The 72089-nt window shown below is 36.3% G+C and overlaps 2 protein-coding genes and 1 pseudogene across 2 annotated transcripts; all 3 read left to right on the top strand.

Moving 5' to 3' along the window:
• Nucleotides 1–6396: 6396 nt before the first annotated feature.
• LOC115718879 (indole-3-acetaldehyde oxidase) lies at nucleotides 6397–15080 on the top strand. The gene is made up of 10 exons (XM_030647685.2): nucleotides 6397–6623; nucleotides 7009–8703; nucleotides 9101–9360; nucleotides 9486–9695; nucleotides 9831–10049; nucleotides 11079–12050; nucleotides 12268–12363; nucleotides 12573–12671; nucleotides 13826–14015; nucleotides 14655–15080. Exons 1-10 carry the CDS (start codon nucleotides 6473–6475, stop codon nucleotides 14870–14872), a joined length of 4110 nt encoding a protein of 1369 aa, XP_030503545.2. The 5' UTR covers nucleotides 6397–6472; the 3' UTR covers nucleotides 14873–15080.
• A 2572-nt stretch (nucleotides 15081–17652) lies between these two features.
• Nucleotides 17653–22402, top strand: LOC133032956 (uncharacterized). Its single transcript, XM_061107442.1, has 4 exons — nucleotides 17653–20037; nucleotides 20283–21197; nucleotides 21525–22042; nucleotides 22134–22402. The coding sequence occupies exons 1-4, from the start codon at nucleotides 19957–19959 to the stop codon at nucleotides 22273–22275; spliced, it is 1656 nt and encodes a 551-aa protein (XP_060963425.1). The 5' UTR covers nucleotides 17653–19956; the 3' UTR covers nucleotides 22276–22402.
• A 38125-nt stretch (nucleotides 22403–60527) lies between these two features.
• On the top strand, nucleotides 60528–70000 carry LOC133032983 (indole-3-acetaldehyde oxidase-like; annotated as a pseudogene).
• Nucleotides 70001–72089: the final 2089 nt, after the last annotated feature.

The raw sequence follows: 72089 nt of genomic DNA on the forward strand, positions 1-72089 counted from the left end.
AAAGAGTGAGGTCGATCCCACAAGGATTGTAGTTAAATACTTTAAAATTAAACCTTTACTTCTATTTAGCTATATCAAATTTAAGAGAAATTTAACATTAGAAAACAATAAAGAAATAGTAAAAACAGGAAGTAAATAAATAATATGTAAATTAACGATGATTAAAAGTTAGGATTTTCGATTTCAATTGTATCTACCGATTATGGTCTAACATGATTCAATTCCTATTACCAAATTCTATGTAATAGCAGGTCTACTCAAGTAATTTATAGTCTTCTCAGATATATAAATTTTAATTACATGCAAATTTTCTACTCTCGTGATAAATTAAACATGTAAAAGACATTAAACATAAAAACCTTATAAGCTATCCAAACCACATAGGTTCGTCTTATATTGAAATTTTTTCCTATTTCACTCTAGCATAATTGACACTAACTTCTCAGATTTCACATCAAAATCATAAACATTTAATTGGTGATCAAGAAATTAAAAGTAATTAAGTACTAATGAAATATAATACATAGAAATTGGGAGAAAATTAAATCACATTAAAACTATAAATCGATGCCAAACAATATCCATCTAAACCTTAATAAATTGTTTAGCTACTCATGTTCATCGTAGCAAATTCACACATATTAATTCAAAATAGAAGAAGAAAATAGAGAAGAAAAGAATGTTGAAAACTCTGTTAAAAAAGCCTTTGCGATAGATTTTGCTCTCTAATTTTTGTACTCCTCAATTTCTTGCTGAAAAATATCGAAGCCCACTCCTTTTATAGTCAAACATTGATACAAATGATAGAAAAAATCTAAAAAATATCGTCTGCTTAAAATTCGAAGGGGCAGTGAGCATTCTATGAATTTATGCTTAGGCATTGGATTTCTATGCCTAGGGACACCCATTCCTTAGTCCAATACGACATTCTCTACTAATTTTTATGCCTTTCATGCCCTGGCATGGGTTTTTAATGTTGAGGCGCTCCTCCAAATTTTATATTTTCTTTTCCTCAAAAGCTCCAATCGTACCATAACTTTTAAATTTTTTTCTCGAATTAACTAGGTGCTCTTGCCCCGAGAATTGATTTATTTGACTATTTTTTTTTTCTTCATATTTCTTCAATATTTTCTATTTTTTTCTATTTTAAACCTGCAAAATAAAAGATACCAAAAAGCATAAAATTGCACCAAACTAGAGTAAAACTTAATTAACAACACACTAAAATTAACCTAAAAATAATGCTAATAAAAACCTAACAACCTATAAAAGGGGTTTTAAGCTTTAGAAGGATTCTTTAGCCATTCATCTTTTAAAAAACCAGAGCAAAGAATTTTTTCTCTTTTCATTGTTAAATTTTTCGAAGGAAACTTGTTGGAATCTCCATCGGTGAAACCCTCCAAGCACATTCAGAAAGCTTCAAACTGTGAGTTAGTTATATTTTCCTCTTCTTTATGCAATTTTTGTTGAATACATGAATTATTTTTTTTTGAATTTTGTGCTGCAAAATTTCTATGGTCTTGTATTGTTCTTGACAGACCTGAGAGGATAAGAAATTATAGCTTTTAATTTCGATTAACATATGCTTAGGTCATTTGATTCTCTAATCCCGTACCATTTTCTTGCTAGAAATTGTCTAAATTCACTCATTCTTGGGTTACCAAAGAATTTCCAGATATTCCTCGTGATTTTGAACCTCTAGATTTGGGAATTCCATTTTGGAATGAAATTCCTTCTTTTTTCCATTTAAATCAGCCTGGTCGGCATATCAAACATGTTTTTCCTTCTTTTCCTTATTCAGCTCTCACCTTTCGTCTCCCTCCTTTTGTAGATGAATCTTGGTGAGTACTAGGCAAGGATTATTATATCGACTAGTATCTCCTTCAACTTCTTCACAAGAATCATCCTCAGTTAGGCGCAAACTCATCTTCGTCTAGTGGCAGTCCTTCAAATTCTAGTTTTGAAGACTCAGAAGTTAGCAGTGATCATACATAGTACCCAGAGCCTGTGGTGCAGCACCATCAATACCTTGACCATATATGTGGAAAATGGTACAGTCTTTTTATTTGGGAGCTGAAGAAAGGGTGTAGACGTTATAGGGTTCGACCTTGTGTTTTCGACACACTTCTAGAGGGTCGACTAGCTCATGTTAGGCGCTCTACCCGTAGGTGACATTGTCGTGACTTTTGTGTGGCATACCTTTGAGACAAAGCTACCGTCCAGACATAGAATGATGGCACAACTTAAGCAAACTATGAGGAAAACCTCAGTATCTTATCCTCATCTTGCCTGGCTGTTTGCAACAATTGGGGTGGAGCAAGTTAGGCCTCTAAGCAAGGATGTTAAGGTTGTCGAGGGGGACATTGAGGTCCAAGAGATTGAGGACAAGGGCGAGAGCTGTCCTACCAGCCCCTCCAAGGTCGAAGGAGAAGAGGAGGAAGAGGAAGAAGAAACTCTAGCACTTCCTTTTGGTGGTTACAATGAGGCCAGAGAACTTGTCTCTGAGGCGGGAGATGTCTTGGTGGCAGGCTGAGATTACGTTGAAGAGAAATACACAGAGGCTCGACCTCTGGAAACTAGAGGTCTGAAGGGTTCTAGGTGGGTCTCACCACCATCCATGCTTACCTTTAAGAGATTAACTAATCTCTTTGAAGAATGCCTTCCTCGAGAAGGTGGAGGCATTCCTGCCTAGCCCTGGGCAACTTGCCACAAATCCCGAAGGTGGATACTGCGCATGTTCAGGACCTCATGCTAAGCAGGATGCAATGCTGCATTTGCATCCATATTTTAAGGAGATGGCCAAGTACTACCATGTATGTCTGACCCAATTCACTCCCAAAGGCATAAAATACCTAGTTGCACTGTTTGTGTTGTATGCTACCCAAGATGGGGTTAGTCCTCCACCCACGATTGGTTGTTCAACTTGAAATCCAACCCCAAGTAGAACAGATTAGGATACTTCTATTTTTCCCAGAATGAATACCAGTGGCTGACTGCCACTACAGACAAGGAGGTGTCAAAGATCGATGGGTTTATAGAAGATTATTACTTTGTTAAGGACATGGGTACAAAGCACGTAACCTTCTAGCACATTCCTTCCTTCTATCATCCTCCTTTTATGTTGGGTCTTAGGTTAAGAGCCCAAAAAAAATTTTCAACTACCGAAGTCAGCTCGAAATATTTCTCTTTTGGCCACTATAGATAATTTTATTTAAAAGGGTACGATTTGATAGTTTCAAAGTTCAGGAGACAAAGTTACTAATTTACAAAATACGTCAGCATTTAAACGACAAGATGGAGCGGAACCTAGCTAATAGAACTATAAAAGGACTAAATTTTTGTAAATAAAAAAATTTGAGAAAAATATTAACAAGCTATAAGAGGCATGATCTAATAGTGTCAAATTTTAAAGGGGCAAAAACACTAATAAAGCTCAAATATAATATTCAATTATACCGATATAATATTTTTCATTGTGGTAAGCTCAAATATAATATTCAATTATACCGATATAATATTTTAGCATTTTCGTATTAGCACATGATTATTTTAATAAGAATATTGCTATTTGGCATAAATGTGCTTAACATTATACCAATATGGTATCTTATATATTTTTTTTTCTTGAAATGTGGCATTTCACAATTAGTTATCGATTTTTAATGTTATTTATCAAATTAAAAAGTATGAAACTCGATATAAAAATTAGGGTTATTTATTGGAATTGGCAAATTGCGGTTTAAATTTGGACAACAATCCAAACCACTGTACATGGTAACCGGTAAGACTGTCTTTGGTGGACTGGTTAATTCGGACCTTTCAATGTTGCATAGTTTGGTTGCGGTTTATAATAAATATGAAATTCAGTATTTTAATATTCCCAGTTTAATTATTTAATTAAGTGATTCATTAAATGCGAAATAATGGCGGTACCGAAAACGGTTTTAAAGTAGTTACAGAATACAACTCTGTAACTCCAGAGAAACCCAGAAAACAAACAGTGCATAAAAGTAAAAACACACAAGATTTTTGTACGTGGTTTCAACGATCCTTTCAGATTGTTACTAGTCCACGGGGCCACACCCAGAGATAAGATTCATTAGATCGGTTTCAAAAATACAAAGTAATTGACTTATGAATAAAAAGACTCCCTCTTATTGTATGCCGCAAGCTTGATGTATTCCACCTACTAACCGAATCTTAATAAAACTCCAAGAGCTCGAACTCCCTTCGATCACCTTGAAGAGTGCTTGAATCCTCCTGATTCAAGGCTTAAAGGCTATCTCCCGAAAGCCTATACAACCATCTCCCGAAGGTTGTGTGCTTGTATCATCCCGATGCAAGACTTCAAAAGAAATCTCCCGAAAGCTTGTAAAAACCCTTCTCCCGAAGGTGTGATTGTATCCTCCTGATGCAAGGCTTCAAAAGCAATCTCCCGAAAGCTTGTAAAAACCCTTCTCCCGAAGGTGCACTGATGTTCTTCTTCGTTGTAGACTTGAATACAGACTCAAGACAATACAAACTACAAATAAACATAGTAAGAGTCGAACAGCTCTTCTCTACATAACAAAGACACTCTTTCCTTAACATATGAATACAATTCTAAGTGTTTGAAAGAGATACATAACCTAGCTGCTATAAGGTGTATTTATAATCAATATACACCTTATTGACAGCTTACACACGGTCTGAACCAGGCCCCAGCCCACTAAAAATTTCCCTAAAATAATTCTTCAATCAGTCCAGGATTTTCCATTTTTGTACCTACAGAATCATGGGCAGTAAGTACAACTTTCCTTTTATAGAAAATGAAAGTTTAGCTCCGGTTTTCTCTTCAAGAAATCTGATCTAAGAAAATGGAAAACTTACATAAGATCAGAATCAACAGCTGGTTAGATAAGAATAAATGTGTAATCAAAACTTACAATTTTTACCTCAATTTTCATAAACAGGAAAGCTAGATAACTTTCCTTCCAAGTTTAGATACACACAAATAGGGAAACCAAATTAAACATACCAGTCGAAATTAATAGGAAATAATAAAATATTTTTGTCAATTAAATATGCCAAAAATAGAATTAACAAGTTAGTAAATGATTAAACTGAATCAGACCGTTTACAATATATAATTTATTTATTTTATATGTATATTATTTTATAAAAGAAATTTAGCATATTAATTACCCAAAATAATTAACTTTGCCACAATGATTGAATTACTTTATAAAATACAGCTATGAACCATAATTATTATTATGTTGTGTTTTTACTTTTGAGAATATTTGTATAGATAAATACTAAAAGATACCACTAGTATTTAATACTCTCCTATGTATTATATAATCGTTGGTACAATTAAGTATTATGTTCCATATAATTTAATATAATAATTTTAGAAAATATTACCAACCAAAAAATATCAAGAACCCAATAGTAATACTTTATTTTTTATATTGTTATTTATTTGTTATAGCCTATTACTTATTAGGTTAAATATATTTTAAAAATAAAATTAAAAACCTCTTAAATATTACAACACTTTAAAATAAAAGAGGTAAATACCATTTTGAATCTTGTGTTTTGCAAAAGTTATCAATTGGACCATCAGTTTTGTTAAATGACAAAATACATCCTGTATTGTTCAAAATGGTACAAATAGGATCCTGAATTTATATTTTGTCCAAATAAAATTTAATAATAATTTAATTTAAATGTGTGATGACAAAAATGATTACATTTTCTGTATTTAAATTTTGTCTTCAAATTAGTTATTTAAAAAGAAAAGTTATAAAAAATCAAACGGGTCTTATTTTTATTATTTTAGAAAATATAAGGTTTATTTTATCATTTAACAACAAAAAGTCTATACAATAACTTTTGCAAAACACAAATTATAAAAGAGCATTGCTACTGGGCACTAGTGGTGCCTAGCACCCTTAAGATGTGTCGCCTTGCGATTGGTTAGTGATACTCTCTAAAAACTATTATATTATATTATATTATATTATATGAGACCCGATACTAAATTAGACATATTAACACGTAAGAGAGTGCTTGACACCACTAGTGCCTTTTAACATTTCTCATTATAAAATGATGTACTACCACCATGGTTTCAAAGTAAACCAAACCTTTAATTATTGTGGTTTGGTTTCCAATTATAGTTAATTGCTTCCCCTTAGGATCTCAATTATCGTGCTGAGCTGTCTATATAGCAGTTCTTATAAGGAAGTGTTTTTGTCTTTCACTAAACTAAACCAAACCAAACTAAACTGAAAAAACCGAAACTAGTGATATACATCATTCTTTCTTTGAATTTCAATACCAACTGTCTCACTCAACTAATCAAATAATTCAATATGCTCCTTTTCTTCTTCTCCTTCCTTTCTATATATTTTGTTGAAAGTGAGAGCCTACTAACATTCATAAGAAGAAGAAGAAGAAGAAGATAAAGCTCTGTCTGAAGCTTGCAATGGCGGTGACACAAACAAGAAATGGAAGTTTCGTTTTCGCCATTAATGGCCAAAGGTTCGAGCTTCCAACGGTTGACCCTTCAACTACTTTGCTTCATTTCTTGCGGACTCAGACTCGTTTCAAGAGTGTTAAGCTCAGTTGTGGCGAAGGTTTTCATTCTTCACTTTCCCTCTAGTTCTCAATAACGTTTGTAAATTTGGAATGTTATTTGAGAGTTTAATTAGACATGAGATATGATGATGGGTTTCTTTTTCCTTTGTTCTCTCTTTGTTTAATGTTGCATTGTTATGGCTATATGTCTTTCTCTTTCTGTAGTACGTAGGCTGTGTTGGATTTGTTGTTTATGAGCTGTTTTAGAAATAGTAGGCAACCAGAGATGGAGTCATTGATTTGTTAAGAGCAATTCCATGTTTTCTCTCAGTCTGAACTCTCGTGTATTTTGTTACACAAGTCTAGATTTAGAACTTGTCAGTATTGGAACCTAAGATAACAAAATTATTGGGAAATCTTGTAAATATGTCTTTTGTTTTTCAGGTGGTTGTGGTGCTTGTACTGTGCTGCTATCCAAGTATGATCCAGTAAATGACAAAGTTGAGGATATGACTGCAAGTTCATGTCTTACTCTCTTGAGCAGTATAGGTGGGTGTTCAATCACAACATCTGAAGGACTTGGAAATAGCAAAGATGGTTTACACTCAATTCACCAGAGAATGAGTGGTTTCCATGCTTCTCAATGTGGCTTTTGTACTCCTGGAATGTGTGTTTCAATCTTTTCAGCTCTTGTCAATGCTGAGAAAACAGATCGAGTGGACCCTCCTCCGGGGTTCTCTAAGATCACTGTTTCTGAAGCTGAAAGGGCTATTGCAGGAAATCTTTGTCGCTGTACCGGATATCGATCCATTGCTGATGTTTGCAAGAGCTTTGCAGCTGATGTGGATATTGAGGATTTGGGGCTCAACTCCTTTTGGAAAAAGGAAGATAGTAAGGAAGTAAAGGCAAGTAGTTTACCTTCTTATGACCGCAACAATGAGATTTGTACATTTCCTGAATTCCTGAAAGAGGAAATCAGGTCTGTCATGTCTTTGGATTCTAAAACAGATAGTTGGCTCCGTCCTTGTAGTCTTCAAGAGCTTCAAAACTTGCTCAGTTGTATTGATGTTGGAGAAGGGACTGAAACAAAATTAGTGATTGGGAACACAGGGTCTGGTTATTACAAGGAATTAGAGCACTATGAACAATACATTGATCTAAAAGGCATACCTAAACTCTCAACAATTCAAATGGATACAGAGGGATTCGAATTTGGAGCTGCTGTAACAATTTCAAAAGTAATTGAAGTTCTAAAGGATTCTAAACAAGCTGGATTTCCCTCAAGAGGTGAGATGGTGTTCAATAAGATTTCCAATCATATGGAGAAAATTGCTAGCAGATTTATTAGAAATACAGCTAGTATAGGGGGAAATTTGGTGATGGCACAAAGGAAGCATTTTCCTTCAGACATTGCAACCATTCTTCTAGCTGTGGATTCCATGGTAGAGGTGATGAGTGGTACCAGATGTGAAACTTTGACATTGGAAGAGTTTCTACAAAGGCCACCTCTAGATTTTAAGAGTATACTTCTAAGCATTAAAATTCCGAACTGGGGATCAACCGGAAAAGTTTCTCAGCAAAAAGATTCTGTCTTACTGTTTGAAACCTATCGAGCCGCACCTAGACCCCTTGGAAATGCATTGCCTTACCTGAATGCTGCCTTCTTGGCTGAAGTTTCTCCTTGTAAAACTTCTGGTGGAGTTTTAGTCAGTCATTGTCAGTTGGCTTATGGTGCTTATGGTACTAAACATGCAATCAGAGCTAGAAAGGCAGAAGAATATTTAGCTGGAAAAGTACTAACCGTTGATGCTTTATATGAAGCTTGTAAATTGGTTAGAGCTACCGTTGTTCCTGAAGATGGCACTTCAAGTCCTGCTTATAGGTCAAGCTTGGCTGTAGGTTTTCTTTTTGAGTTCTTTAGCTCCTTTATTGATACTACAGCTGAAACTACTGATGGGTTGTTGGGGAAATGTAGTGATTCTGTGTTGGCCAAGGATCTGAAGTTGGGAGAGAATGAAAATTCTTTCAAATCTGACGAAACTCTGCTATCATCTGGGAAGCAGTTTATTCAAACAAGTTCAGAATATTACCCTGTTGGCAAGCCAATTTCAAAATCTGGAGCAGCCCTCCAAGCTTCTGGTTTGTATTCTGGGATAAAACATCACTAAATTTTTGCTTAAGACTTGCATAATTGCTTTGAAAGCTTCAAAATAGAAAAGGAATTCAACAATTCATGTTTATCCATCATTCAAGGTCATTCAGTATTAAGTGTTATGCTATTTCTATGTGAATGACAGTCATCTCTTTGTCCGCCTGAGTGTCATTTGTTTTCTTCTATTTAGTGTAAGAAAACTACAGTCCAGTGTCTTTCTTCCTCTAATGTTTCTTGTGATTACTTCTTATTGAAATTCTTGGAGATATTTCTTTTGATTAATTCCTCTTATGTTTCTCAATGATTACTGCTCATTGAATTGCTTCAAGATATTTCTTCCTTTTTCTTAACAGCTAATTCGTATTATGTTGATAATCTGCATAGGCGAGGCTGTATACGTAGATGACATTCCTTCACCACCAAATTGTTTGTATGGGGCATTCATTTATACGACAGAACCTTTTGCACGAGTGAAGAATATAACATTCAAGCCTGATCAACAGCTCAGTAGAGTAGTTGATGTTATATCTGTTAAAGATTTCCCTGAAGGTGGGGAGAACATTGGATCCAAGACCTTGTTTGGTACTGAACCTTTATTTGCTGATGATCTCACTGAGTGTGCTGGTCAACGTCTAGCTTTTGTGGTAACTCCAACTCCCAGTATACATCTCTATGTACAATGGCTGTCTTCAATTAACTGTAATTTTACTCTGTAGATTTGCAAGCATATCAATCCTCTTTGTTTATTGAGATATGTGTTCTTTCTTAGGTTGCAGATACTCAGAAACATGCAGATGTGGTAGCGGAGTTAGCAGTGGTCGACTATGAAGTAGAAGGTCTAGAGCCACCCATTTTATCTGTTGATGAGGCTGTTAGAAGATCTAGTTTTTTTGAAGTGCCTCCTTCCATTTACCCAAAGCAAGTTGGTGATGCATTAGAAGGAATGGCTAAAGCTGATCACAGAATTATGTCTGCTAAGGTATTGTTCATCTAATTAGAAGAAATCCAATGTAATACAGCATTGTGAAAAAAAGAAGGGGAGAGAGAGAAAGTTGCATGAACACTGATTTGGCATATCTGTGCAGTATTTAACTTATAGTTTCATTCTTACCAGATCAAGCTTCCTTCACAGTACCATTTCTACATGGAGACGCAAACTGCCCTTGCTATACCAGATGAAGACAACTGCATGGTTGTTTATAGCTCAATTCAGCATCCTGAATTTGCACACGATGTTATTGCAAAATGTTTAAGTGTACCGGGACATAATGTTCGTGTTATCACAAGAAGGGTTGGAGGTGGCTTTGGTGGAAAGGCCAGTAGAGCAATGGCTGTAAGTATTATAAATCAGTTTCATATCTCTCTTTTCTTCCTAAGATAACATAATATTTAAAGCATGATTGACATTTTCAAGTTTACACTATGATTGACTTAGATTCCCTGTAAAGCTAACTAAAAAAAAATTCTACAGAAAACAAATCGCTAGAAAAGCTGTAATCTTACTTGACATAATATTTTGAGTTGGTTTTAAACAATTTTGTTATTTTTGTCAGTGGAATATAACCCCACATGTTTATTCTTGTCTTGGCTCATATCCTTGCAAAATTTTCTTATTCCATTTCAATCTGTTTGACCATCATACAGCTGTTACCTATCATAAGGTTCAACCCCTCTTACTGAAGAGGGAATCACGACCTGAAATCGGTAATAAAACAAAGAAAGAGAATACTACAGAGGAAAAACAAATGGCCTTCTGCCAAAAGATATCTACCTATTTTTTTAGCTTGCGATTGTTATAGGAAAGGAAAAAACTAAAGTAAATGGAGAGAATCAATCTGTTTTTTCAGCTTGCGATTGTTATTAGTATTATCCAATAATCGGTTTGACCAAGTTATCTGAATAGAAGGATGGACTTTCTGTTTTATACTGCTGGTGATATCCTTCATTTGAAGAAACTAGAAAGTTTACATTTTCCTCATACGCATCAGCTGTTGTTTTTCCTACTTTGTCTTGATTTCAATTTTTGCTATCGTTAATCAAACAAAAGGGAAGGACATAGTACCTTAATTGCAAGACATAGGATGTAAATCTATTCTGTCTCTAGTCTTCTTTTGGACCATTAAAAGCTACATAATCTTCAAGTTCATTTCAGTTATTTTCCCCATCACAAATATGCATTCCGAATAGCTGCTTTAGAATAGTTTGAAGCTGTTAGAATGACAATGTACTGAGACGTATTTCATAATCATGATAATTCTATCCTGTATGGTGTCATGAGCTTGCTTACTCTGCCCTTTTATATCTTTTATTATAAGTTATCGCTAAACTATAAGTTAACATTCCTTACGTTATGATAATTCAGGTTGCAGCAGCATGTGCACTTGCAGCAGAGAAATTACGCCGCCCTGTCAGGATATATATGAATAGGAAAACTGATACAATATTGGCAGGAGGAAGGCATCCCATGAAAATAACGTACAATGTTGGATTTAAGTCAGATGGGAAGATTACGGCTTTGGAACTAGAAATATTAATTGATGCAGGCATGTCTATAGATATGAGCCCTATCATGCCATCAAATTTTATGGGTGCATTTAAGAAGTACGATTGGGGTGCTCTGGCTTTTGACATAAAGTTATGCAAAACAAATCATTCAAGTAAGACGGCAATGCGAGGTCCTGGAGAGGTACAGGGATCATTTGTAGCTGAAGCTATAATTGAGCATGTTGCATCTTTTCTTTCAATGGAAGTTGATTCTGTCAGACAAAAAAATCTTCACACATACAAGAGTCTTCGTTTATTTTATGAAGATAGTGCTGGTGAAGCTCAAGAGTATACTTTACCTTCAATGTGGGATAAGGTAGCTATGTCTTCAAAATTTAGTCAAAGGGCTCAAATGATAGAAGAGTTCAATATGTGTAATAGATGGAAGAAACGAGGAATATCTAGAGTACCAGTTATGGTCGAGATGACGGTCAAGGCAACTCCAGCGAAAGTAAGCATATTATCAGATGGATCTGTTGCTGTTGAAGTAGGGGGAATTGAGCTGGGCCAGGGGCTTTGGACAAAGGTGAAACAGATGGCTGCTTTTGCTCTCGGTTCAATCATTGCTGATGGAACTGAACACTTCTTGGATAATGTGCGAGTCATACAGGCTGATACATTGAGCCTGATTCAAGGGGGATTAACAGCAAAAAGCACTACATCCGAGTCAAGCTGTGCGGCAGTCAGAATGTGCTGTGATGTCTTGATTGACAGATTAACTCCTGTTAAAGAGAAGCTGCAGGAATCGCTTGGCTCTGATTCTATCAAATGGGAGATGCTGATTGCTCAGGTATCTAGTTAGATTTCATTGTTTCTTTCCATATTGATAATTGGAAACACAAGTCTTTTTCTTGACTTGTGAACTTACTAATCATGGTACTACTTTTTTTTTTTTTAAGTGGATTAGGTGTAGCTTTCTAATGGTTCTGCCATTCTATTTAAAGTGTTTGTGTTATTCTCAAATTTAATCATAATAGTTTTATGTCCTTGGTCTTTGAACAATGCAGGGTTACTCAGAATCTATAAACTTATCATCAATTTCCTACTATGTCCCTGATATGTCCTCCTTAAAATACTTGAACTTTGGCACGGCAGTAAGTGAGGTAAGTCTCTTGCAAAAACATTCATATTTCGTTGAAGAATTGCTTACATAAAATAATTTCTCAACTAAACCTATAACTGGTCTGAACTATTAAACATCAAACATTTCATTTATCTTACTAAAAATCTGATTATCAGCATGATAGTTCAGTCTTTAGCTAATGAAAAATATTTAGTCTGTGACTGTTTTACTGAATACATCTCATGACAGGTTGAGATAAATCTTCTGACTGGAGAAACCTCCATTCTGCAATCGGATATTATCTATGATTGTGGACAAAGTCTCAACCCTGCAGTAGATCTTGGACAGGTAACCCTGATTCCATGTGCTATCTTACGAAGTTTCTGATCTATTGTTCATTCCATAGATTTATATTGGTATTTTCAGTATTATAGGCTGAAAAGGTTTCATTTATACTATGAATGAAAGAAGCAAAATAGTTCATTCCAATTGTACGGGGTGAGATAATGTTACACTGGCATTTTTGGCTGTAAATCTGATTATCTATATAATCTTTTGTTTCTTATTAAAAAGAAAAACAAAGAGGGAAAATGTTAATTCTGAAGGGGAAAAAGAAAAAGGTGTTTCTTAAGCCTAAATTGGAACCTAGATTTTTGTAGGGAAAGGAATAGCTAAGGAAAAAGTGAGGAAAGAAAGGGTGTAGAAAAGGATATATGGAGTGGGAAAAAAATGATTTCCATGAAAAAATTCTCATATTTTGGTTCTTTGACAAAAGTAAAGGTGTGGTCTCATGGTGGAAGAGAACTCTATATCTGACCCAAGTTTTTCTCAGTTTACCTCTAAGTTGTACATTTTAAAAGTAATTGGTATTGGTTACCAAATAGTATATCAAGTTGTCTTATTTAGTATTAGATTATTTGCGGCTAAACTAGCCAAACTTTATGTTAATATTTTCATTACAACTACATCCACTAAGAAGAATTATCGAACACTTTCTGTTTAAGCCTATCAATAATGACTTTACAGTCATTTCAATATGTGAGATAGACAAAAGAAAACGCAGAGCTCCACTGAAGTGCAATCTGCAAGGCTTTAGCTTCGAGATTATGGAGTTAAATTTTCCATGTCCAGAATAGCCAAGCCACCTAGCACCACTCCTTAAGAATCTCTCACAACAGAAAACCATGTCTTGCCTTTATCAGCTGAAGTAGCAGCATCAAGATTCATTTTTGAGACAGCCCTAAGGTGGTGTATTCCAAGCAATGCCCAAACGATCAACCTTAATAGCACCCTAAATTATCTAAAATTTCTAAAAAAAAAATGTGTAAGGTCATAACTTGTCTCTGTGTATGAACTAGAGCACCCAGTTTGTACTAATTCAGCACTGTAACCGTTCTCTAAAAAATATGTACTTATTTATTATGGGCCTATATATAACTCCCAAATCTGTGATGACTTTTCAAGAAAAACATTACTTGGCTGTTGACAATATATTTGTGCAGATTGAAGGAGCTTTTGTACAAGGAGTTGGGTTTTTCTTGTACGAAGAATACTTAACAAATTCTGATGGACTAGTCACTGCTAATGGGACATGGACATACAAGATTCCTTCATTAGACACCATTCCTAAACAGCTCAATGTTGAAGTATTGAACAGCGGACGTCACAAAAAACGTGTTCTCTCATCCAAAGGTATCATTCCTTTCATCTTTCTCAATTCAACCTTTGTCTTTAGTGTAAAAATATTGCATTGAATCGTGAAAATATTGCTGTTTACATAATTAAAACAAGGTACCTTGGGGGAGAGAAGACCTTAAATAGTTTAGATTAGAAGGATTTAAGTCTCTGGCAATTCAAAATTAATTTGATAGACAGACAGAAAAGACAGCCTTTGGGATGAGAAGTTTTAACTGTATTAGCTGCTGAATTTAATCTTTTAGGAAAACATAGCTTGCAACTTCCCGTGGGACTTCATAGTTCATACAGATAGGGGTTAAAGTGATGACACTCGACTCCTCCTGATTTCATGTTTTGCCTAGTAGCTTAGTGACAACATTTGTTTGTTTTCTGTTTTTATTTATTTTCTCTCCTTCGGCTAACTTATTTTCTCATAGTTCAATTAATGGGCTAAATCACTTCTTGTTCTTTCCTGGCCAAATGAAAGTGTAGTCCATTTTTCCGGATGGAAAATATGCCACATGAAATATAAGCTCCTTTGTAAAAAAGCCTTTGCTACTCTGTTCTGTCTACATAATTTAATCAATGAAGTCTTTCCATTTTCCAAAGGCTACACTAGTGACAAGCTTAAACAAACATTATCGTTTTGTGCAGCTTCCGGCGAGCCACCATTGTTTCTATCGGCTTCCGTTCACTCTGCTGCAAGAGCTGCCATCAGAGCAGCAAGAAAACAAATCAATTCATGGGGAAGCCCGGGAGGATCCGACTCCATATTCCAATTGGATGTACCTGCTACTATGCCAGTTGTGAAGGAGTTTTGTGGACTGGACATTGTGGAGAGGTACTTGGAATGGAAAAAATGCAGAAACTGAAGACACTACAGACGATTCTGAAGCATTGTTTATTGTTCATACTTAAGGTTCATGCCTCGTCTCTAAAATAAAACCTCAGTTATAGTATGAATAAAATCTGTTTTAACTATTTTTTTCTTTTGAAATTTTTACGTAAATTACTACATTAAAGAAAAATAACAAAATTATGTTTACACTTTATATGGTAACTTACATTTTTACTGTCTTACTCTTAAGTTTTGTATTTCAATTATATTGTGTGTGAGTACGTGCTAAGTCCATATCTCCCCTGTCCTAGTCGCGAGAACTCGCGAATAAGATCTTGGATATAAGGCCATCTCCAAAGGTACTTTAAAAACTCAAATATGATATATTTTTTTTTAGTGAAAATTACATGAAATATGGGATTTTGTAAAAAAGTTACAAAAATATGGCATTTATAAGTTTGCCTCTATGGTATTTTTTTACATTTAAGATTTTCTATGGTATTTGATATGCCATAGTTTTGTAAACTTATTATCCAAACCCATATTTCATGTTTTTGTTTCTAACTTAATTAGTTTTATTTTTTTTAGTTTATTTTACATTTACATTTTAGGATTTCTTTCTATTTGGAAAATTTACACAAAATATTAACTTTTTTTTTTTTCAAACATTACATTTATAATTTGACAAAGAAATTTTTACATTTAAATTTTTGTTAATTTTTTTTTCTTTTTTACTGTTTTTTTACTTATTAAAGCTTTTAAAAACTTTTTTTTTGTCTTTTTTTATATATTTTTTTAGTCAATTTTGGCTCTCTTATTTCTTTCATTTTTTAAGTCAGTTACTAACTTTTTTTTCTTTCTTTCTCTTCTCTATCTCTAATTTTTTTTTTTTCTAATTTCTCTTTGAGTCTCTCTTTTTTTTTTTTTCAATTTTTTTTCTTAAACTATTTTTTTTTTCTCTTTGTATATATATAAATATATATATAATAAGTGTACATTTTTGTATCTCATTTTTTACAGAAATTAAACTTGTTTTTTTTTTATTTTTTTGTTAAAAACTAATCATTTTATTAAAAACAGCAAAAAAAAAAAAAACCAGTTTCATCAACATCATCATAAAAAAAAAAACAATATAAAAAATCGTAATCTAAAAAGAATACAAACTTTGAAAACTAGTTTCATCAACATTGAAAGAAACTAACAATTTTATTAAAAGAATTAAAAAAAATAGTTTCATCAACAAGATAATGAAAAAAATTACAATCTAAAAACGATACTAACTTTAAAAACCAGTTTCATCAATATTAAAAGAAACTAATTATTTCATTAAAAGAGGCAAAAAAACAAAATAGTTTCATCAATAACATAATGAAAAATACACAATGCCTAATAATTAAACTTTTACAAACGATACTAAATTTAAAAACCAGTTTTGAACATATAAATTTTATATCAAGACCTAATAAAAAAACTTCTAACTTCATTCTTTATGTTGGCATTTAATTTTTATTTGCTTGCTCAAAAAATAGAATTGATTTAAACATACATTATGTAGCAAATATAACGAAGAGAAAAAGAAATTAAAATCAAAGAGAAAAAAAAAAAAAGAAACAAAGAAAATTAAAAAGACAAAAATACAATAAAAACCATAAAAGAATAACAAAAAAATAAAAACAGTGGAATGTGAGAAACCAGTTAGTAAAACAACCAAAATAAAAACAAACAAATAAAAATCAGTTTCTTGAAATAATCAAATAAAAAATTAAAACTTAAAACTCAATTATGAACAACAATAAAAAAAACCAGTTATAAAAACTAGTTACTTAAAAAAAACCAGTTATGAAAATAATAAAATAATATGTGTGTCATAAACTAATTATTTAAAATAAAATAAATAAAAAGTGTTGTTCAAATATCATACAATAATAAAACTGGTTTTATACAAACTAAAAAAAATACAATAATATCATAAAAATGGAGCAACCCTATTACAGAACAGTTAAAACCTGTGAAACCAGTTTCGACCTGTGAAACCAGTTTTGACGCTATAAAAAATCATAACAAAATATAAATGTTAATTATAAAGTTAACTGAAACCAGTTTCATCAGACAATCAAATAAAAAAAATACACACACACAAAAATACAGAAAAAAAAAAATAAAACCTAATTTCAAATATAATCAAAACAACACACCATGCATACCAATATTAAAAATAAAAAATAAGTGTAAGTTTCGAACCTAAAAACAAAATAATAAAAAAGTAACTTAAAATAAAAAATTTGAAATAACATAATAAAACTATTTTTTTATTCTTTTAATGAAATTGTTAGTTTATTTTAATGTTGATGAAACTAATTTTTAAAGTTTGTATTATATTTAGATTATATTTTTTTATATTGTTTTTTTTTTCAGAATTATGTTGATGAAACTGGTTTTTTTTTTTTTTTTCCTGATGCTTTTAATGAAATAATTAGTTTTTAACAAAGAAAAAAAAAAAACAAACAGTAGTTTAAATAAAAAAAAAATAAGTTTAATTTCTGTAAAAAAAAAACACATCTAGTTATTTTTTATTTATTTTAGTGTTTTACTAACAAAAAAAAAGAAAAAAAAAATAAAAAGAAACACAAATTTAAAGTTTTTTATGGCATTCCTCATGATCTTTTTCCATATTTGTAAGTTTTTCTAAAAAAATATCATATTTAGGGTAATTAAGTTTTTATGTCATATATATCAAATCATATCTTCATTTTCCCATATTTTTGTAAATAGCCATTTTTTTACCAAAAGCCTCCAACCTAACTCTAAAAGTATTTCTATTTTGGTGGAAGTCCACAGTGTCCCACTAATAATAGTGGGCACGGTAGACGACTGCATTTTTTTTTTTGTATTTTCTAATAATTAAATAATTTTTTTTTAAAAAAACAAATAATTATATAATAATATAATTTATTAATCAAATAATATAATAATAAATGATATATTTTTTAGTGTAATTTTTAGTGTTGTGGTTAGAATTGGAAAAAAAAATTAGTATTGAAATAGTATTCTTTCGGTGTTAATTTAACACTAAATTTATGTTTCCCCATTGAAGTTGCCTTAAGGGCTTAGCACGTATCCAGTTGCATTTGTACTTTTTTTTTCTCTCTTTTTTTTTTGTTTTTTCTAAGCCAATCACACTCATCAACTTGTCTTTTCTATGTATAGACTCTTATGATGTAGTATTTTCCTGATGTTTATTTTGTCAAAAAAGTATGGGAAATTTTTTATTTTATAAGGGAAATTTGACAATATATGCTTAAAAATAGCATATATTGTTTTAATATACTAGGTAAACAAAAATAAAAAAAAATACTCTCCAATTAACTTTAATCCCAACATTACCCTCCCCATTTCAAACTTTCACTCTCCCTCTAACTCTCACTTCTCTCTCTCTCTCTCTCTCTCTCTCTCTCTCTCTCTCTCTCTCTCTCTCTCTCTCTCTCTCTCTCTCACGCAACCCAGACACCGCACTCACCGGACCACCTCACGGACCACCCCCTCACTCACCGGACCACCCACGACACCCCACCACGCGATACTGACGGACCACCCCCTCACCATCCGACCCCAGACGTCCAGAGCAAATCGCGAAATCAATCTCAGACGACATCGCGAACTCTTCGAAGAAGAAATCGTGAAACCCCAGACGACCAGCAGAGGACATCGCTACCACCGGAGACGAGATCGAGAAACCCCAATTCGCGACACCCCCAAACGAAACCCAGATCCAAAACAATAAAAAAAGGTATTTTTCTAAACTTTTTTGTTGTTTCATTACTTTTTAATTGTTTGTGCTTCATTGTAAAGTAATGTAGTTAGTTTATGTTGAATTTGTTTGATTTCGTTTGAATTTCATTGTTTTGGTATATTTTCTGGTTTTTGTGCAAAATTTGCGACGTATCGCGACAATGTTCACGACATAACGCGACATCGTCTAGAAAAGTTGGGGATTTTATGATAACCGTGTTTTTCACGACGTGTTGGCGATATACTAGCGACATAATTCGTGATATTGCATTTAGTACGTAGGTTTCATGATTTTTATCGACTTGTATGTGTGTTTGGCGACATGTTTGCGATCATATGCGACATGATTAGCGATATATAACAGTTGTACATAGGACTAGTTTTTCATCCTCCTTTTTGTGTTTAGCGATGAATTAGCGATATATTAGCGACATATTTGGCGATATGATCAACAATAACTTAGGATTATGTTTCACGATGTATAGCGACATACTGCGACATGTTTCACGACATACTTCTAACAAATTTGTTGACAATTTTGCAGATGGCTCCTGAACTTAAACTTCCAATTTCCTCGCATTTCACGGGACGTCTTACCTATCGGGGTACAGATAGGTTCAGATATATCAAGGCCAAGTTTACTGAGATGGATTTGGTTGACACAGTAAAGGCTAGTCCTTTCGGACACTTTTAGGAAGCTGGAGAGTTGACTTTCTCCGGCGCGTTGGTCCACAGCCTCCTCTTACGAAAAATGAAAGTGGACACAGAAAAGGAGGATGAGGTTTGGTTTCATGTAAGGAGAAATGACATGAGATTCGGACGGATAGAGTTTGGACTCATTACTAGCTTACCTATGGGTAGTGCCCCTACAGACGAGGAAATACACGCCAAGTCCAACGACCATCTAGTTCGGACTTATTTTGAAGGGAAGAATTCTGTTCAGTTGGACTCCCTTATGCTCCAACTTGAGAGGTGAGAAGATAAAGATGATGCCTACAAGCTTGGACTGATCGCTTTCATTGAAGGTGTATTAGTATCAAAGGAGGGCAATGTCCAAGTTTGGCCTGAGATGTTGAAGTTTGTTAACGATCTCGAATTCTTCTTTAAGTATCCGTGGGGCGAGCGCGCTTTTCGTAAGCTGATGGAGACATTAGGAAAGAATATGCAACATTACAAGGATAATGTTGACAAGAAGAAGGGGAAGAAGATTGCTCAGGAGGCAAAGTACACTGTTAGTGGCTATGTACCTGCCTTTCAGTACTGGGCATACGAAGCAATTGAGAAGTTGGGGAAGAAGTATGCCCACTGCAACGGACCAAGTTCCCCAGAATGTTGAGCTGGAAAACACCAGAGGGCCAGCGGAAACAAGATGTCAAGGCAACCGACATTGCACTGTTATTCAACAGTCGGGTATGTTTCTTTACTGTTCTGTATTTTTTTTTTGAATTTATTGAAAATGAACATTCGCGACATTGTTTGCGATATGTTAGCGACATTATGCGATGTCGCGAAAGAACTTGCTGTCTCGCTTATCGCGACATATGTCGCGACATGTTATCGACATGTAGCGACATTGTGCTGCTTTTTGCGATTATCATAATTTTTGACTTCTTTTCACAGTTTTTAATTATTCTGTGTTTTCTTTTTTGTTTCAGTTGGTGGTGAAGAAGTGTTTGTTTCCCCGGCCCAGTGAAGAGGCATACTTCAAGAGTATTAATGAGGGTAAAGCCCCTCTTTGCTTTGAGATGGATGTGGAACAAACGGTGGACGTTGATGGTACACGGGAGTCTGTGTTTGAAACTCAAGCGAAGACCATCAACGAGGCCGTGACAAAGGCAAATTTAGTTCCACCACCACCGGCACCTGAAGTACACGAGCCATCTACTTCAGCAGGTCCTTCTGCTCCAACCAGTTTAACTGTGGACACTGACCTTGCAAAGAGGTTGGATAGCATTGAGGCCCGGCTGGAGAAGCTTGAGTCCCAGCAGGAAGCCGTCATGTTGGCACAGACGGGGTTAGTAAATAACCATCTCAGTATGAGGCGGTCCTTCACAGAGAGTCAGAAAGATCTGAAGGAGACTCTACTGGCTAAGATGGACGAGTTGATGGCAATGGTAAAAGGAGCGCCCACACTTGGAGAGCCCACACCTGCACCGCAAAATGAGGAACAAATGGAGAGTGATAACGAAGATGTCTTCCCAGAAGATTGGGAAGCAGATGATAACGAGGCACCGTCAACTCCATTGGAAGCAATTATCACGGCCATTGGTGATACACAATCACAGGACGAAGTCTTACTTCTACCTGGACCCCCAGAAAATGTGCCATTTGTGAGGAAGAGGAAGCCGCCAAAGTACTTGAACGACTACACTGCGGAAAAGAAAAAGAGGCGAGTTCTTCCAGAGAACGTAGACCCGGAGAGACCAGCAGACCGTAGATTGCTTCGTACGTTCAAGAGGTGGTTGATTGGAGACATTCCCAATGCCCGACCTAGGAATGTGCACACCGGTGTTGGCGATGTCAAGCTCTTCACAACATTGTTTCTAAAGGGGGAGTGGCTTCACGATGATGTAAGTATTTAATAATTAATTAGTATTTTTGATGTTTTCTGCAATATATATTTTATTGTCGATGTGTTAGCGACAATGTCGCGATATTTTCGCGACATTGTTGCTGATACAGAAGTTTTTTCTTTCTGTTTTATTTATCGACATGTCGCGATATTGTCACGACATTCTTGCGACATGGTCACATTTTTAGTATGTTCTGTTTAACGACATGTCGCGACATTGTCACGACAGTGTCGCGACACTAGTCAAATTCTTCTCACGACATTGTTCGCGACGTTTCGCGACTTTATTTACGGCTTTGATTAATCTTCTCTTTTTTTTATGCAGCACATAGATGCCATATCACACTTGATGAGGAGGAGACGCCTTCATTTTCCAGAGTTGTACCCTCAGCCAGGTGTGATTTTGGACACAACACTTCCACAATTCCTCATAGGCATTTGGGGCTGCGAGACTGGTGACAGAAGTACGTTTGAATGGCCAGATGCAGTGAACCAGTACTATCTGGGTATGGAGAGCCGTTACATGCCATGTTGGAAGGATCAGAACTTCATATACTTCGTCCTGTACTTCGATCATCAAAAACATTGGGTTGCTGTTGAGGTAGATATTGATATGTGGCAGATTCGGGTGTACGATAATGATTTAGCATGCACCACCGACGCACAGTTTGATGCCATCATGCTACCTTGGACTCAGCTGTTTCCACATCTGCTGAGGTCTACTGGCTATTACGATAAAGTGAACAACAACATTCTGAATGTGGACTTAGGGGACAGTAGCCAACTCAGATCAATGCATGCTAGACGCATGCCAAGTGAGGTGGTTCCCCAAAGTAGAACAAGGTAATTGTTAATATAGTATATTATTATTTCCTTTGCCATTACTCTTTAAATGCAGTTCAGTCTCTAAATGTGTTTGTTGTTAATTTTTCAGTGGTGATTGCGGGGTGTATGCACTTGAGTACATCGAACACCTAATGCTGAATCGGTTCTTGGACAACATTACAGATGATAACATGAGAATGTTCAGAGATCGGTGGTGTGTAGACTTGTTTTATCAGAACTTAACGTGGTAAAATAGGTACAAGGGTTGTAATTTTTTTGTAGTTTAAGAACTCCATTACAATTGTACAAACATAGTTGCATAGTTGTTTTTAGTACTGTACAGTTTTTATATATCGAAAAGTGTTCAATTTTAAAATTTTTACTTACATGTCGCTACAACATCGTTAACATGTCGTTTAATGTCGAAAAAATTTAGTTTCTGAGTGTCTGGTTTCATGTCGCTAAAGCACCGCGAACATGTCGTTAAATGTCGATAGTAAAATCATGTTTTGACTCTTCAGTTGATGTCGTTAACATATCGCAAATATGTCGCTAAACGTCGATACAAAAGACGTTTCCACATTAAGTGGTAATTAATGTGTGACATTTATTATCCCGCCTAACCAACTACTTCACTATGTCGATAAGATGTCGCCCGGTGTCGCGACATGTCGCGAAAATTGCCCAGATTGCTTTGTGCATGACAAACATGAGTACAATTGTGTAATTCAATTTTTACATTTATTATCTCACCTTCCCAACTACTAGTTTTGTCTATAAAAGCAATTTCCTATCTCATAAGTTACATATTTTCTTAATTTTTACCCCTACAAGATAATTCTCTTAGCAATGTCTACTAGAAGGAACAAGGGCAAATACCCGATTCTTACTCCTGAAGAGATCAAGCAGGAGCCTGATTGTGGGGAAATTACGCCTCAAATGCAAAAAGTGCTTGACGACATGAAACGTTTTGAAGATGAACGGCTTATGAACGAGTGGAGGTTACTACAACTTGAAAAAAAAATTAACAAAACAGGTGTATGGCCGGCTCCACCACCAGGGTTCCCCGAAGGCTGCCGTCGCTGCAAGTTAGGTTATTTTAATGGTAAACAGGTGAAGCCTGGATCTCTATGCAAATATTGCAAGGCTCATCGACATGGAAAATAATTTTAATTGTTGTAACTTATGTAATTTGTAACTGTCGCTACATGTCGCTAATGTAATCGTTAAACGTCGCAAGATATCGACTTTTCACTAAATGAATAAAAGTTCCATTAATGTCGCAAAATGTCGCAAAAGTAATCGTGAAACGTCATGATTTTTAAATTTTTTCCAGAATTAATAAAAGTTCTTCCTATATCGCACCATGTCGCTAGTGTAATCGTGGAAAGTCGCAATTTTTAAATTTTTCCAGAATTAATAAAAGTTCTTCCTATATCGCAACATGTCGCTAGTGTAGTCGTGGAAAGTCGCAATTTTTAATTTTTCCAGAATTAATAAAAGTTCTTCCTATATCGCGACATGTCACTAGTGTAGTCGTGGAAAGTCGCAATTTTACGACTTTGTCCAGAATAAATTAAATTTCCAAACATATCGTGAAAATGTCGCTACATATCGCAAAGTGTCGTGAAATACACAATTATATACAAAAATCTGAGATACCTCGTTAAACAACCACATACACAGAAAATAATGTCGAAAAAATGTCGATAAAACATAGTCATACATAAAAAACTACAAGTAACATGTCATAAACCATAATAATAATAATGCATGCAATTAAAAAAAAAATGATGCTCAAACCCTGGCCTTGCAAGTAGCTTTGTTGTGTCCCAATGCGCCACAGTTTGAACATTTGCGTGGTTCCTTGACTTTTTGACCGTTCGATGGAAATCGGTTAGTCCGTAGTCTTCCTGCATTGCTCTTTCTTGGACGACCTACAGGTTTCTTCTCCACTGGTACACCGATTCTCATGTTCTGCATGTGTTCTGGAAGCACCCATTCATCCTCCTCGCCCACAAGATTAATTGTTGCATCGTAAGTATTCTTCCACGTCTCCTTTGTGTAATAGGGGATGACAGAGCGTAGAGACTGACATTCTGAGTAAGCGCTGCGGCACATGCATGGGGACAAGGAATTTTCAGCAATTGGAACATGCCGCAAGTGCATGTTCTCTCAACTAAGTTCACATCTCCGCCTTTTTCAAAGTCAGAACCGTCAGCACCTCTTCCAACATTAAACAATTGTGCACCGTTACGTAGGACACTTCTACGTCTACCATCCTCGTGTTGCTTTATCAAATCTTCCTCAAAATGAGTTGCCAAAGGGGTAACACACTTACTTGCCTTCTCGAGACGGTTAGCAAACCAATTTTGTAGTGTGAACCTTATGAACTCAACTAGAGTAGTTATTGGATATGCCCGGAATTCTTCAGTCACGTTGTTAAGGCTTTCTGCAGCGTTGTTTGTCATGATGTTGTACCTGTCTCCTAGACAATAAGGACGAGCCCATTTTTCTAATCCTATATTGTCAACATAAGCAGCGATGGGAGGATCCATCTGTCGAAGCACCTGCAAATGTCTATCACATTCCCTCTTCGACCATGCGTAAGCGGCCAGCCATATTTGCGTGTTACATACATCAGTCTTGAACTTGTGGGTGACATTCATAGAAATATGTTTGTAGCATGCACAGTGGCATGCTTCGGGGAAAATAACCTCGACAGCATGTTCAATGCTTTGATGCCTATTCGATACAAACACTAAGTTTTCAACCTTCCCAATCGCTTCCTTTAACTTCTACAAGAAATACTTCCAAGAGTCATGATTCTCGCTGTCAACAATTGCAAAGGCAATCGAAAACAGTTGGTTATTTGCATCGTACGCTACAGCAACTAGCATTGTGCCCCCAAACCTTGTCTTCAAGAACGTGCCGTCGATACTAATCACAGGACGACAAAACTTAAATCCCCTCCTACAAGCAGCCAGTGACCAGAAACAGTACTTGAACCTGTTATCCTCTGTGATAATGTCTGTAATAGTACCTGGATTCTTCTGTTCCAGCACGTAAAAGTAACCAGGTAACTGACTATAAGCTGCTGCTGGCGTACCCCTCGAATACATAAGTGCCTTCTCTCGGCACCTCCAAGCCTTCTCATAGCTCATCTTGATCCCATACTCCTGAAACATATCCCTTTGTATGTCTTTAGCTTTGTACTTAGTTCCATTTGATTTGAACTTGTTCTTAATGAGGTGGCCAACAACCCACGGTGCTGCTTGACGGTTATCAGCATGTCTAGAATACATGCTACATGTGTGTTCGTTGTGGAATACAGTAACCTCAAACATGTCACAACGTGCCCTCTTCCTCCCCCTCACTCTCCATTTGCAATCTGAACCCCTGCAAGTTGCATAAAAAACATCGGTCCCAGACTTCTTCACCATGAACTCAAAATTCATTTTCAATGCAAACCTTCCAACCACATTTTTCAATTCAGTCTTATTTGTATACAGCTTGCCAACATATATTTCCCCTGAATGTGTACCAGTAAGAGAAGTTGTATAAACATTATTTTCCTCTATGTCTTCCCTTGTCCACACAATAGGTTTGAATATTGTACAAACTTCAAAATCAGATGGTACAGTACTACGAGGAGGACCTGGGTGGCTGCTACTGGTGCCTGGTGTTCCGTGATTTTCACTCCGAGGGGTTCTTCTTTCTTGGTCTTTCCTTTGCTCCCTTGGACGTGGTGGAGATGGTGGAGGTAGTTCTAACCTTAAAGAAGGTACCTCTATAGGTTCATGAACTTCCAACTCCGCATCACCATCCTCGTTCAAATCTACTATAGGATCATTGTTGTAAAATGCACCATCAAACTCATTGAACTGGTCAAATCCATTGTCAACCCTATTATCCTCATCTATATTAGTAGGGGCCTGCTCATTCATCCCTACGACTGGATCTGTTTCTGGGACAAAACTCCCAACAACACTTCTTAGGGTGACAGTTGGCGGAGTAGGCCCCAAAATCGCATGCATTTTAACCTTAGTCACAAACAGTGGCAGTAAGTTTTTCACACTCATTTTTTACTTCATTTTTAAGAACAATCTTACTTGACTATATTTAACTAAAGCCTCCAGCGATATCATATTGCCTTTCATGTACATGTAATGCACCTCTAATTTCAGTTCATACACAAGAGGGTCTATATCCAACTCTTCATACAAAATATCATTCATCTTTTCTAAAGTAGTTTCAACCTCAAACATTAACATCTTACTTTTTGGATTATTGAATATCCAGTTGAAACCTTCAACTGCCCAAGCCCCATCATATAGTACAACTACAGACACATTTGAATCTGCAAACCAAAATGACCACAAATTATAAAAAACTAAGATGTCGCAAGATATCGCGAACCTATCGCTACTTATCGCGAACCAATTACAGAAAAAGTATGTCGACAAACGTCGCGAACGTGTCGAGAAAAATAAAAATATCCACAATATAACATAATAATTCTATGTGTCGTGACTTGTGTCGCGACATGTCGATACATGTCGTTAAATGTCATCCCTAACCTCTTGTCAGCTCTTAATCGCTAAATGTCGCTAACCATGTCGAAAAATATCGCTAAAATTGCAAAAAACCAGTAAACACGCAGACTTGCTGCATTTCGTGTTTCATTGACGAAGGGTGTCAAAAGGGTACATAAAAACCACGGATATGTGTAGATCTATTACTTTCAACATAAATACATCTAAATCAAACAATAATTACTAAAGAAATTACATACCCATTATTGTTTAAAGGAATGACTTTCTTAGAGCTTTGGTTGGGTTTCAAGTTCCCTTTGAGTAAGGCGGCCGAACACTAGCTCCGGTGGTGGCAATGTGTGTATTCTAGAGAGAGAGAGAGAGAGAGAGAGAGAGAGAGAGAGAGAGAGAGAGAGAGAGAGAGAGAGAGAGAGAGAGAGAGAGAGAGAGAGAGAGAGAGAGAGAGAGAGAGAGAGAGAGAGAGAGAGAGAGAGAGAGAGAGAGAGAGAGAGAGAGAGAGAGAAAGTGTTATGAATTTTTGTTTTTTATTTTTTATTTGTTTAGGGGTAAAATTGTAAGGGAAAATGGTTTAAGTATATTTTGCATGATGTAAAATATGCTAGCATATTTTTAGTGTACCATTTATTTTTAAGCATATATTGTCAAATTTCCCTTTTATAATTGCTAATTTATTATTTAATTAACTAAATACGAAATAATAAAGTTGCTCCTAAAATAGATATTTTGTAATTACAGACTAAAGTTTTGTAACTACAGACTAGAAAGCTAGTAAAACATAACAGTGCTGAAAAATAAAAACACACAAGGTTTTTATAAGTGATATCAATAATTCTTACAGATTGTTATTAGTCCACGGAGTCACGTCCAGAGATAAAATTTATTAGTAAGATCTCAAAAATATGAAGTTTTTGACTTATGCATAAAAATATTATCTCTAATTGTATGTCGCAAGCTTGATGCTTCCACCTTCACGAATGAATCTATCTTAACCTTTAAGAACTCAAACTCCTTTTGATCCGTGTAACGCCCTAATCTATAGGGACATCATGTGAGTGATTTTATAAATTAGTTTAATACTAATAGATTAATTAATTATTAAAAACCGTGATAATATTAAAAACTTGACCAAAATAAAACACTAAAAACGGACATTATAACGACATAAAAAGAGTGTTCAGGGAATCCCTGTTATAAAAAGTTATGCTAAAGAAATATATACGACAACAATTTAAATACAAAATCAAAGTACACAGTAGATACAGCCAGCCCAAAACAACTCCTGGCAACTCGGCTCGCAGGTCGGTGAGGTCAATATGTACATTGTTGGAGAAGACTGCACCTCATTTTTGATCTAGTTTTTATTTGTCTTTACATGCACCACATAGTACCCGTGAGTCACAAGGACTCAACAAGAAAAGTAATAATAATCATATAGTTTATTATTCGAATATTGTCATCTATACACAATAAGAATCAAACCATCACACATTGTTCATAAGATGAAATCCAAATTACTACTAGCATCTGCCACGAATAAACATCAGTATGCAGATATTTGGTAATACAAAACCATTATACCAATAATAGAATTCATTTAATCATATAAATTATATATATATTACCTCATAAAGTAACCATCTTTATAACATCACGTTGCCTAATTAGGCAAGTCGATGCTTAAATAGGATAATCTTGTATTGCATTGCCTAATCAGGCAAGCCCGTGCCATAGCCTAGCACCCATATATCATACAATTGCATCACCTAATCAAGTGAGCATGTGTCATAACTTGGCACCAATATATTGCATCGCCTAATCAAACGAACTCGTACCTATGCTTGGTACTTATCATATGTCACTGACGCTCGTATCTACACGTAGCTAGGAGGAAACCGTACAACGGTTTCATTTTATGCCATAACCTGGCAATTTTCATATCACTGACGCCGTATCTACATGTCGCTAGGAGTAATCGCCTAATCAGATGAACTCGTACCTACGCCCGATACTTATCATATGTCACTGACGCCCATATCTACACGTCGCCAGGAGGAAACCCTACAAACAGATTCATTTTATGCAATAACCTGGCAATTTTTTATATCACTGACGTCGTATCTACACGTCGCCAGAACTAATTGCATCACCTAATCAGGTGAGCCCGTACCTACGCTCGGTACTCATTATATATCACTGACGCCCGTACTTACGCCCAGTACGTCGCCAGGAAAATCGCATCACCTAATCAGGTGGGATCATATATCACATGCATAATATCATCACATTATCGATACTCAACCAATCAATCTTTTCATTATATAACAATATAAAATATATCTCAATATTAATCAATTTATAACAATACTAATTGTATTACATACAACGTACTATGCAGTACAATATACTTTTCTTACCTTTTAATCCAGGTCTATACATTTCGGCCAACCCAAGTGGAGAATTATCCCCGATGATCTCGGTCCTATGTCACAACAACGATAAATCAATTAGTGTTTATCCCGAAACACTGCTTAATATTCACATAAGACAATCTAGAGTTTTCTACCAAACTCCGCGGTATAAATACACTAAAATAAAACTTATATTTTGGCTCTAAAACATACACCATATTGTAGAGCTCGTTGCAAGCTTTGAAACGGTATATAGAATGTCCAAAACGGACACCCGAGTCAAAAGTTATGACAAAAATACGATTTTTGATCTCTTAAGAATTTCTAAAAATTATAAAACTCGAAAATCCTAATTTTAGCACTCACAGAAACACTACCAAAACTTATCCAAATCACTCCAAACTTCACAGGGCGCATATATACCATAAATATTACCATCCTTACGTAACAGAAAATAAAATCGAGCCCTTAAATAAAAAAACGCCATTAACGTTCGTACTAAGTTTTAAAAAGTTCCAAACTCTATTTCTAACTCAAAATCACCTCGAATTCAACAAGTAAACATCAGAACTAGTCCCATGGCTACCCGAGAATAATCCTATAAGGTCAGAACCTTCATAACTATTCTAATTCACAAAACTCCTATACGAAACTAATTGTTTTTAAACTTAAAACGAAATTAAACTATACCTTAAGCTTTTCCTTTTGAAAGATTTGTTATCCTGCTACTACCGAAGCTTAGATCGCTGGGTTTCGAGTTGAAGATTGAAGAAAATGGATATAAAAAGAGAAGGTTTCATCGTAGGAAGGAGAACGAGAATTTCGTTCGTCGTCATTCGTTTATGTTTACTGTAACTTATATAATATATATAAATTTTTATACGATAATTTTATACATATAAATTGATATGATAATAATAATAATATTAATAAAAACTTCATTATTAATAGTTATCTTATTATTTTTTAGCCGCTAAAAAATTTATATTTCTAGGGTATTTGGTCGACTCCTAGTACCCCAAAATACTTCGGTATTTCTAAAATCAATTGATCATAATAATCCCATCAATAATTCTAACTAAAACCGTTGTGATATTTTTGGCCTCCAATCGAGTCTCTAGGGTCGCCAAACTTAAAAATATTTTTATTTCACAAATAACTCATATTATATCCACTTATTTTAAATAAATCTCCATAATTAACGAATTACGCTTATATATTCACTTATCGAGTCTTCAGGATCGCCGAACCTGAAAATATTTTTATTCCACATATAGCTCATGTTACATTCACACATGTTATATAAATCTCCGTAATTTACAAATTACAATTATTTACTCACTTATAGCAAAATTTAAATTTTATGCTGAAATAAATTAGTAGGATCATAATCCCACTTATTATCTGATTAACCCATAATATAAATATAAACCCTAATTATTTACCATTAGACTTATCTGGATATTACAATCTGCTTGAAGTGTGTTTGCTTCCTCTCGAGATAAGACTTGAACCACCTTCTCTCGAAGGTTTGGAGAATCTTCGCCCGAAGGCTTTACACTTTGTTCTTCTCCTTTGCTAACTTGTTTAATGACTCAAAATAATCACTAGGAGACCAAGTGCAGAGGTAGAGTCGAATTACACTCTCATTCACATAGCAAAGACACTCTTTCTATAAAATATGAATAAAAATACAAAAGAGATGAAAGAGATAAAAAAAAACTACAATTGCCAATATGAGTAGTTATAAACAATATACTCCTATTGGATAGCTTATACACGGACTAAGTCATCCACAACCCAACACTAGTATGGTAGCGGTACAGAGTGCATTAGTACAGTATATGATGTTTAAAGGGTACGATCCAATGTTACCAACACTAGTACGAGACGAGTATGTAGTGCATGTGATAGAACACTCAATGGTACTCGAGGTATGATTCAGCCCTACCAACACTAGTACGGGGACGAGTACTTAGTGCATGTGGTACAAAGGTCATACTTCTTTTAAGAACGTTCTTGATCATCTATTAAGCCTTGTAAATAGGTGTATGGGTGTCTAAATACAATTCGGTAATATGTTATATGTTATATGCTTTTCTTACTGAGTCTGTAGACTCAGAGTTATTGTTTGCATGTGTAGGTAAAGGAAATGCTAAGGCTGAGCACCAATGAGTCCAAAGCTCGAAGGTGATTGTACATATCAGGATGGTTAGACCTGGAGAGTTTGGTCTCAGGACGACGTGGGCCTTTATTTTGTAGTCATTGTGCGACATGTTTATAAAGTATATTTTGAATATGATTGTAAATTTTAAAGACAAGATCCCAACTTTTATGTTCTAATATAAATATTTACAAAAGTTTAAAGTTTAATAAAAAAAATTTAAATTTGACACGATTTTTGAGAAATCTTTTGATTAGCAAAAGTGTGCATAGTAAGTAGAAAATTACTATAACGTGCCTAAGCAATAGGGCGTTACATTTCCCCCACCTATTTGAGTTCATTAAGATACCTCTTCTAGGCATTCCTAGTACTTTTGACGATATGCAGACCTCTGGAAATGGTCGCGACGCATCTGTCCATGGGGGTGGAGTAGCCCCTGGAGAATAGGGGTTCCCTGGTCTAGGAGCTTGTATATTTCTGGATGCCTAGATATTTAGGATCCCCTAAGAGGCCTAGATTCCCAAAGCTTATTGGTAAACCACACCCTAAGGAGGGTTTATGGCTCCATGATATCCAGGAATGACCAAGTATCCTTGGGCTACCTTTTGTCCCATATATATGATTGGGACTCTCACCCACTCGTAAAGATAACCATTCTTTATGAGTTCTCGATCTCATCCTTCAAGTAATCTTATTTATTCATAGTGTGTCTGATGTCACCATGGTACTCACACCTCTTACTAGGATCTTTTATATGCTTGCCTCCCTTGTACATTGAAGGGGGAATTCTGTAATGGATTGTGTTGCACGTGGCCTTGTAGACATTCTCTTGAGTGTGGATCAAATTTGTATATTCAGAATATTAGGCATCATATCCTTTTCTGCCTTTCTTCAAAGCTTCACTCCGATTTTGAGTATTTCCACTTCTCTTGCTCCAGGATTGGTTCACACCTGACTTTGGAACTTTTGCTTGTTATTTCATATGGATCTAGTGAGAGTGACACTGCATCCAGTCTGTGCCATTCCAAAAGTGGAGAAACTCATTTGTGGAGGCCCATACCCTGGGGTAGCGAGTTCGTAGATGATTGGACTTGTGTATTCGGTTCCAGGAGGTAGAATAGACAAAATCATGAGTTGTTGTGTGGAGCTATTGAAATTGATTGGGGTTTAAGAGCCACCCTAAAGACTCAAGTTTAAGCCTCTTATAGACTATAAAACCTTGGTCCTTGCCAAAAAGTCTAATAAAGTGTCAAACTTTTGTCTTTGCATTTCGTTCCAAAATAAGGATCATGTCGAAGTCCCCGACTGCAGGGTCACTAACTTCATGTCATCGTTAACTTTCATCTTGGTTGTTACCTCCATCATCCACTAGAAATAAGCTTTGAGGCTCTCCCTGACTTATTGCTTGATTTTGGTCAACAAGATGACCTCCATATCAAAGTCCTTCATGGTTACAAATTACTTCTAGAACATGGATTGTAGATCCTTCTAGTTTCAGATAGAGCTAGATGATAACCTTTTCCACCAATCTTCGATAATTTTGGACAAGGCCAATGAGAAACATAGACATTTTCCATCTTCACTGACACGTTCCACTTGCACCAGCCTATTGTACTTTGATAGGTGGACCCTAGAATTCGTTTTGCCTTTGTACAGATCCATTTGCAACATTCAGAATTTTTTTGGCAACTGTGCCTCAATGATTCTCTTTGCACATGGTTTCGAATCTTTTTCTTCCGAGTCGAATACGTCACCACTTTATTTTCGGACCGAACGGTTTGTGAGTTCTGTCAATGTGGTTATCTAATCCTCTAGCCACCTAGTATGATTGATAACTCTATGGTATAGAGTTATTTCTTATGCTTTTAAACTGAAATTATTGTGAGAAAAGTAGTGAAAATGTGTTTGTTTGTTTAATTTTTAATTAGTTTTAGTTTCATTTTCTATTTAGTAAGCTAACTTTTAAGTCTTGTATAAAATTATTATTTTAGTTGTGTTTTTTTAATTAAATGTTGCTTATTTATTGTGGGAAAGAAGAATTAACTTGCTAGAAAAAAGGAAATGATGCAAAGGAAAAGCCAATTCACGAGATAATGGTCGTCTGCACGAGTGGAAACTGATTATGATGCCACATGTCGCGATCTGCTATGTTGGTAACGAGAATGTCAGAGAATATGGTGTTGGACAAAAATATAGTTTCTTTTTGGTAGTGCACGCACTCCATGGCCCTAGCGTAGGGGACAAATCCCTAACATGGTGGGACTATGTGGGGCGATATTCGGAGGCTTCTGGATGTCTCTTCAATTGCTCGTGTCTGGATTACCCCATGAGAGCATCTGGGTAGATCATGATGGACATTTTGCCTTGTGAACCAAATAGCCTTTCCCGAACCAAAGTGATCCGGCTTGTAGTGTTTGCAAGCTAACTTGCATCCAGATCTGGAGTTGTAGCCTGACTCCGTAGGTGGGTTGATTCATTAACTTGACTGGGCCTAATTTGGCTGATATTAGACTTTAAGAAATGCACATGTCATTAATCGAGAAATGTGGATAACAACAGGTATCTAAATTATGATTTTATATTACAACATTCAGTACAATAATCCAAACATGAGAGAGTGTTGCAAGAGTTTTTATTTTTAATACCACAGTATATTGTAGTTATTTAAAATATTTTGTAAATTTTTAAAAATTTATTTTTTTTTAAATCAATTTAAAATAATTTGAAAATATAGAAAATGATAGAGTTTAAGTAGTCTATTCTTCATAAGAAAACGACAAAATATTTATTCACATAAATTGATGAAACTATTTCCTTTTATCCTTAAAATTGACTTTTTTTTATATGTATATTGTAAAAATTATTGATTAGACCATTTATTAAATGATAAATTAGACCTTGTATTTACCAAAATTGTATAAAATAGTTTTTTGAGCTCAAGTTTAATAAATTTTTTAATATAACCAACTTGAAGATAATTTTTAGTACAAACAAATGTAAAAAAAATATACACAATTTTGTCATAATACATTAACATCAAATTATTATTAAATTAGAATATTTGCGGCGAAACACCCTTAATTAGGGTTGTACATAAATTTTGTAAACCACCTAACCCAAATAATTTGGCCAAACCAAACCAAGATAACTCGACGAAAAATACAAACTTAGAAATTCGACGAAAATATAACCTGTCCAATTTTTATATTGGTCTGGTTGAAAATAATACCAACCCACCCAATCAATCCGAACTAACTCGACCAACTCGATTAAGATGATTTTTTTATATATATATATTTATATGCTTTATTATATATACTTATAGATTATATAATTTATATGACTATTAAAAAATATAAAGTTCAAACTAATATATTTTTTTATGGTGGTTGATTTAAACTTTGAATTCAATCTATATGTATTTGTCTTATTATTACAATTAACTAAAATATAACAATTGAATGTAAAAATAAAAACTAAAAAAATATTAATGGTCGATTTGGATGGGTTAACCCGACCAAAATTGCCAATTTTATTGGGCGGATTATTATTTTCTTTTCTCTTAATTGGGTGTGTTGTACTTAGATTTTTATAACCCGATCTTTATATTGGGTTGAATAAAATGTAGCATAAACCAACCAAACCGACCGACGTACACACCTGCCCTTAATATTTGCAATTATTACACATATGACTCTAATAAAAAAAAAAGTGGCAGCTAGAATACATTGTCTAATAATTTTGTTGCAATCGTACCCTTTTTTAGCTATGTGAAATAAACCCATTAAGTGTCAACTCAAAAATACATAATAACATATTTATTTAGCTTATTTAATACGTAGTCTAATAATATATCGTCACGTGTTTCTGAGTTGACACTTGATAACTAAAAGTTGGTACGACTACAACAAAATTGTAAGAAAAAATATTTTTACCGCTACTTTTTTTTTTAATTAGAATCATATATATAATAATTATAAATATTAAAAAAAATTCACCGCAAATAACCATATTAAATTTTATTTTTATGAAAAACCAATTTATATGAGAAATTTACATGGTATACTAATTTTTGTTATTTTCTTACAAAAATACTGCTAGGCGGTAATCTTTTCATTTTTACTGTGTTTTCTTAAAGGTTTTATACTGCTACTGCCTTTTATTAATTTTTTTTGTCATGATTTGGAAAAGACAAAAGATTTGATGTTGATATAAAAAATTTTTAAAAAGTTTTTCAAATAAAAGTTTTGAGTTGACATGATTTCTATTTAATTTATATGTATAATTTTGATTTGATTGATGTTGTCTACAATTTTTTTTTATTTATTTTTTTAATTAAAATTGATGTTATTGACCGAGATTTTCGGCAACTAATAAAATATTATAAAGTTATTGAGCTGTAAGAAAGTGAGAGAAAGATTTTTACGTGGTTGGGCCGTTAATGAGCCTTAGTCCACAAGTCTTTGTTATTTATGGATGTATTTAATACAGATATTATACTTGGGAGAATTTCACCCTTATAAATACAGAGAATGTTCTTGGTGAGTATTTACTCTACTTGCTCATATGCAGCCCAAGATTCTCGATCCCATTTAATGAGCTTTGAGGGGGTATTTATAGTGTTTTTGGTGGGGTAATCCCTAGAATTGTCCTTACAAGTGTATCTGTAAGTATCCATAAAGTTGGGTATTCCCAATGAATATACCATGGGTAATGCATGGTCAAATCCCTAGGTGCTGTAGGGTTTTTATGTGGAATGTCCTTATTGCCTTTTGATTGACGTGACTCTTCACAGTGTAGCCGTCGCTAGACTTAAATGATCATTACTGTGGCGCTGCTGGTTGGAGGTTGTGCCGCCAGACTTTATTGCGTGTAGCAGTCCCAACACGCTTCCTCCCATGCGGCATTTAATGCGACTTGATTGCTCAGGAGAAACCTGACACCTCGCGGAGATGCCTTAGCGTTGTGTGAGCTTCCGGGAGCATATTGAGTTCCATGTGCCTTCTCCGGGACCTACATCCGGGACGTTATCTTATGGCCTAAAGACTTAGCAAATATTGTAAATTGCTTGATCCACGTGTCCCTGTCTGATTGGTCCACATATATTGGGCAAAATTAGGGGCAACATTTACCCCCCAAGTCTTGTTTATTTGGAAAATGAAACAAGGCTTGCTCAAGTGCCTCCGATTGACTCCTCGGTTTCCTGGCACGAGCTTTGAGCGCGTGAGGGTGTATTTAATGATGGCATTTAATGCAGCGATTCACTTTTTGCAGAGGTCGATTCGTTTCACGCCCATTGATTGATACGGCGCATTAATGGTGTCAGACGGATACTCAAGCGTTTCCACCGCCTTTATTGTAAATCAATCTGGTCCGTTGATCTTTGGGTATTTGAATCGTGCGCTTCCCTCACCGTTCGATTGGTAGGTGATGACGCCTGTTCCTTATGCATTTTTGCCTATAAAAGCCACCATCTTTTCTTCATTTCTGTTACTTCCCATTTCTTGCCAACTTTGCTCGAATTTCCAAGAGAGAAAATTCTCAGACCTAGAACGAAGCCTTCAAACACTTTGCAATTTTCCCAGTTCTTCTTTGCTCGTTGCTACCAGTCCTTCTCGTCTTCACTCGACTTGCATCAGGACCCCCAGTTTAACACTTCATCGTAAGTTTTTTGCATCCTTTGCTTTGTTATTGAATGGCATATTATTACTTGTTCTGTTTGTTCTTTTCTGGGTTTGCGTTCGAGATTTCTGGGCGTGCAAGTGTTTAAGTTCTTCATGTAGTTTGTTTGAATTTACTGCTCTAGTGGTATGATTGCCATTGTCATGCCTCTGTTGTTATTGTGTATTTTCTTTGTAGAAGGCCATACGTTCTTCGTTTAATGGCTGCTTAGGGCATAGAACAGAATCTTTTCTTTCTGTTTTCTTTATCGCGTAAAGCCGTCTTCTGTGAATTTACTGCACCTGACACTTGTCCAGGGAATCCTTCTAGGGTTTTCTGTGCGACACGTGTCCGGAGGGGGCCTCTTTCCAGCGGTTAGGGGACCCCCATTCCCTTTTTCTTAATTTAGGGTTTGGTACGGGGCCTAACTGCTGGAATTTTACTCTTTTTTTTTACAGAATAGAAAAATGTCTGCTTCTGGCTCCAAGTCCTCAAAGAAAAGCGGTAAGCGCATGGCTACCCTTGAGGAGGTCTCCCTAGGACCCGTAGCCCAGGAGGGGTATAAGTCCTGGGCGACCGGATGGGAGGCGGCAGAGCTTTATTCCACCTTGACCTGTCCCCACCAACTGGAGAATATTGTAGAGGTTGCTGGAATCAAGCCTTCCACCTCAGGGACCTACCATCGGCCACCTCGCGACGCGGAGACGCCCAACCACAACTACGGCGGCTTCGGAGCCTGGAGCCAAACGCACCTGATGGCCGGTGCCATGCTTCCTCTTCAGGATGACTTTGTTGATTTTCTAGTTTTTGTCGGCCTTGCGCCATACCAACTCATTCCCCAAGCTTATCGCGTGCTTTCAGGCTTATTTATTTTTTATGCCGCCCGAGGATGGGGATCTCCCCGCCCGGCAAAAATTTTGTATTTTTATGAACTTATTTCCGTCCCCAAGAAGGGGGACAAACTTAAGGACGGTTTTTATGGGTTCCGGGCCCACCCTGCTAACGAAGGGGTGGTCCCGTATAATAGGCAGACTCACGTTAAGGAGTATCGCCATCGCTTTTTCTTTTCCTCCAGATTTAGGGCAATGGACCATCCGGAGCTCCTCACTGAGTGGGTGAGGATCCCTCCATATGAACAGACTGCCCCTACCCAGGCCTTTCTTCGGAGAGCCCAGGCCTTTGCCTCTTACGACCGGGCCGATCTTGACGTCGGGGGTCTGGTCACTACGGAGAACTGCAGGAAGGCCAAACTTATCCTTCCGCATCAATCCGTGGAGGACTCTAACCTTTCCTGAGTCATCTGTCCCAATGTGAGGACGCCGGTTGCAGAGAAGACCTTCCGGGACGAGATCATCGCCACGGCAGAGAAGAAATACCAGGAGTATCTCTACCGGAAGGCCCAGGAGAAGGCGTACTCTAAGGCCCAGGCGGCTTCCGGGAGGGCGCTCCGTGTGTGGAGCCCGGTAGAGAGAAGGAGTCAGGCAATTTCCGGGAAGCCCCTTCACATTGGGGATTCATCGGAGAGAAGGGCTCCCAGGCCACAGCCTTCGGTTCCAGAGCCAAACACTGAGGCTCTTGGTGCCAGCACTTCCGGCACCGGCGGTAAGTCTCCTTTGGTAATTCATTATGTCCCTTCTGTTGGCGAGTATGCCAGTCGTAGGCCCGTAGGGTTCGACGAGCGTCTGTATAGGTTTAGGATGCCCTCGACCCGGTGGGGAGATCATTTGAAGGAATTTTATTTTTCAAACTTAGGAGATTTCCTAGGTCGGTCCCGGATGGGTTCTGGTCCTCCGGAGCCCGTTCCCTTAGGTCCTTCGGCTTACATTACATCCAGCTGGTTCCGGCCTTCGGACAGCTATCTCGGAGATGATGCTGCCAGTATAAAAGTTCGGAATTTTGCTAGGGCCGAATTAGGAAGTCCGGGTAGGACTAGCTTATTTGCCATATCTTGTGTTGGTGGTTTCCCACGGATGTTCTAACACTTGCTTATTTTTGTTGTAGCAGGTATCTCCATGGACACCATCTTGGATCAGCTTGCTGGGGTTCACACTCCTGAGGCTCCTCATGCCTTTACTTCTTCCCCAATGGACCCTGCTCTAAAGATTTCTTCCAGCGCTCCCCCTGACACTATTGATTTAGTGGATGACGAGGAGGTGCTGCCGGGAGAAGGTCAAGAAAAGCAATGGGGCTTTTCTGAGGAAGTTAAAGAAGGTGCAGGAGGGCTCCGGGCTCTTCCTGAGGAAGTTGAAGAAGGTGAAGAAGAGCAAGAAATTGCTCTGATTCGCAAGCGTAAGGGCAAAATGATTGCCCAGGAAGAGCCCAAGCAGCCTCGGAGAGCTGACACTCCGGCCCACGGTCTTGATGGTGGGGTCTCTCCCATGGAAGAGAATCCTGCTCCTCCCAACATTGTGCTGACTCCGGTTCCTGGAGACGAGGCGAGGCAAGAGCTCCGGATAGCCAAGCATAACTATGCCATGGACGAATACTCCCGGGGGTTTGCCGAGGTGGAAGCCCTTAGGAGGGTTCTGCGGGTTGAGGTGCAAGAAACCATCAACAACCCGGAGTACCAGGATCCGTGGGACCTAAACTTGGACCCCCTGTCGGACTGGTTCCGTCGCTTCCTTGGGCCCACCTTGGCTCCCTTCGCCGCGGAGATGACTGGCGAGTTTGCTTCTCAGCTTACCCGGTGCGCGCCTAAGCGATTCGCAACTTGTGCCTCCCTGAACTCTATATTCCAGGTCCAGGACCTCAGCCACTCCCTCACCGTGGTAAGTGCTTTGTAATTTTGCTTTTCCCTTTATTTTTCTTTTTTGGGGATTCTTTCTTACACTTGTATTGTTGTTCAGCTTGCTGCTGAGGCTGGCCGCCTCTCCAAGAACATAATTAACCATGGCTTCGTTCTGTCTGATTTTGGGGACATGAACGACGCCAGGAAGGTCCTTCAGGATCTTACTGCGGAGAGGCAGCTTTACCAGGAGGCTGCTGAGCGCCGGGAGGCTGCTGCCAAGGCCAATGAGGAGGAGGCCAAGCGGAGGGAAGCCCAGGCGGAGGCCATGATCCGGGATGAGGCCCAGCGGAGGGACAGGCTGGAGGCCAAGCATCAAGAGGAGCTGAGGGCGGAAAGTGAGGCCGCTGCAAAGGCCAAGCGGGAGCTCCGTGAGGCCAGGGAAGCCTTGGACGAGATGGTTGCCAAGGTGAGATCCTTAGAGGAAACTCACCAAGCAAACTTAGAGTCCAGGGCCGCTCTAGCCGCGGAGCTGAAGGAGCTCAGGGACTTCAAGGAACAAGCCTCCAAGAAGGCAAAAAGAGCCGAGCTTCTCTCTCCCGTTTCCTGCGGCCGGTGCCCTAAGCGCTTCGATGATGGAGTCTTCATGGCTTGGTCTACCAACGACCAAAATATCAAGCTTACTTTCTACCCCAAACCTGAGGAAATGATTGTCAAATTTTGGGAGAAGAAGAAGAAGCTTGATGCCATGGTAGAGGCACGTATCGGACCTCGCCTTCCTCCGCGTATTGATTGAGCCGCTTGAGATTAACCCAGTACAACCAGGATTCCACCCACTTCTCTTATTATTATTATTTTATTATTTTGTATATATATTTGCTGCTACCTTGGGACAATATATTTAGGCAGCTGTTTTTTATTTGAAGGGGAGACAATTTTTTAAGGCCTGTCCCCGGGCCACTTGTATATATTTGACCTGCCCTGTGGGCTAGGATATTTATATGTGATCTCTTTTGCCACATATTTCTCTTTTTTGACCTGTCCTTTGGATTAGGATTTTTATACTTATGCTTTTTATTTTTGTGCATACTTTTTTGACCTGCCCTTTGGGTCAGGATATTTTGCTTAGTTTGTTTTCTGTCTGTCCGTGCGGTATACCCTAGTACCCCCCTGAGTGGCATAGAAACTTTGTTTTTAAGGCACTCAGTTTTATTCAACATGTAGAGGAGGTATACATTTGGACGGTACAAACTCTTTGAACAAAGTCTAAGTTATATCTTTGCTATTGGTAATATTTTCTGAGGTGATCGGCATTCCAGGCTCTTGGCACAATGGTTCCATCCATTCTTTTTAGCTTGTAAGTGCCGGAGCCGATTTCGTCCTCGATTTCATATGGTCCTTCCCAATTTGGCCCAAGTACCCCTACTCCGGGTTCCTGGGTGGCTGGGAAGACTCTTCTTAGGACCATATCCCCAATAGCAATTTTTCTGTTTTTAACCTTAGAGTTAAAATACTTGGTCACCTTCTTCTGATAAGCTGCCATCCATATTTGAGACTCATCCCGGAGTTCTTCGACTTGATCCAAAGCCTCTTGAAGCAAACCTCGATTCGTGGCTGGATCGTAAGTCGTCCTCCTGTGGGATGGGAATAACGTTTCTACCGGGACCATCGCTTCACAACCGTACGCCATTGAAAAAGGCGAGTGACCGGTCGTGGTTCTGGGGGTCGTCCCGTAGGCCCATAACACCCTTGGCAACTCTTCAGGCCAGTTGTTTTTGCAGGCCAGCAGCTTTTTCTTCAAGGTGACCTTTAGGATTTTATTGACTGCTTTCGCCTGACCGTTTGTTTGAGGTCTGGCCACCGCGGAGAAGCTTTTCACTACTCCGTGTTGGTTGCAGAATTCAGTAAATTCCTCACAATCGAATTGCTTTCCATTGTCAGAGACTATTTTGTGAGGCAAGCCATATCGACACACTATGTTTTTAATAACAAAGTCCAGTGCTTTTTTAGCAGTTATTGTCTTCATAGGCTCAGCCTCCGTCCATTTGGTGAAGTAGTCTACTGCTACTATTGCATACTTTACTCCCCCTTTTCCTGTTGGCAGGGACCCAATAAGATCTATTCCCCAAACCGCGAAGGGCCAGGGACTAGTCATCAGGGTGATTTCATTTGGAGGAGCTCTCGGTATGTTCGCGTACCTTTGGCACGAGTCACACTTTTGGACATAGTATATACAATCTTTTTTCATTGTTGGCCACAAGTACCCTTGCCTCAATATTTTCTTTGAGAGACTAGGTCCTCCCGTATGATCTCCACAGAACCCTTCGTGGACCTCTAGCATGATTTATCTAGCTTCAGGGTCCGATACACACCTTAAATAAGGCATGCTGAGTCCTCTTCGGTAGAGAATTTGATCCATCATTACATAACGATGAGCTTGATACTGAATCTTCCGAGACAGTGCCCTTTCTTGGGGCAACTCACCTTTTGTTATGTATTTTATGATGGGGACCATCCAGCTGGGTTCTTGCCCAACCGTTAGCGTGGTCTCTTTTATTTTGATGCTTGGCTCTGCCAAGCGTTCCACTGGTACTACCCCCAGCTCTTCGATTTCGCTATCCGAGGCTAACTTAGCCAGATAGTCCGCGTGAGCGTTCTTTTCTCGAGGGATTCTTTCTATTTTGTAGTCTGTGAACTCGTGGAGCAGCTCTCGGACTATTGCTACGTACGCGGCCATTCGCTCGCCGCGGGTTTGGTATTCTCCGGATACCTGGTTTACGACCAGTTGGGAATCACTATAGACTTCCACTCTTTTGGCTCCTACAACTTTTGCTAGTTTCAGCCCTGCTATCAGGGCTTCATATTCGGCCTCATTGTTTGAAGCTGCGAAGTCAAACCGTAGGGCCGCCTGGAGTCGCAGTCCGGTTGGTGATATCATAGTCACTCCAGCTCCGGAACCGTTCTCATTGGAGGCTCCATCTACAAATACCCTCCATGTAGGGATTGGCAGTACCGGCGTATTTGCGGTTGCCTCAGCTTCGTTGCATTCAGTAATGAAGTCCGCCAAGGCTTGGCCTTTTATAGAAATTTGGGGTATGTAGTGCAAGTCGAATTGACTTAGCTCCATTGCCCACTTGAGGAGCCTTCCGGACGCTTCAGGTTTTTGGAGGACCTGTCGGAGCGGGTGATTAGTCAGAATTTTGATCGGGTGTGCTTGGAAATATGGCCTCAACTTCCTTGATGCCATCAGGAGGTAAAACACCAGTTTTTCAATGACCGGGTATCTTGTTTCGGCCCCTATCATGCGCTTGCTGACATAGTACACGGGATGCTGAGTTTTCTCTTCTTCCCGGACCAGGGCAGCACTGACCGCGTGTTCGGATACATCCAAATAAAGAAATAGGTCTTCTCCGAGGATGGGTTTCGATAAGATAGGAGGCTTGGCCATGTGCTCTTTTAGCTTTTTGAATGCCTCCTCGCACTCGTCCGACCATTCGAACTTTTGGCACTTCTTTAGCACGTTGAAGAAGGGTATGCACTTGTCCGTGGACCGTGAGATGAAGCGGCTTAAAGCAGCTACCTTTCCTAACGTTCGCACATCTTTATGTTTTTTGGGGGATGGCATGCTCAGGAGAGCCTAGATTTTTTCCGGATTTGCCTCAATCCCCCTTTGACTGACGATGAAGCCCAGGAACTTTCCTGATTTGACCCCAAAGGTGCATTTCTTTGGGTTGAGCTTCATGTCGTATCTCCGGACAACTTCGAAGCATTCTTCTAAGTCGCTTGCATGGCTGTTGCATGCTTTGGATTTGACGAGCATGTCGTCCACTTAAACCTCCATGTTTCGCCCCAGGAGGCCTTTAAACATCCGGTTAACCATTCTTTGATAGGTTGCTCCGGCGTTTTTCAGTCCGAAGGGCATGACTAGGTAACAGTATACCCCCTTATCAGTCCTGAAGCTAGTGCACTCCTGGTCTGTCGTATGCATTTTTATTTGATTGTACCCAGCATAGGCGTCCATGAAGGACAGCAGTTTGAATCCAGAAGTGGCATTTACCATCTGGTTGATCCTGGGCAGCGGGAAGCAGTCCTTTGGACAAGCTTTGTTTAGATCGGTGAAATCTATACAGACTCGCCAAGTTCCGTTTGGCTTGGGCACCAGGACTGGATTAGCCAGCCACTCTGGATAGTATACGTCGCGGATCATGCCGTTAGTCAAAAGTTTGTCCACCTCTTTCTCTAGAGCTTCGACTTTCACCGAATCGAGCGGGGCGTCGCTTTTGCTGGACGGGAGGCATGTCCGGATTGACGTTGAGTACGTGGGTGATGACATGAGGGCTTATGCCAGTCATGTCTTCTTGGCGCCATGCAAAGATGTCGATGGCGCCCTTCAGTGTTTTTATTATTTTTTCTTTTTCCTCCGGATCCAAGTTCTTCCCTAGCCGGAGTACTTTGGTGGAGTCAATGTCGCACACTGATACTTCTTCGACGTCCTCCATTGGTTCTACAATTCTTTCGGACCCCACACGGGGGTCCAACTCATCCTCTTCAGCCACTTCTGGCTCAGCTGACTCCCGGACCATTAGCACGGGCAGGTGGGTTGCGACACTGTAACATTGTCTTGCTTCCCCTAGGTTTCCCCTCACAGTTCCGATTCTGGCCTCCCGGGTAGGGAACTTTAGGCACAGGTGCCGAATCGATGTGACTGCGCCAAAGTCCACCAAGGCCGGTCGGCCGAGGATCGCGTTGTAGGCTGTCGGACAGTCCACCACTACGAAGGTGCGCATGTTGAATGTGCTCTGGGGGGTGTCCGGGCACAAGGTGACTGGGAGCCTTACTTTTCCCATTGGGATAAGTGTCGTCCCGTTAAACCCTGTGAGCTGGGACCCACTGGGTGAGAGGTCCCGGTCTGTCAAGCCTATCGCGGTGAAGGCTTCTTTGAAGAGTAAGTTCACGGAACTTCCATTGTCAATTAAGACTCTGGCCACCACTTTATTCGCGATGGGGGTCTCTATGACCAACGGGTCATGATGAGGGAAGCGCACCGTCTTGGCGTCTTCTTCCGTGAACGTGATGGGTTGGTCCATCAACCGGGGCCTTTGAGCTGGGAGTTGAGTAACTTCCCACACCTCATTGTGTTTCGCGGCTCCGGCGTATCGCTTAAGCTCCTTGCGAGTAGTCCCTCCGATATGGGGACCTCCGGAGATCATGGCTACCCTCCCATTAGGCCAGGGCGGCAGACCGGGGATATGCTGGGCGTCGCCCGTGGGAGCAGCTGGAGCCAATACTCCTGCTGTACCCCCTGGTGTTCCCTGAGGCATACCCACAGTCGCCTGACCCGGATTGAGGCGGGGCAACCTATTCTTGATCCACTCGTAGAGGTGGCCTAATCGGATTAGATTTTCGATCTCGTCTTTGAGATTCTTACATTCATTGGTGCTATGACCAATGTCGTTGTGGTACTCGCATCTCTTGCTCGGATCTCTCCGGGAGCTATCTTTGTACAACGGTTCTGGTCTCCGGTAGTGTGTATTTTGCCTAGTAGCAAAGTACACACGCTCTTGGGAGTCCGACAGCTCCGTGTATTGAGTATACTGGGGGGTGTACCCCTTTTTCTGGCGCTTCTCTCCCATCCGGGTGCTGCCTTTGGAGGATCTTTTACTCCTCGAACCCTGGGAAGGGCCTGTCAGGCTAGCAGCCGGAGCAGAGTGTGAAGGAGCTTGTCCATTCACTCCGGACGGGTTGCCGAAATGGGATGATGCTGGTGCCAAGGCTTGGCCCTGCTATATCCGAGGGTAGCAGAGAATTGTATGCCACTTGCTTGTGGAGTTGCGGTCGAGGCAGTACCCGAGGGCGATACTCCGGGCATGTACCCTGCTATTTCGGTGGGATAGTAGCCTCCATAAGCCACGATTTGGGCTTCTTCGAGGTTGATATATTTTTGGACTCTCTTCTGGAAGTCCTGGAGGCTAGCAGCTCCTTCTTGTTGCAGCTCATTCCAGAAAGGAGTCCCAGTATGGATGCCTGCTTGGAGAAGTGCAAGGTGTTGTCCGTCGTCAACTTTCTTGGTTTTCGAGGCTTCCTCTCGGAACCTTTTTATGTAATTCTTGAAGGTCTCGGTGGGCAGTTGCTTGATATTAGTCAAGGCACTAACCTCCAGATTGACCTTTCTTGCGGCGATAAACTGTCTCCGGAAGTTGGTCTGTAGTTTATTCCAGCAGCCCACGGATCCTGGTTCCAGTTTTTTGAACCATTCCTCCGCGGACCCACTTAAGGTAAGTGGGAAGCACAGACATTTGGCGTCATTGCTGACCCTCATGACCGTCATGACACGGTTGAACCGTGACAAGTGGTCGCTAGGATCGGAGTTCCCGGTATAAGCTGCCATTTCGGGCATCTTAAAGTCCTTAGGGAGCTCCGCCTCTAAGATGTGCTTAGCACATGGCTCTCGATCCTCGCTGTCCGAGTCGGAGTCATCTCCTTTCTGTCTCCGGGAGACTCGGGCAATGTCTTTTCGAAGTATGGCGAGTTCCGCCATAATTCCTTCATTCAACGTACCCGTGGAGACCGCGGGTCCGTATCTTTTTTGGTCAAGGTGATCTCGGAGATCACCTTGGTTCCCATTGATTTGATTTCTCAGATCAACGGGAGGACACCTCTGTCCTCTTCTCCCTCTACCCCCGGGTTCTTGGTGTACGGAAACGCTTTTTCGGTCCCCTCGATCTTGAGGGCCAAGGCTCCCTTTTTGGGGCTTGCCCCTCTGCGGACCTTTCCCTTTAGGGAAATCTGAGCGGACCTTTCGCGGATCCTGCACCTTTTTCTTTCGCCCTGGGGTAGAAGTAGGGTTTTTTGTTTGATTCCCTTCAGCAGGGTATCTTATAGGGCTAGGCTCCCTAGATTTCTGCTGCTAGGAATTAGGCGAAGACGTCGCTGGCTCCTTGTCGAGTCCAGCGGTCATTGCCTTGGGGTGCACGTGAATGCCAGCTGCTTCCATGGCTTTTTGCATGGCCAGCATCACTTCTTACATTTTCTGGTTTTGCGCTTTCTGAGCTTCGATCTCAGCTTCGTGATCGATAGCTTTTTGTCTGAGAAGCACCAGTTCTGAGTAACTACCTTCGTCATAGGCATACTCGTCGAGGTTTCCTTCGTAGTCATCATCGGGGACTATTTCTTCTTCCTCGGACTCCTCTGCTGCTCTTGAGGCTACATCTTCCTCATTCGGGTCTTGAGCGTCTTCCAGAGGACGAGGTTGACGAGTACTTCTTGTCTCCACCATGTTTGTGAAGTCAAATGTTTGTTTACAATAGCTTCCTTCAGCTCTCAATGAAAGCACCAAAATGTTGACCGAGATTTTCGGCAGCTAATAAAATATTATAAAGTTATTGAGCTGTAAGAAAGTGAGAGAAGGATTTTTACGTGGTTGGGGCGTTAATGAGCCTTAGTCCACGAGTCTTTGTTATTTATGGATGTATTTAATACAGATATTATACTTGGGAGAATTTCACCCTTATAAATACAGAGAATGTTCTTGGTGAGTATTTACTCTACTTGCTCATATGCAGCCCAAGATTCTCGATCCCATTTAATGAGCTTTGAGGGGGTATTTATAGTATTTTTGGTGGGGTAATCCCTAGAATTGTCCTTACAAGTGTATCTGTAAGTATCCATAAAGTTGGGTATTCCCAATGAATATACCATGGGTAATGCATGGTCAAATCCCTAGGTGCTGTAGGGTTTTTATGTGGAATGTCCTTATTGCCTTTTGATTGACGTGACTCTTCACGATAGCCGTCGCTAGACTTAAATGATCATTACTGTGGCCCTGCTGGTTGGAGGTTGTGCCGTCAGACTTTATTGCGTGTAGCAGTCCCAACACGCTTCCTCCCATGCGGCATTTAATGCGACTTGATTGCTCAGGAGAAACCTGACACCTCGCGGAGATGCCTTAGCGTTGTGTGAGCTTCCGGGAGCATATTGAGTTCCATGTGCCTTCTCCGGGACCTATGTCCGGGACGTTATCTTATGGCCTAAAGACTTAGCAAATATTGTGAATTGCTTGATCCACGTGTCCCTGTCTGATTGGTCCACATATATTGGGCAAAATTAGGAGCAACAGATGTTAATGAGGATGATAAAGATGAGATCTAAATTATACATGCTCTCTCTCCATGTTCATTATATTTCCTATTCTCTCTCTCCATATCATCATCTTTTTTTTCTTCATAAGTTTCTCTGTTTTTTTTTTTCAAAATCCACACAGTCATGTTTTTTTATTTTAATTTTATCTTCATGTTCTTATTTTATTTCTTGTTCAGTTTTTATTCTTCATCTTCTTTTTATTTTTTTTTTAAATTTTTGAAATTTTTAGTCACATTTTTTGGAAAGATAAGAGTATTTTTTTTTAATTTTTTTTTTCAGAACTATGCTTGGAAATATAGCTTCTATTGCATCAAGTGTTGAGATTGTGCAGAAGATTGTTAATTTTTCTTTTATTTTTTTATTTTTTTATTCTTTTGTTTTTTTTTTTGATTTATTTTAGTGTTGCTTTACGATTGTTTTCTGTAATCGGATTAGATTTTCGATCTCGTCTTTGAGATTCTTACATTCATTGGTGCTATGACCAATGTCGTTGTGGTACTCGCATCTCTTGCTCGGATCTCTCCGGGAGCTATCTTTGTACAACGGTTCTGGTCTCCGGTAGTGTGTATTTTGCCTAGTAGCAAAGTACACACGCTCTTGGGAGTCCGACAGCTCCGTGTATTGAGTATACTGGGGGGTGTACCCCTTTTTCTGGCGCTTCTCTCCCATCCGGGTGCTGCCTTTGGAGGATCTTTTACTCCTCGAACCCTGGGAAGGGCCTGTCAGGCTAGCAGCCGGAGCAGAGTGTGAAGGAGCTTGTCCATTCACTCCGGACGGGTTGCCGAAATGGGATGATGCTGGTGCCAAGGCTTGGCCCTGCTATATCCGAGGGTAGCAGAGAATTGTATGCCACTTGCTTGTGGAGTTGCGGTCGAGGCAGTACCCGAGGGCGATACTCCGGGCATGTACCCTGCTATTTCGGTGGGATAGTAGCCTCCATAAGCCACGATTTGGGCTTCTTCGAGGTTGATATATTTTTGGACTCTCTTCTGGAAGTCCTGGAGGCTAGCAGCTCCTTCTTGTTGCAGCTCATTCCAGAAAGGAGTCCCAGTATGGATGCCTGCTTGGAGAAGTGCAAGGTGTTGTCCGTCGTCAACTTTCTTGGTTTTCGAGGCTTCCTCTCGGAACCTTTTTATGTAATTCTTGAAGGTCTCGGTGGGCAGTTGCTTGATATTAGTCAAGGCACTAACCTCCAGATTGACCTTTCTTGCGGCGATAAACTGTCTCCGGAAGTTGGTCTGTAGTTTATTCCAGCAGCCCACGGATCCTGGTTCCAGTTTTTTGAACCATTCCTCCGCGGACCCACTTAAGGTAAGTGGGAAGCACAGACATTTGGCGTCATTGCTGACCCTCATGACCGTCATGACACGGTTGAACCGTGACAAGTGGTCGCTAGGATCGGAGTTCCCGGTATAAGCTGCCATTTCGGGCATCTTAAAGTCCTTAGGGAGCTCCGCCTCTAAGATGTGCTTAGCACATGGCTCTCGATCCTCGCTGTCCGAGTCGGAGTCATCTCCTTCGTCTCCGGGAGACTCGGGCAATGTCTTTTCGAAGTATGGCGAGTTCCGCCATAATTCCTTCATTCAACGTACCCGTGGAGACCGCGGGTCCGTATCTTTTTTGGTCAAGGTGATCTCGGAGATCACCTTGGTTCCCATTGATTTGATTTCTCAGATCAACGGGAGGACACCTCTGTCCTCTTCTCCCTCTACCCCCGGGTTCTTGGTGTACGGAAACGCTTTTTCGGTCCCCTCGATCCTGAGGGCCAAGGCTCCCTTTTTGGGGCTTGCCCCTCTGCGGACCTTTCCCTTTAGGGAAATCTGAGCGGACCTTTCGCGGATCCTGCACCTTTTTCTTTCGCCCTGGGGTAGAAGTAGGGTTTTTTGTTTGATTCCCTTCGGCGGGGTATCTTATAGGGCTAGGCTCCCTAGATTTCGCTGCTAGGAATTAGGCGAAGACGTCGCTGGCTCCTTGTCGAGTCCAGCGGTCATTGCCTTGGGGTGCACGTGAATGCCAGCTGCTTCCATGGCTTTTTGCATGGCCAGCATCACTTCTTACATTTTCTGGTTTTGCGCTTTCTGAGCTTCGATCTCAGCTTCGTGATCGATAGCTTTTTGTCTGAGAAGCACCAGTTCTGAGTAACTACCTTCGTCATAGGCATACTCGTCGAGGTTTCCTTCGTAGTCATCATCGGGGACTATTTCTTCTTCCTCGGACTCCTCTGCTGCTCTTGAGGCTACATCTTCCTCATTCGGGTCTTGAGCGTCTTCCAGAGGACGAGGTTGACGAGTACTTCTTGTCTCCACCATGTTTGTGAAGTCAAATGTTTGTTTACAATAGCTTCCTTCAGCTCTCAATGAAAGCACCAAAATGTTGACCGAGATTTTCGGCAGCTAATAAAATATTATAAAGTTATTGAGCTGTAAGAAAGTGAGAGAAGGATTTTTACGTGGTTGGGGCGTTAATGAGCCTTAGTCCACGAGTCTTTGTTATTTATGGATGTATTTAATACAGATATTATACTTGGGAGAATTTCACCCTTATAAATACAGAGAATGTTCTTGGTGAGTATTTACTCTACTTGCTCATATGCAGCCCAAGATTCTCGATCCCATTTAATGAGCTTTGAGGGGGTATTTATAGTATTTTTGGTGGGGTAATCCCTAGAATTGTCCTTACAAGTGTATCTGTAAGTATCCATAAAGTTGGGTATTCCCAATGAATATACCATGGGTAATGCATGGTCAAATCCCTAGGTGCTGTAGGGTTTTTATGTGGAATGTCCTTATTGCCTTTTGATTGACGTGACTCTTCACAGTGTAGCCGTCGCTAGACTTAAATGATCATTACTGTGGCCCTGCTGGTTGGAGGTTGTGCCGTCAGACTTTATTGCGTGTAGCAGTCCCAACACGCTTCCTCCCATGCGGCATTTAATGCGACTTGATTGCTCAGGAGAAACCTGACACCTCGCGGAGATGCCTTAGCGTTGTGTGAGCTTCCGGGAGCATATTGAGTTCCATGTGCCTTCTCCGGGACCTATGTCCGGGACGTTATCTTATGGCCTAAAGACTTAGCAAATATTGTGAATTGCTTGATCCACGTGTCCCTGTCTGATTGGTCCACATATATTGGGCAAAATTAGGAGCAACAGATGTTAATGAGGATGATAAAGATGAGATCTAAATTATACATGCTCTCTCTCCATGTTCATTATATTTCCTATTCTCTCTCTCCATATCATCATCTTTTTTTTCTTCATAAGTTTCTCTGTTTTTTTTTTTCAAAATCCACACAGTCATGTTTTTTTATTTTAATTTTATCTTCATGTTCTTATTTTATTTCTTGTTCAGTTTTTATTCTTCATCTTCTTTTTATTTTTTTTTAAATTTTTGAAATTTTTAGTCACATTTTTTGGAAAGATAAGAGTATTTTTTTTTAATTTTTTTTTTCAGAACTAGGCTTGGAAATATAGCTTCTATTGCATCAAGTGTTGAGATTGTGCAGAAGATTGTTAATTTTTCTTTTATTTTTTTATTTTTTTATTCTTTTGTTTTTTTTTTTTGATTTATTTTAGTGTTGCTTTACGATTGTTTTCTGTAATTTATTTTTTTAACGTCTTTTACTGTTCTTGCTCCATCTTGCTAGAATTAATGATTATTTTCTGGTTGTTCTCGTAGTGTTGTAGTAGTTCTATCCGTGGGTGTGGAAGATGGAGCCTATACAATATATTTCTTCTTCCTTCTCTATGTCTATTTTGTGGTTTTTTTCTATTCTGGTTTTCCTAAAAATACATTTGACGACCTCACTAGAAATTTTTTTTTGAGGTGTGTGGTTCTTTTATGTTTTTCTAAGTGGTTATATCTGCTTATTATTTTACTTTTGTTTTTGTGTTCTTTTAGTAGTTTTTTTGTTCTGATTTTTTTGGGCTTGCAAATATAACTGCTATTGCATTTGGTATTGAGGCTGTGCAGAACATTTGTAATTTTTTTTAATCATTTTTTCCTTTCTTTTGTTTGATTTGTTTTAGTGTTGTTTTATAGTTGTTTTGCCATGATTATTTATCTGACGTCGATTTCAATGTTTTTTTTTTCTCAATTTCACCGGAATTAATAGTTGTTTTTCAATTTGTTCAAGTGTTCCTGTAGTGGTTCTGTATGTGGGTGTGGAAGATGGATGCCTTATTTTTTTTTTTTTTTGTGTTTACAGTATAAAAGAAAAAAAATGGCCAAGACAGTATGAAAGTTATTCTTACCGTGTGACAATATTATTATAAAGAGTGGGCCAAAAATCGGTATTTTTGTAAATTTCCCATTCATATTACCATTTTATACAATATGAGCCCGTTTGGTACACAAGACTGGATTGAATTAGATATGCCAATTTGTTCAGTTCAGTGTTTGGGCATGCTGAATGTCTAGATAACTAATCTAATTAATCACATCTGGTATGGTGGGATAAATAATCCCATACATTTGTGATTTTTTTTTTTTTAAAAAAAAATTTGATTTTGTTAATACATTTTAAATTTAATAAGAATTAAAATGAAAATATTATTACAAATTTATTTATAGATTTTTTTTTATCAAAAATTTATTCATTAAAATTAATAAACATATATAATTTTGAATTATCATACGTAAGTTTTTAAAATTTAAAATAATATTAATTAAACAATAATTAATTTAATTAATTATTAGAAAACAATATGATAGTTTTATATAATCTTCTTAAAGTATTAGGAAATTTATATCAAGTATTTTAAAAAATTAATATTTATATTAAATTAGTAATTAAATTATTATTTAGCATAAATAATTTTATATTGTTCAACCATTTTTATTTTATTATTTTAATTATTTATTAAATAAAAAATATAATAAATTATTTTATTACATATTTATGATATTATATTTAATTATATATGATATATTATTTTATTTTACAATTTAATTATTTTTATTATTCATTTTTTTTTTGCTAAGAATTATTTATTTTTATTTATTTATGATTATAATTACCATATATACTATTTTTTTAACTTTTTTTTTTTTTTAAATTTACGGTTTGAGTTTCTAAATTAGTTGCAGCGCTAGTTGCAATAAGTGTTTCTGTACGATTTTTTATTACAATTTAGGTTGCAGCGCTAGTTGCAGCAGGGGTTTCTATATAGAATTTTATAAAATTACAAAAGAAAAATTATTTTGAAATGTAAAAAATAAAAAAACCCTATTTTTTATTTTAATTCTCATCTTAAAAAAGAAATTTTTACACCAAAAATACAAATTACACACTTTATTACATATAAACCTACACACGGTTAAAGCAACTTTTTTACCTTTTCTCTATATTTTATTACACATATACCACATACACATCACATCTATGCACCAGTCACGTCAACTCCCCTATCAACCATCATGCATCCCTCAATCACTTCCCTCTCTCTTTTTCTTTTGTTTTCCTTTGATTTTTTTTATTTCATTTCAGTTTTTTTTTTTTTGAAATAACAAATAACCTTCATTGTTGAACCTTAACTCCCCACAATTCCTCAACCATTTTCCCTCTCATTGTTGTTCTTCAAAATTTTTTCAACTCCCACTAAACCATCCCATAACCTTTTTCTCTCTTTCTTTTTGTTTCCCAATCTTTATATAAAATGGATGTGACCCGTTCTTCTTCATCTCCTTCCCCTGTTCAAAAAAAAAAATTCAAAATGGGTTTGAAATCACTAGCTAATAAAGCTAAGGGAAAACGTCCTTTTATTGAGGAGGAAGACTCTGATTTTGCTCCTCCATTAACGAAGCGTGGGAGAGCTCCTCCTAAGAAGAAAACAAAGGTCCGTGTGCAAGAAAAAATGGCTGAAGATGTTTATGGGAAAAACAATAATGTTGGTGCTGCTGTTCGAACTGAGGTTTGTTTTCGGTTTCATTTTCGTTTCCCCCCATTTTAAACATTTTCTTGTATTTCCATTTCATCGTTTTGGTTTTTTTCTGGTTTGTGATATTTTAGGTTTTTCATTTTAAAATTTCGTTTGGTTTTCTTTGGATTTTTAGGACTTTAATTTTGTTTAATCAATTTTATTTTGTTCTTGGGTTTGGCATTTTAGTTTGTTTCTTATTACTTTCGTTTCATTTTTGTTGTGTTTTATGTTCTGTTTGTGTTTCTAGTTTTTTTTAGATATTTTGAAACATTTGTTTTTGTTTTAGTGTCTCTAATCAGTGGGTTTTAGTTTTTTTTTTCTAGTTTTTTAATAGTTTAATATGTTTATGTATGATGTGTTTTGGGAATATTATTAGGTATAGTTGTTTGCTGTTCTTTTTTAGATAACAATTCGATTTAGATGTTTGTAGTTTATATTCGTAGAGTTGTTTCTGCTTGTCAGTTTGTTTTTAGTTTTTTTTTTATAGTTTTATTATAGTTTGTATACTTGTTTATTTACAATTTATATTTATTGTTGCAAAATAGTGTTTTTTTAGTTGCATTCCAGGACCTCTTTCAGCTTCCGTTGTAATTCTTCATAGTTACAATTGACTGAAATGTAATGTCCACTAGCTTTATAATTTTCATAATTCATTTGATCATCAAATTGTCCATTGCAGAAGACTAGGAATGGAATGTCTTTTTTTCCTGTGATTTTGAAATTGTTATTAGTGCAAGGCAACGATATTGAAACTGGTTTGATTCTGTTATGAAATAGAGTAGAAACTTACTTCTATTTTCTTCCCTTTGTTCAAGTCTTATATTTCCTGTTCTGATTCCCGCTTTTGTCATTTTTATTTATTTTATTGCTGTTAATAAACTATAATAAAACTAAAATGAAACTATTAAGAAAACGTTTAAATTTATTTCAGAAACTAACTATTTCTCAAAGTGTTTTCTCTTTTGCTTATTTCCAAAATAAATTCTTGCAAACAATTGAATTAAACTAATATAAAATAATGATGCAACTGTAAATCAACTTGAAAAACCACAACACTTAATTCAATTTAATATAGTTGTGGTCATTGTGCTTTTTCATCAGTTTTATTTGAATCAGATCAATTGAATTAATAGTTGTATTTTTCTCGTTTTGGTTTCATTTTGGTTGTTTTGCAGTTTTGAAACTAGCGCGTATTTTCATCTTCATGGTTCGCTCTGTACAGCTGAAGGCTTAGTGCATGTGGTATTTTTGTAAATATTTGTATGTGGACTGTATAAATGTTTAATGGGCCGGCCCAAAGTATTTTTGTAATTTTTTTTTCCTTTTTTGTATTTTTCTGTTTTTTTCCCTTTAAAAAAAGAAAAAAGTGTTATAAAATAATATAAAATAATATAAAGTAGATGAGAAGAAAGAAGAAGATGAAGAGAGAAAGAGAAAGTGTGAGAATTTCTGAGTTGTTTATTCCAATAGGGTGAACCCATATTTATACAAATACAAGAGTGAAATAGTAAAGAAACTAAGAAAAAGGGAAACTAAGAAAAAGAGGAATGTTGATTACAATTAATGATAATAAATAAAAGATTTGGACATCCACATAATTATTAATATTTATAACACTCCCCCTTGGATGTTCATAATAACTGTCTTATTAAAAATCTTACTGAAAACTTGATCAAAGGAAAAAGAGTATAGTGTAAACTAACTCCCCCTCATTTAGGCATTTGTGGAGATCTTCTAATCGACGAATTTTGATCTTGTCTACCGTCTTCTCAAATGTTAATGTTGGTAATAACTTTGTGAATAAGTTTGCAAGATTGACACTTGATTGAATATGTTGAACACCAATATGCATTTTCTTGAAGCGTATAAAGAAGAATTTCGTGAAATGTGTTCTAACTCTATCTCCTTCAATGTACCTCATTTTAGTTGAACGATGCAAGCAGTATTATCCATAGAGAATTGCTTGGGTTGATACTTCTTTATTGAGTGTAATCCATATGTTTCCCGAATATGCTATGTCAATGATCTCACTCACACACATTCTCTACTTGCTTCATAAAATGCAAGTATGTTAACATGATTTATAATTGCCTCGTTAAAAACCTTGCCAGAAAAACCCAGTGGGACAAAATCTGAGCTAGGGAAAAGAGTACAATATATATTTCATATTCATAATTATTTGCAAGTTGCCTCGTTAAAAACCTTGTCAGGAAAACCCATTGGGACAAAACCTGAACTAAGGAAAAAAGAGTGCAACATGAATATGTCTCCCCCTCATGCACATATGATCCATAATTCTTTTGGTGATAATATATCTCATAAGATTATTGTTATCACTTTTAAAATATCACCATATATAATCTTTGATCATATATTTTCTATAACTCTTCCAGAGTATGTATGGACTTTCTAAATTATAGATGAGGGGTTCGTGGAACATTAGTCTTTATCCAACTAATTGTATCATTCATGTGTGTACACAATTTTGTTCATACGAAAATTTAAAATTTCAAGTAAATATGAACATAACACATTAATGGTACTATAAATTTTCATTTGTGACAATGATGGTACTCCAAGACCATATATTTATTCCATCTTGTTTTATGATCTTAATTTCCATATCAAATGATCATATATCTATAATTCTTGATACATATGAAGTACTTCAGGACTTCAATACTAATGAACAAACTTTATACATTAATATTTCTCGAAATACAAAAGAAATAAAAGTTTGTTCTTCAATTAATCAAAAACTCTTCAAGAGTCTATCACAACGTATAATTTACGTATTTATATTGCATAGACAACCATAAGTATTTTTCAAATAATAATTTACTTACATGTCTTTATTTCATACAAAGATCTTTGTCATATAGTGCGCACGACTTTGAATTTATAAGACATGTATTAAATTCTTCTAGAATTTTTAGATAAGGCTTATTTCAAATTCTCACTATATTAGGAGCTCCAAATAAATAACCTTTTGTTGCAACATTTATGTGACGCTTATAAATCCTCATAAAATATATTCCAGGCTATAATCAAATCATGATTATATTTTCTCAATATTTAAGCCTTACTTCAATCAATCTCATGTCTATGCAAACTTTGTACAACAATTCATTATGTACAAATACATATATGCAAATTTCTCATTAGAAATATTTATTTGCACACCCTACAGGTCTTACTTCACTTTATGTGAGTAAATTTACCTGGATTGCGTCATAATATTTTGGCCAAAAATCAAAATGTATGTCGATGATTCTCGACAAATCTAATACCATGATCCTTGCTATCTCATGTTAGTTTATTGCATATGCAAACATTCAATATTTATTGTCGACAAAAATTTCAATAAATGATAATTTCCTCCCATATTGACATAACTTATAGAGATCTCTTTAAATTACATATTTTTCAAATATGTTTATCATTTATAGGTACCTATATAGAATCACTTCAGGGATTCAATTATGATCAAATGTGTTATGTCTAACTTCTCTTGGGAGTCTTTTCAAGTACCGTTTTCATCACGGTTATCATTTTAATACTTTATAACATTAAGGTATCTCCATGAGTACCTCTAGATTTAACAACTTCAGGGCAAATCAAATGAACATTTATTAATAATTTCTACATTGTTCATTTACGCTTCAGGCGTTTTCAACTCATTCTATCTCAACTTTGAATAATATTGATTTGCAGTTGGTATATATCATTTGAACTATAGTGTTCTTATATACTTTGTGCAAGGATCATTTTTCAAAAATTATCATCGATCCCAACTGCTTCTCTCCCCCTGATCGAGAGAATTTTTAAAAATTGTGATATCTAATAATATTAATATACCTGTAGGGATTTCAGTATATCACAATGAATCAATATTTGTTTAAACTCATATATACTATATGACATTGAACTTCGAGTTCAATAAACTTCGATTTCAAGTTCAATCCTTATGAACTTAATTCATTTTTAAGAATGAGTCATACGTGTATAATTAGAAATACATAAATTTACACATTTTGTAAATGCATGATTATATAATCTTATCACATCGATAAGAAACTATGCAATAAAAATCTAACAATAGCTCAAGATTGTTAAGGAAATATAATTTAAATATTTTCTATGTGCAAATATATGCACATTCTTCTTTTGAGCCTTATAAATTAACAATAAGAAGAATCTTCTGGTTCTTCAACAAAAATTAATCAAATTCTTTGACAATTTATTGCATATGATTGATCATGTCAAAATAATTCAATTCATGAACTTCAGGTTCACTATAATTTGTATTTCAATGAAACTTTCAAAATGTAATGTAAATTCATTACAACATAATCATTACAAGTTTCATTTTTATATACACGAATAATATAATTATATTATTCTCCAAAATATATACACTCTTCAGGAATCACTATCATCAATTCAATGATGTGTATAATTTAAAAGATACATGACAACTTCATCATGTTATTGTAATGGTCAAATAGATATAACCATAACATATCATTCATTTTTCCTGACATCTTTTTAACAAGTCGTCTAATTTATTAATAGACTATTCATCAGTCTAATTATCATGACTTGATATATTATATATTTAAATGTACAACAAGTACATATAATAAGTTATTTATTATCACTTTCATAACTAGATAAAAGTTACACATCTAGGTACATACAAAGACATTTTACTACTCAAAGTAGCAATTGTATGTAAGACTTCTTCAGGAAGCTTTTCAACTAATCATTTTGTGATTCTTTATCACTTTGATTATATTGGATCACTAACAAATATTAGTAAATTATATTTCCACTTTTGGGAATATACAAACTGAATTATATAGTAACTATATTTACATATCATGTACCAACAATAGTTTGAAACTATTGATTTCAAGAAATAATAAAATATGTATATATTAATTTGCTTCTGGCATTACCAATGTATGTGAAATCTATATTCTTTGAAATAGAATTTCATGCCTATTCATTCTCTTTAGGTAATGATATTTAAATATTCTAAATGTACAATAAGTTTGTACAATTCATATTCTATTAAATAATCAAGTATACTTTTATCTTGATTATAATTGTGTCCGTACTACAGGTACGCGACCACTATTATTCAATTCCACACATGATATATAGATTTCATGCACTTTGATTGTGTGTGGTATCTCATCTTTTGGTTGTTTCCATTTTTTTCTGGAAATATTTGAGTAGTAAATAATGTCATTGATTATTTAAAATCATTACATTCACTTCGGAGAATGACGTTGAACAAGTAAAATATTATTATAAATTTCTTAAAAATTTATTACTTGTTCATCCATAAAAATATAAGAAATTATTCAACAATTTCTTTTACGATATTTCAAAGAATATATGAATGCAATTTCTGCATAGTCTCCAAGATGTATACAAAATTTAATCTTTAATATATGTCAGATTCAATAATTTCTAACATTGCAAGTAATAACAATGTATAATACCATGACTAATACGAGGAATCTTTAAAAGTAATTGACTTCAATTCGTATCATTCTCTGCAGGGAATGATGAACAATAAATACATGCCTCATGTATTTAAATAACATTAGTCATGCTCATTGTTATTCTTATACTTTGATGTTTCAATGCAATTTTCTTAACATTCTTTTTGGATATTCAAAACCCACTATAAAATTGCATCAATAATAATCATTTTTAATGATTCTTTAGTTGTATTCACATATATACAATCATTTTTTTTTTGACAAATATAAAACATTTACTTCAGGAAATGTTTGTCAAAATCTATATCGATATTAGATTACTTTTCATTCTCCTCAAAGAATACAAGAACATATATAAATATATATTCATCTCTTTCATTATATATCCATCAACTATATAATGTATATTACGTTTGCATAATCTTCAGGATATATGCAAGATTTTATTGAGGACGCATAATCATCAGGATATATGCAATATTTTATCGAGGATGCATAATCTTCAGGATATATACAATTTTTTATCGATGATGCATAATCTTCAGGATATATGCAATATTTTATCGATGATGCATAATCTTTAGGATATATGCAATATTTTATCGATAATACATAATCTTTTGGATATATGTATAATTTATATAGATTTTCTCTATCATATCATAGGCACACATATATTGTAAATATGATGAATGATAAAAACATAATATATATATATATGAAATTAATAATAAATATATAAAAACATATACATACATATATAATATATAGATATACAGATAAAAAGAAAAAGGAAACCAAATGATTCTTGAAATTGTTTCAGTCAGATGAGTATATATATAAATATATATTTAGTGTATCGTGAGTTTGAAACAATTCAAGAACTTTAACAAAATACTTACATTGGGTCTTAGGCAGAGACTCATGGTTGAAGCTTGGGCAGAGACTCATGGTTGAAGCTTGGGCAGAGACTCGTGCTGATAACGTGTTATAAAATAATATAAAATAATATAAAGTAGATGAGAAGAAAGAAGAAGATGAAGAGAGAAAGAGAAAGTGCGAGAATTTCTGAGTTGTTTATTCCAATAGGGTGAACCCATATTTATACAAATACAAGAGTGAAATAGTAAAGAAACTAAGAAAAAGGGAAACTAAGAAAAAGAGGAATGTTAATTACAATTAATAATAATAAATAAAAAATTTGGACATCAACATAATTATTAATATTTATAACAAAAAGAAATAAATAAAATAATCCAACCCTCCTAAAACGAAATTACTTTCAGCATAATTGAATATTGCCTAATTCTATCCGATATTCCAAACGTCCCAATGCAAAAATACAGGTCAAAGTATTAAGCCTTTAAATAACGAATATGTTAGCTTATTGTATTGGCGGTGATTATTATTTATTAATTCTTTCTTTTATTCTTTCTTTATCTTAACACACTGACTGTGAGTTTGTGGTTTGTTTATCAATTAAAAATAAAGAAAAAACAAAAGAGTTTGTGGTTACTGGTTACTACTTTGTTGTTTCTTCAATTTACGTGTATGTATGGAGGTTTGACAATTTTGTATTTCTGAGCTAAAAAGTTTGGAAGATGGTGTAATATCTAACACTATTTTCTTTCTTTCTTTGTTTTTTTAATTAGTATTATTATTTTATTATTAAATATTTTGTTGAGAATGAGAGAGTAAGATTCATACTAGAAACAATAGAAGAAAAACTGTGTCTGAAGCTTGCAATGGCAGTGACAGAAAGAGGAAGTGGAAGTTTGGTTTTCGCCATTAATGGCGTGAGGTTCGAGCTTCCAACTGTTGACCTTTCAACTACTTTGCTTCATTTCTTACGGACTCAGACTCGTTTCAAGAGTGTTAAGCTCAGTTGTGGCGAAGGTTTTCATTCTTTACTTTCCCTCTAGCTCAAAAATCTCTATTTGTTTGTAAATTAGGTATGTTAGTTGAGACTTGAGAGTTTAATTAATAATGTGATTATGGGTTCTCCTTCTTCCTCTGTTTTTTCTCTTTTTCCTCTTTCTTTTGGTTAAATGTTTTCTTTCTGTGTTGGATTTGTTTTCCATGTGCTGTATTAGAACAAGTAGTAATCTAGAGATGGAGTGATTTGCTAAGAGAAATTTCCATGTTTTCTCTGTCTAAACTATGAACCAGATTCTTGTGTATTACGTTGGGTAAGAAGAAAAGAGCAAAATACACAAGTATAGATTTGGAATTTATCAGTATTGGCACCTAAATAACAAAATCCATTCTTAAATAATCTTTTCAATTAGAAAAACAGGGGTAAATTTTTGGTACACTGATGTATGCAGGAACAAAATTATTGGGAAATTTGGTAATATCTAATGAAGTCCTTGAAATTTCATGTTTTTTTTTGTTTTGTTTTCCAGGTGGCTGTGGTGCTTGTACTGTGCTGCTATCCAAGTATGATCCAGTAAATGACAAAGTTGAGGATATGACAGCAAGTTCATGTCTTACTCTCTTGAGCAGTATTAGTGGGTGTTCAATCACAACATCTGAAGGACTTGGAAATAGCAAAGATGGTTTACACTCAATTCACCAGAGAATGAGTGGTTTCCATGCTTCCCAATGTGGCTTTTGTACTCCTGGAATGTGTGTTTCAATCTTTTCAGCTCTTGTCAATGCTGAGAAAACAGATCGAGAGGACCCTCCTCCGGGGTTCTCTAAGATCACTGTTTCTGAAGCTGAAAAGGCTATTGCAGGAAATCTTTGTCGCTGTACCGGATATCGATCCATTGCTGATGTTTGCAAGAGCTTTGCAGCTAATGTTGATATTGAGGATTTGGGTCTCAACTCCTTTTGGAAGAAAGAAGACAGTAACAAAGTAAAGGTTAGTAGTTTACCGTTTTATGACCGTAAGAATGAGATTTGTACATTTCCTGAGTTCTTGAAAAGGGAAATCAGGTCTGTCATGTCTTTGGATTCTAAAAGAGATAATTGGCTTCGTCCTTCTAGTCTTGAGGAGCTACGGAACTTGCTCAATTCTAATAATGTTGGAGAAGGGACTGAAACGAAATTAGTAACTGGGAACACAGGGTCTGGTTACTACAAGGAATTAGAGCACTATCAACAATACATTGATCTAAAAGGCATAGGTGAACTCTGCATGATTGAAATGGATAAAGAGGGGTTCAAATTTGGAGCCGCTGTAACAATTTCGAAAGTAATTGAAGTTCTGAAGGATGCTAAACAAGCTCGCTTTCCCTCCGGAGGCGAGATGGTGTTCAATAAAATTTCGAATCATATGGAGAAAATTGCTAGCAAATTTATTAGAAATACAGCTAGTATAGGGGGAAATTTGGTGATGGCACAAAGGAGGCATTTTCCTTCAGACATAGCTACTATTCTTCTAGCTGCAGATTCTATGGTAGAGGTGATGAGGGGTACCAGATGTGAAACTTTTACATTGGAAGAGTTTCTTCAAATGCCACCTCTAGATTTTAGAAGTATACTTACAAGCATTAAAATTCCAAACTGGGGATCAACCAAAAAAGCTTCTCATCAAAAAGATTCTGTCTTATTGTTTGAAACCTATCGAGCCGCACCTAGACCCCTTGGAAATGCATTGCCTTACCTGAATGCTGCCTTCTTGGCTGAAGTTTCTCCTTGTAAAGCTTCCGGTGGAGTTTTAGTGAGCCGCTGTCAGTTGGCTTATGGTGCTTATGGTACTAAACATGCAATCAGAGCTAGAAAGGCAGAGGAGTATTTAGCTGGAAAAGTGCTAACTGATGATGCGTTTTATGAAGCTAGTAAATTGGTTAGAGCTACTGTTGTCCCTGAAGATGGCACTTCAAGTCCTGCTTATAGGTCAAGCTTGTCTGTAGGTTTTCTTTTTGAGTTTTTTAGCTCCTTTATTGATACTACAGCTGAAACTACTGATGGGTTGTTGGGGAAATGTGAGGATGCTGTGTTGGCCAAGGATTTGAAGTTAGGAGAGACTGAAAATCAGTTCAATCATGATGAAATTCCAACTCTGCTATCATCAGGGAAGCAATTAATTAAAACAAGTCCAGAATATTACCCTGTTGGCAAGCCAATCACAAAATCTGAAGCAGCCCTCCAAGCTTCTGGTTTGTATTCTGGGCTAAAACATCACTTTATTTTTGCATAAGAGTTGCCTTGTTGCATGAAAGGCCTCAAAAAGGATAAACGAAATTACATATGCCTCTACATTTCTTCATATTCCAGTACGTGTTTTAATAATCTTCCATAGTTTTTTTTTTTAATGTTGTGTTTATAACTGTCAATGAAGAAATCTTAACTTGTCTGAACATGATGTTGAAAATTTAAGGAATTCACCTATGCATATTTAACCTTAGATGTGCTGTAATATGTTCTCTTATCCATATTTCAAGGTCATTTAGTATTTAGTGCTATGCTTATTTCTTTGTGGATGTCAGTGCATCCCTCTCTTTGTCCGCCTGTGTCGCATTTGCTTTTCTTCCTTTATGCTCTTTTTCTTTTGATAATTACGTTGTCAACAGAACTATGGTCCGGTGTATTTGTTCCTCTTATGTTTCTCATGAATACTGCAAATTCCATTGCTTCAAGGTATTTCTTTTTTTTTTTTCCCTTAACAGCTAATTTGTGTCATTTATGTTAATAATCTGCATAGGCGAGGCTGTATATGTAGATGATATTCCTTCACCACCAAATTGTTTGTATGGGGCATTCATTTATACCACAGAACCTTTTGCACGGGTGAAGAATATAACATTCAAGCCTGATCAACAGCCCCGTGGAGTAGTTGATGTTATATCTGTTAAAGATATCCCTGAAGGTGGGGAGAACATTGGATCCGCGAACATGTTTGGTACTGAACCTTTATTTGCTGATGATCTCACTGAGTGTGCTGGTCAGCGTCTAGCTTTTGTGGTAACTCCAACTCCCACTATACATCTCTATGTGTGATGGCTTTCTTCAAGTGAGAGTAACTTTACTCTATAGGTTTGCAAGCGTATCAATCTTCTTCGTTTATTGTGATATCTGTTCTTTGTTAGGTTGCAGATACTCAGAAACATGCAGATGTGGCAGCAGAGTTAGCCGTGGTCAATTATGGGGTAGAGGATCTAGAGCCACCCATTTTATCTGTTAAAGAGGCTGTTAGAAGATCTAGTTTTTTTGAAGTGCCTCCGGTCATTTACCCAAAACAAGTTGGTGATGCATCAAAAAGAATGGCTGAAGCTGACCACAAAATTATATCTGCTAAGGTATGGCAGTCTCATCTATTTTGAAGAGACTACATGTACTACAGCATAATAAAAAAAAAGAAAGAGAGTGAACAAGTTGCATGAACACTGATTTGGCATCTCTATGCAGTATTTAGCTTATACTTTCATTCTTACCAGATCAAGCTTCCTTCACAATACCATTTCTACATGGAGACACAAACTACCCTTGCTATACCAGATGAAGACAATTGCATGGTTGTTTACAGTTCAAATCAGTGTCCTGAATTTGTACATAATGTTATTGCAAAATGTTTGGATGTACCAGGGCATAATGTTCGTGTTATCACAAGAAGGGTTGGAGGTGGTTTTGGTGGAAAGGCCATTAAAGCGATGCCTGTAAGTATCATTATAGAATCAGTTTTATATCTCCTCTTTCCTAAGATAACCAAATAATTCAAATTTTCCTAAGATGAACTTATATCCATTACAAATCTAAAATATTGTTGAACTGTACCAAAACACCTTCCAAATGCAAAATTTGATGAAAGCTCAAAATTGCACTTCGAACATGATCAATCGAGAAAGAACAATTGACACTAATACGAAGAGACCACCCTGCACAACAATTGCTTCTGTCAAACTGTACGTATGACAATTATACCATCTTCTGCCAAGCTGTGATTACGCTTAATAAACTCACTCCCATAAACCAAGCACTATTAGCAATGATAAATATTTGAGAATAACAAAGAACAAAAAGAGCGAAAAACAGAGAGGCTAGAGTTTCATTGATAGCAAAGTCAGAAAAGTGTCTAATAGAAATAATAGTTAAGTCTTGTATCAAGACATAAAGTTTTCACCTTTTGTATCTCTAGTCTTTCAAATAGCTGCTTTAAAATAGTTTGAAGCTGTTAAAATGATGATGTAGTACTGAGCAAGTATTTCATAATCCAGATTATTCTCTCCTGTATGGTGTGTCATAAGCTTGCTACTCTCATGTATAAGTTATAACTAAATTAAAATTAAAGGAATTATTTACATTATGATTATACAGGTTGCAACAGCATGTGCACTTGCAGCACAAAAATTACAATGCCCTGTCAGGATATATATGGATAGAAAAACTGATATGATAATGGCAGGAGGGAGGCATCCCATGAAAATAACCTACAATGTTGGATTTAAGTCAGATGGGAAGATTACAGCTTTAGAACTAGAAATATTGATTGATGCAGGCATGTCTGTGGATATAAGTCCTATCATTCCATCAAATTTTATGGGTGCATTTAAGAAGTATGATTGGGGTGCTCTGGCTTTTGACATAAAATTATGCAAAACAAATCATTCAAGTAAGACGGCAATGCGAGGTCCTGGAGAGGTACAAGGATCATTTGTAGCTGAAGCTATAATTGAGCATGTTGCATCTTTTCTTTCAATGGAAGTTGATTCTGTCAGACAAAAAAATCTTCACACATACAAGAGTCTTCGTTTATTTTATGGAGATAGTGCTGGTGAAGCTCAAGAGTATACTTTACCTTTAATGTGGGATAAGGTAGCTATGTCTTCAAAATTTAGTCAAAGGGCTCAAATGATAGAAGAGTTTAATATGTGTAATAGATGGAAAAAACGAGGAATATCTAGAGTACCAATTATGGCTGAGATGACGGTCAGAGCAGCTCCAGCAAAAGTAAGCATTCTATCAGATGGATCTGTCACTGTTGAAGTAGGAGGAATTGAGCTTGGCCAAGGGCTTTGGACAAAGGTGAAACAGACAGCTGCTTTTGCTCTTGGTTCAATCATTGCTGATGGAGCTGAAAACTTTCTGGATAAAGTGCGAGTCATACAGGCTGATACTTTGAGCTTGATCCAAGGGGGTTTACAGCAGGGAGCACTACATCTGAGTCAAGCTGTGCGGCAGTCAGACTATGCTGTGATGTCTTGGTTGAGAGATTAACTCCTATTAAAGAGAAGTTACAGGAATCACTTGGCTCTGATTCTATCAAATGGAAGATGCTGATTGCTCAGGTATCTAGTTGGATTTCATTGTTTCATTTTCGTGACTTATGAACTTACTAATCATGGTACTATTATTAATTTAGTTTCCTCAATTAACAGAAACTTTCTGGAATTATTTTTAATGTGTTTGTGTTATTCTCAAATTTAATCACAAACTTCAATTTTCCTTGGTCTTTGGTCAATGCAGGGTTACTCACAATCCATTAGTTTATCATCAAGTTCTTTCTTCATCCCAGATATGTCTTCCATGCGATACTTGAACTTTGGCATAGCAGTGACTGAGGTGAGTCTTTTGCAAGAAACTTCTTATTAAGTTGCAGGATTGCATGCATGAAATAATTTCTCAATTAAACCTATAACTGGTCTTCACTATTAAACATCAAACAGTTAATTTATCTTACTAAAAATCTGATTATCAGCATGATTGTTCCAGTCTTTAGCTAATGAGAAATATTTAGTCTGTGTTACTGAACAGTGAATACATCTCATGGCAGGTTGAGATAAATCTTCTGACAGGAGAAACCTCGATTTTGCGATCGGATATTATTTATGACTGTGGACAAAGTCTCAACCCTGCAGTAGATCTTGGACAGGTAACCCTGATTGCATGTGGTACTATATTAGCATTTTAGACTGTAAATCAGATTATTAAAAAATTAAATAAAACTACTATACGAAGGAAAATTTAGTTGTAGATATGGATGGAGGGTTCAATATCTCTTTGTTTCTTAAAAAAGGGAAAAAGGAGGAAAACTTAGCAATAAAACAAGCTCTTGATGTCTGGATTGGGGAATCATCTTTGAAGAACCGGTTTTTGAACTTAGCTGTGATATTTAGAGCTAAAAATGAGAGTATCCAGGAGCTGATTGAAGATGAGGGCGAAGTAGGAAACTGTGGGAAGTTAGAATCTTAATTTTAGGAGAAACTTGATGGACAGATGAATACCAAGTTTGTTGGAGATGCTACAACAGCTGGAACATGTCTGAGTGCTTAACATTCTAGATGACAGCAGGTTTTGGCTACCTGATGCGGGGGGGTATCTTTTCGTGTAAATCAGCGTTTGGCTGGTATACATCAGGCCATGCTTCAGGTGAATATTTCTGGACAAAGACCTTATGGAAAAGCTTAGGTCCATCGAAAGTTAAAGTTTTTGGGTGGCTGGTGGCTCTAGGCAAAATTAATATTCATGAGAGGTTGCAAAAAAAGAGACCAAGAGTGGGGAAGAGGTGGCACACCTGTTCCTAAACTGTAGTCTTGCTCAAAAGCTATGGTTTAAGCTGATGATGGAATTTGAAATTCAATGGGTCATGCCCGTGTGAGTCCCCGAAATGATAGTGAGTAAGGTGGGAGGCAGTTGGCTCAGGTCTGTTTGTGGAGAACAACAATCATGGCTTTGTTGTGGGCTGTTTGGTTAGAAAGAAATAATAGAATTTTCGAAGGATCTGAAAGCCTGGTAGATGATTTGTGGGAAAGGATTACTTTTTGGACAGCCACGTGGGTGTTCAAGACTAAATATTTTGATCACTTCTCATTCTTAGACTTAATTAGAGAATGGAGAAATTTGATGCAATTTTCTTTTAGAACTAACAAGTTGTGTTTTTATCGGTTCCGGTCTTGTTTTTGTGCGTGTTTTTAGTATGTTTTATGCTAAGATTCTTGTAACCTTGGTTTTCCTCCGCCACAAGTGAGGGATTTCAATATATAACAGATAGGGGTCAGTCTAAGACAATCTCTTTTTTCAAAAAAAGTAAAAACAAGCTCTTGATGTTTTGATTTTTTCTTTTTTGTTAACATAAAAAGTAAGCATTATTCTAAACTAAAGTATTTATGGAAATTATTATGAGTTAAAGGTAAAAATTTATTATTTTTTGTATTAGATGTATTATTAAATTAACATTTTATTTATAGCTATTATATGTATGTATTAAATATTAATGATAAAAGAAGTATGACCTCTTGTATTTTTTACTTCAAAATGTATAAAGAGAAACAAAAAAATCTTTCTCAAATTAAAATTATTTGGATCTGTAAAATATTTTTTTTTGTTAATTATGCATAGTTAAATGACTATTTCTATCCTTACAAAATAAATAAATAAATAAATAAAAGAGTATTTCTATTCAGGAGTGTGTTATTTTTATACCTATTAAATATTGACATTTATATAATTTAAATTTGATCAAATTAAATGATAGTGTAAATTAAATTTTTGTCAATGGCTATACAACTTGGAGGATTTTTCCAGGAAAATAGTATTTGGTTCTTCACAATATTATAGTTCTGCAGAATTTTCATCTATATATATATATATATCAATAGATAGTTTACTTTTGTGCAGATTGAAGGAGCTTTTGTACAAGGAGTTGGGTTTTTCTTGTATGAAGAATATTTAACAAATTCCGATGGACTAGTGACTGCTAATGGGACATGGACATACAAGATTCCTTCATTAGACACCATTCCTAAACAGTTCAATGTTGAAGTATTGAACAGTGGACGTCACAAAAAACGTATTCTCTCGTCCAAAGGTATCATTCACTTCATCTTTCTCAATTCAACATTTGTCTTTAGTGTAAAAATATTGCACTGAATTGTGAAAATTTCTGGATCATCGAGCTCTTATATTGGAAGACCTCTTAGCAATTCTACACAATAAAATTGTTAGAAAGAAAAATGATCTGGTGTTTACATAATTAAATCAATGTTAGTTTGGATTAAAATGATTTAAGCTTCTGGCAATTCAAAATTTATGTGGTAGACAGATAGAAAAGACAGCCACCGGGATGAGAAATTTAACTGTATTCTGCCATAATCATAGCTTGCAACTTCCAGTGGGACTTCATACAGATTGGGGTTGACTCCTGATTTCATGCTTTGTCTAGTAGCTTAGTGACAGCATTTGTTTGCTTTTTTTATTTTCTCCCCTTCAGCTAACTTATTTTCTCATAGTTCAATTGATGGGCTAAATCACTTCTTGTTCTTTCCTGGCCAAATGAAAGTGTAGTCCATCTTTCAGGGTGGAAAATATACCACCTGAAAATATTAGCTCCTATGTAAAGAAAAAGCCTTTGCTACTTTATTCTGTTTACATAATTTAATCAATGAGGTCTTTCTATTTCCCAAAGGCTACTCTAGTGACAAGCTTAAACAAATGTTATCATTTTGTGCAGGTTCTGGCGAGCCACCATTGTTTCTATCGGCTTCCGTTCACTCTGCTGCAAGAGCTGCCATCAGAGCAGCAAGAAAACAAATCAATTCATGGGGAAGCCCGGGAGGATCCGACTCCATATTCCAATTGGATGTTCCTGCTACTATGCCAGTTGTGAAGGAGTTTTGTGGACTGGACATTGTGGAGAGGTACTTGGAATGGAAAAAATGCAGAAACTGAAGACACTACAGATGATTCTGAAGCATTGTTTATAGTTCATACATAAGGTTCATGCCTCGTCTCTAAGATAAATACTCATTAGTTTTAAGTATAACCATTTCGTTTTTCTTCTTTTTCATTCTTGGTTATAAATTCTTACACTATTAAAAACAGAATAAGTGTATACTCTGTACACAAACAAATAAGCATTCTGCAAAAGGGAAACGTAGTAGTAGTGCTTTAAGTTTGATGATATTTTCATCGTTCAATAAAATGTTGCTATAAATTCCCAAATAATATCATGTCATCGTGTTGTTTTAAGAGGACTCGTTTGTCATGCTTGAAGCAGTTAATATTATTCTCCAGTTTTTACCAACTTTATCTTCTTCTTCTTTGTAACTGTTTTCTCGGATTTACTCAGAATCCATCTTCTTCTGGGTTTTGAATTTCACTTTCTTTGTATCAAGTTTCTACTACTTCATTGGTAATTGTTTCCTTTTTTTCTTAAAAATGTCTCCCCCTCTTATCAGGTCTTGTTCTTAGTACATATTTGGCATTGTAACTAAATAAAATTGTGTTTGAAGAATAATTAAGTGTGTTTGGCCATGTCTCTTTTCAAAAAACAAAAATTTTGAAATAAATGTTGTTTTTTATTTTAAAAAATAATTGATTTTAATCAATATTTTTTTTCTATTTTATCTCATGCGGTATTCATTGTGTGTGAATACATTCAGCAACACATAAATATAATTTTTTGTTGGCAGCTATCCAAATAATAGTCTCCAAACAATATCATAATAACAAAAAGTGACAATTATTCAATACACTTAGATGAATAACAACTTGACAACAACACAACAACAACTAAATAACTTTTATCTGTTCCAAGGAGGGATCAGTTTCAAAAGATGTTATTTTGGTTGATACTGGCACTTTGACAACAGAATCAATCATGGAGCAACAAGAAAACAACCAAAAGCAAACCCCTGAAGAAGTTGAATATTGAAAAATCTATAATTATTTATTCATCAATAAATATTGTTTTGGTTGAAAACAACAAAAACAAAACTACACAATATTTACAAAAGAATAATTAAGTTGTTTTGATGTTATTGTGAAGATTCTTTTGTGTTATTTTTACAACATCTTATTTTAACCTAAAAATAAAGTCAAGTTGTTTTCATGTTGTTGTAAAATTTGTTATGAATTGTTTATACACTACACTGGTTGTTCAACAATTAGAGAAATAGAGTTTTACATGTTAAAACAAAAATTTATCTTATCTTATACATTCAGACATGGAAAATAATAAGAGAACACGCATTATGTTGATTTTAAATCAAGTGGGGGCGTTTATTATAAATATGAAGAAAAAAATAACTTATATTAGTAATAACATTATTTGTTGTTTACAGTTGTTTTAAAGTTGTAAACACGTTTAATTTTGTTACTTTTTAAACATATTATTTTCACGTCGTTTGTACGTTGAATTTTAGTGGTTAAAATTTGTAAATTTCTTAAATTATATATACATTTATTTTTATATTTTTATATCATTGTTAAATAATTGTTAACAGATAAAAAAATTACTAAAAACTATTGTCTTTTTTCTTAAAAAAAAATATAATTATACCAATACTTGATGTAGAAATTAAAAATATAATAATAGTTGTATCTCACTTTACTAAAAGATTAAACAAATTAAAGAAAAAAATTATAATATTTAATATCCCGTGCAAGATACATGTAAAATTAACTAGAAAAAAGTTTAAAAAAAATATGAAAGTAAAGTTTCTTAAAAAAATGTTGCTCTTCAGCACTACAACTAAAACTAAATACATTTCTCAATCATTAAATCCATGCACAGTAGCTTCAATATTCTTGGAAGACTTCGGTATATTTTCTTGTACACTTTCAATGTATGCAACTCACTTCATTCCACCAAAAGAATAGAAATAGGCAACAAGCCTATTCTGGTCAACTTTGAAGTTCATAATAAACATTAGGTTTATGCCACTTACAAACCTTAAACTTTAAGTACTTATGCGTTACATTTTTCTTAATAAATATAATGTAGATATACGTAGAAAAAAAGGGCAAGGGAATTTGAAACGTGAAAGCATCTTAACAAATTTATTCTATTTAACTACTATATATATAAACAACAATTATATATTAATATATTGGGTAAATAGCGAACTAAGTATCTAAAATTTTAAGTTTGTAAGCGGTATAAAGCCAAATATTTATTTTTAGCGGTATATTAATACAGAGACTGTACTGATAAAATTAGAGAAAAATTATAATTTTACAAACATTGGATACTTATACTGCTAAAATAAATATTGGGTTTATGCTAATTATAAAACTTATTTTAGATACTTAT

The sequence above is a fragment of the Cannabis sativa genome, unplaced genomic scaffold, assembly GCF_029168945.1.
Source record: "Cannabis sativa cultivar Pink pepper isolate KNU-18-1 unplaced genomic scaffold, ASM2916894v1 Contig1, whole genome shotgun sequence".
Classification (NCBI taxonomy): domain Eukaryota; kingdom Viridiplantae; phylum Streptophyta; class Magnoliopsida; order Rosales; family Cannabaceae; genus Cannabis; species Cannabis sativa.

Excerpts from the sequence above, each read along its gene's own strand:
- LOC115718879 (XM_030647685.2), top strand. The coding sequence starts at position 6,473 with ATGGCGGTGACACAAACAAGAAATGGAAGTTTCGTTTTCGCCATTAAT. Across the intron at positions 10,050-11,078 it reads AGGCCAGTAGAGCAATGGCT|GTTGCAGCAGCATGTGCACT; the intron begins GTAAGTATTATA and ends ATGATAATTCAG. Across the intron at positions 14,016-14,654 it reads ACGTGTTCTCTCATCCAAAG|CTTCCGGCGAGCCACCATTG; the intron begins GTATCATTCCTT and ends CGTTTTGTGCAG.
- LOC133032956 (XM_061107442.1), top strand. The coding sequence starts at position 19,957 with ATGTTGAGCTGGAAAACACCAGAGGGCCAGCGGAAACAAGATGTCAAG. Across the intron at positions 20,038-20,282 it reads CACTGTTATTCAACAGTCGG|TTGGTGGTGAAGAAGTGTTT; the intron begins GTATGTTTCTTT and ends TTTTTGTTTCAG. Across the intron at positions 21,198-21,524 it reads GGGAGTGGCTTCACGATGAT|CACATAGATGCCATATCACA; the intron begins GTAAGTATTTAA and ends TTTTTTATGCAG.